General features: G+C 47.2%; 2 protein-coding genes across 2 annotated transcripts; both read left to right on the top strand.

The window, feature by feature from the left end:
* The first annotated feature begins 6,226 nt into the window (after nt 1-6,226).
* On the top strand, nt 6,227-34,850 carry LOC133898611 (uncharacterized). The gene is made up of 6 exons (XM_062339303.1): nt 6,227-6,379; nt 26,214-26,423; nt 26,541-26,942; nt 27,330-27,581; nt 34,418-34,517; nt 34,828-34,850. Exons 1-6 carry the CDS (start codon nt 6,227-6,229, stop codon nt 34,848-34,850), a joined length of 1,140 nt encoding a protein of 379 aa, XP_062195287.1.
* A 3,994-nt stretch (nt 34,851-38,844) lies between these two features.
* Nucleotides 38,845-40,265, top strand: LOC133899788 (cytosolic sulfotransferase 5-like). The gene has a single exon (XM_062340851.1). The coding sequence runs from the start codon at nt 38,983-38,985 to the stop codon at nt 40,060-40,062; it is 1,080 nt and encodes a 359-aa protein (XP_062196835.1). The 5' UTR covers nt 38,845-38,982; the 3' UTR covers nt 40,063-40,265.
* The last annotated feature ends 31,824 nt before the right edge of the window (nt 40,266-72,089 follow it).

Here is a 72,089-nt window from a genome sequence, read left to right on the forward strand (position 1 = left end):
ACATAGTGACTTCATTGATGATACTCATTACAATATCCATACTTAATCGAATTAACAGTCTTACAAAAACTGACCTTCAAGGGTCAAAAGACCAAAGAAACTGCAGCGGAACTAAACGAACTACGAAGACTCTTATCCTTTATGACTCTTCCATAAACATCATCGACATAGAAAGCGTCTTAGAATGATCCACCTTCAGTATATTCCTCGATATCTTCTCCAACCAAGTGTTTGGTGATAGTAAGAGTGAGCACTTGTTGTACTCATCAAGTTGTGAAGGAAAGAGTATGCATATGAAGGCTTGGTAAGAATAAGGCTAATATGGCTCTCTTGCATAAATCAATATTTAAGTAAAAATATATTTAAAAAGCAATAATAATTAAGTGAATAACAAACCACCTCAAGATTCCATCCATCTTGACTTAACCAACTAACCATCACCTCAACCAAAGTTCCATCTACTAAGTTTGAACCCTCAATCATAGTTCTCACCACTATGATTGACCATCCTCAACTATGATTCCCTCCATCACAGTTGACTCGACTAACCAAAACATCAAGTTATAATCATGGTAGATTTTTCAGTGCCACTCATGACCGTGAGCACGGCTAAATATTCAGTTTTAACTCTGCAGAAGTTATACTTTACCCACAAGACGTATCATCCTGTTTTGCCGAGCATCTGTTGGCTGATGGATAACTCTTACACACTACTGATGTGTGCGCTAGGATTCCACTACAAAGCCTTTATAATGCCCCCTTTCAGCATATGCCTACCCACTAAGGTTTCACTACCGTGTGATTTCACCTAAACAACGAAAGCCCCCTCTTGCGCCTTTCGGATCTCAAGACATCGTCCATTCATTGCTCTTCTGCTCGGTCTACACTATGCTGAGAGTAAGCAAATTACTTGGCTAGGTCCGTCCCATACCAGGCTTGTGGTTGTACTATAAACACAAAAGGTCACCCCACGAATCGGTCCTTAGATTTGAGCAAGACTATCACTTTCCTAACCATACATCTCATCATACCACCTACTCAAATCCCTATACTATATTGCTAAAAAAAATTCCATCATATTTTATCATTGTTGCATAGGACCATTATCAAGTTCATGGAACAATTATCATGATTACCATCCCAAAGCAAGCTAAGCATCATCTACCCATCCATAACCCAAAACCATAATATGGCGACAAGGATGATAAGGGAAAAACTAGGCTAAATCCTAACTCTTGGGATTACTAAAAATATATTAGCATGCATGTTTATAAAACAAAATATTTGTAAATCTAGGATAAAAATAATCAAGAACACAACTTACCTTTACTAAACTCAGTTGGATCTTCAAAATCCTGATCCTGCAGACCTTCTAGCTCCTCCTGAACGTTGGTGTCTACTCGCAACATACGTGGAAAAATAACAACATATAAACACCAAGATTCAACAATAACCAAAAATCACACAACAAACAACATCATCAAAAGATTACATTATTCCGGACTATTCAGCAAAAGAACAGAGCTACGATTTACAAGTTATGATTTTCTAAAGATTAAAATAGTACTGAAAAGATTATCTACAAAAGAAATTATGTTGCTAGGAATTTTCTAGGATTTTCCAAAGTCATCTATGATTTTTGGGATTTTTCTAGAATTTTCTAGCATTTATTTGAATTATAAAACTATTTGAAACTATTAAACAGAATTAAATGAAACTATAAACCATTTTCAAATATTAATTTCTTATTTAGTATTATTTTTTAGGATTTTTTATACTAAAAACTATTTATTGCGCAATATTCAACTAGTATGATGTCATCAAAGGAATTAAAATAATTGAAAAGAAAAACAACGCTGACTAGGTACTACAAGCTAAGGTGGCTTGACACGTAAGCAAAAACGCTGACGTGGCTAGATGACTTGGCTCGGTGATGTGGCGTTCGGCTAACTAGGATTATGACTTGACACGTGTCACTTTATGATTGGCTACCGAAGGGTTATGAGGGACTTCTAATCTCGGCTCTTTGTCTCAGATCGGGCGGCTCATGTGCACTGGCTCTCATCTCCAGCTGAACAGAGGTGGCGACGATGGCTTCCACAGCGGTGCAACACCGGAATCTCGCCACAACGGTGCTTCGGTGACCTATCTACTCCGGTGCACGAGCGGCAGAACAGGGTCGGGGAAGCAAGGGGAACTCACCTAGGGCACGTATCAGTGCCAGTGAAACTCCACGGATGCGGGCGACAGCACACAGCGGCAAACCTCCTTGGAGCTCATTGGAACTCGGTCCTGGGCAATGATTGGCGGTAGTGATCGCGTTGGGAAGCTTGCTTGAGCCCTTGCGATGCTTGAGAACTCCTCAGTGGTGGTGTCGGAGGATTAACTCCAGTCGCAGGGATCCCGAGAGACCCCTTTTTAGAGATTCGGCCGGGGGGATGATCCTGAATATGTTTGTCGGAGAAATAAATGGGAATGAATGCAACGGTCGGTGGCGGTGGACTGACCTAGTGCAAGAAGAAGTAAATGCACCGGAATTTAGACAGGTTCGGGCCGCACGGGGGCGTAATACCCTACTCGTGTATGGATACTATAACTGTACTGAGGAAGTTCCTCAAGGATGTTGCTGGTTACAAGAATCTTGATCTACCTAAGAGCCTGGGGCTCCTTGTTCATCGGCCTGTCTCGTGCTGCTCACTTCTCAGCCGTGTTTCCCTTGCGCTATGTTCTTGTCTATTCGTTGCCTCCCAATCGTCCTCTTTCTCCTTTTGTGCCGCCGGCTGCTTTAAGTATCCGTCGGCCGCAACGTGCCCAGAACGGGAGGGGGGGCATGAGTTTCGAGACACCATAAATGGAAAGGGCGTCATCATTTCCTCTGGGCGAAGTGACCGGGGGTGGAAAATACGGCACACGCCTGGTCATCCGTCACAATAAATGCCCTTGCAACGGGCTCCGTGGAGAGAGCCCATCGGGCAGCCGCAGAGCGACCCGGCGTGCCCATCCTGTCTTGTTCCCCTGCCACAGCAACGCGGCAGACGAAACGCCTTGGTCCTTACGACGTTATCCTGAGACAGGCCGGATGGCACGGGACGAGACCCGTGCAATTAATAACCTGATGCCTCTCTGCCAGAAAATGACAGGAACTGACGCTGAGCGTGGCGGGAGCAGTTGGAGGTGACAGGCCACACACGCTCTTTAAATGCGGCCTCGGGCCTTTGACTGGCTGACACCTCATCGGTGGGCCCCTCGAGGGCCTCCACGAGGGTACTTACTGGGTCGTTGGGGTACCGAGTGCTCGGGGGTACTGTTCACCTCGCCGAGCACTCTCTCCTGAGAATGCCCTTTCTTGTCCTCGGGGGACCGAGTGCTCGGGGGTACTGTTCACCTCTCCGAGCACTCTCTCCCGGGCACACTTGTCCGGATCCTCGGGGAAACGAGTGCTCGGGGGCTGCTGTACGCATCCCTGAGCACTCTCTCCCGGAGCTTCCTTCGGTGAGTCCTCGGGATACTTGGGTACCCAGGGGCCACCGCCGGCGGCCCCAGGCATGTTTCTCCTGGTCGTCGGGGGACTAGGGTGCTCGGGGGCCACCGTATACCTTCTCGAGCACTTTCTTCCCGGTAATTAGATTTCGTGGATCATCGGGGAACTGGGGTACTCGGGGGCCACTGACTGTGACCCCAAGCGCCTTCTCCCGGGACTTGATCTTTTCTCATCTTGCAGGAGAGACCCCGCGGGATGGCGCCATGTGGCGGATGGCTGGCCTGGCCTCGGGATTCGGGGACCCCCGGTTCCTGATACACCGACAGTAGCCCCCGGGCCCATCAGTAGGCAATGGCCCAGAGATTGCGGATGGGCCATTCGTCGCCAACGAGGCCGAGGCCGATACCGACGCCACGTGGCGAGCTTCCAGAGGGTGGTCCCGCGGTTCGAGTCTTCCGGATGACCTAACAGGAAAACCGAATGGACACGCATCCACACAACTCCCGAAGGGTGTGACAACGGGACGGGCGGCACGTGATGATGGAGCAGGCGGCACGCGCGGCAGCCGCGCAAGTCGAGGAAAATACGCCTGGCAACCGCTGACATCGCACGACCTGTGAGAGACTCGCCTGGCGGTTGCGTCGATCGAGGAAACCGTCCCGCCGAGTGTGCTGTGGCAGGAGACGTTTGAATTCCCTGGGATATAAAAGGAGGAGGGTAGTGAACCGCCCCCCTCTTTACGCCATCTCGCGATCAAGCTCTTGCTTTCTTTGCACTCCTGAGCCCTAGACTCTCCTTAGGCGATCAGAGCATCTTCCCTTCTCCACCGTCTAGATCATCCCCCGCCCTGACGAAATGCCAAGAGCAGGAGGAAGCCACCGTGACAGGGTTCCCGACGGCGTGCTTCTGGAGTCCCGCCTGTCGAACGAGGAGGCGGCGGGGAAGATTCAGAAGTTGTTGGTCCCCGAAGGCCAGCAGGGGGCTTTGGTGGTGACGCCGGAGAGCTTCTCGCCGGCGACAAACCGCCTGGGGCGCATCGTCCTCTTCACCTCCTTCGTGGCGGCCAGGCTGGTGCCGCCGTTCTCAACATTCTTCCTCCAAATCCTTGACACCTACGGGATCTAGTTGGTGCACCTCAGCCCCAACTCCGTCGTCATCCTGGCGGTCTTCGCCCACTTCTACGAGATGTTCGTGGGGGTGCCACCGTCGGTGACACTTTTTCGGCACTTCTTCGCGCTGCGGTCGGCCGGGAAGAAGAGGGGCTTCTCCACCGCGGACGTCGCTGGCTGCTGCGGCTTCCGTCTGCGGGACGGCCTAGGGGAGCGATACATTCCCCAGGTGCTGCGAAGCAAGTGGGAGGAATGGTGGCGCGATTAGTTCTACGTCGACGTCGACCTCCACGACCGTCTGACCCTGCCGGAGGTGGCGGCGGAGCCCCAGAAGGCGACCTGGGAGGCGCCGCCGCCGATGGACGCATGGCTGGAGCTGGTCCTGGAGCGCATCGGGTTCCTGCGCGATGCTGGGCTCACTTCGGTGATGGTGGTGGCGGACTTCCAGCGCCGTCGCTGGCGCCCCTGCGGGAGCGGGTCCGGCCTTGCTGGCTTTACACCGGCCCCGAGGACATCACCCGGACCCAGATCGGTGAGGATTGGGACCTGGGCATGCTCCGGGTGGTGACGGGGTGGATGAGCTGAGCCGGGCGGAGCTCCCGTGGAAAGAGATGACGATCTGCGCCAATCCTGACCGGGAGGCGATTCAGGCGAAGCTGCCGGAGTTCGACGCCCAGGGGTTGGTCGACCGGCCGAGGCGCTGGAGTCCCGAGACCACCGAGACCCCGGGGGTGGACGAGGCGACCGGCGAGGAGGCCGCAAGCGATCCGGCGAAGACTGGTGGCCCGGGCGCCGCAAGCGGCAAGCCGCAAGCGGCGAGCTGCAGGCCAGCAGTAGGGCTGCTGCGGGCAGCAGCCGCCGCACAGGAGGAGGAGGCACGCCGGCAGCGGGGCGGCGACGGCGTCGGAGGACCGGGGGAAGTGCCCCTGGCTCTTTATTCCTGTGCCGGAGTCCCCGCCGTCGCCGTTGCCAGGCGAGGGGGGAAGTCGCGACGGCCAGTCTTCCAGTGTGGGGCCGTCGGCGGGGGCGGCATTTGCGGTTCTGGAACCGCACTTTGGTCTGCTTGGGCCCGATTCGGCGCCCGGAGACCACGCGGCGGCCTCACAGAACCCCCAGCGGAAGAGAAGGAGGGAGGACTCTGGGCCAACACCATTGAGCCCAGAGTTCAGGATTCCGGCAGCAAGGTGGCAGTACCGAAGACCCACAACCACGTAAGTTTCGTCCTCCATTCTTTCTTGGGCGTGCTTTGCCTGGACTAAATTCTGAGTTTTGATCCCCTTCATCGATTGCAGGCCATCTACGGGCACCACCAAGAGCCAGGGGCGGCCGGAGGCGCCGAGGCTGGCGCCAGCCCTCGAGCCAAGCGCGCCCGAGCCGAGTGCACCGGTGGAGCCGGGGCCGGTGGACGACGCAACCGCTGCCCGAGCGTTCGGCGCTGTCCGAGCCCGCCCCGAGCGCGCCGAGCGCGGGGCGGGTGACCGCGTGGCAGTTTTCAGGGACCCTAAGCCCCACGGGGGAGGCTCACAGGGGACCCAGCACCCAGCCGCCGCCCAGCCAAGCCGCCGACAACCTCCCAGTCGTGCTTGGGAGCGCCCGGGAGGTGATCGGGCGGCTGGAGGCAACCGTAGCGAAGGAGATGGCGCAGCGAGAGGTGGAGCGTGCCGCCCTGGCCACAGAGAGAGCGCAGCTTACCATGGCTTGGCGCGTTTTCGACTCCCGCCTTGCCATGGAGGACGAGCAGCACGCCATGGAGGAGGGCCGGAAGGCCTTAGAGGAGGCCCGCGCGGAGGTCGCGCGGGAGCGGGAAGACACCGTCCGCCTGGCCGAGGCATCGCGGCAGCAGGATACCGAGGCCCTTGCCAGGGAGACGCAGGCGCAGGAGCGGGAGGAGGCAGCGGTGAACCGCGAGAGGGCAGCAGAGGCCTTCCAAGCCGACCTAGCTCACCAGAAGGGCAAGGTCGACCGGACCAGCCCCGATCTCCAATACTGGGCGGAGGAACTCCAGCATGTCGAGGGGGAGCTACAACGCCGGGAGGAGGACGTCGCAATCCCGGAGACCGACTCCGAGATAACGGCGGCAGACTTGGGTGCTCGGGAGGATCTACTGGCCCGCCGGGAAGCGGAGGCTGCCGAGGCGGCGGCCGCCGCTGTTGCTAGGGAGGAGCGGGCCGCCAAGTCCGAGGCAGAGCTGGCTGCCCGCGAGCAGGCCCTGTCCGTCCTGGTGGGGCAGGTGAAGCTGGCTGCTGGCCAGGCACCCAGCGCTGGCTCTGCCAGTGCGGCCGGGGGCCAGGGGCTCGAGGAGCGGCTGCGGACCGCGACGGAGGAGCTCAAGGCCGCCTCGGTCGAACAGGCCAGCCTGCAGCTGATGCTAGAGGACACCCTCCGGCGGATGCAGCGGTCCGTGATGGTGGCCGAGCTCGGGCAAATTCTCGTGGAGGAGAAGGGGGTGGGCCCCGGCCAGTTCGCCCTAGGCTTCCAGAAGGTCTGCGAGCGCCTCGAGGCGCTGCCCTGGGCCGTCCAGGAACTCGTCGCCCGGGAGGGGCGTGGCTTGGCCCAAGCAGTGGCCAAACACGTCCTGGCTTGCTACCGGAGCCGGGACCCAAACTTCCTGCTGGAGCAAGCTCAGGAAGGGGTGGTTGAAGCTGAGGAGGAGGCCGCCCGGGAGGCAGTTCAGAGCACCGCCGCCGCGGTGGCGGCCGGCTTTAAGCGGGAGGCGCCGCCGCCTCCAGTCCCGAGGAGCGACAGCGAAGGCTCCGACTCTGACTAGGCTTTTGGAGTAGTTTTTTCTTCTTCTTTTCTTTTTGACTTGATGTAAATATGAGAGTGATCCCTCAGAAATGCGGCCCCTCTTTTGTAAATATAATGGGGGCCTTTCTTTGGGGTCGCAACTCCAGTATTCTTCTGAGTGCTTAGTGTAGTTTCTACTGTTTTTACTTGATGCCCCGAGGAGTACTCAGTCGGACCGACCTCGACCTTTCCCTCCCCGAGAACGACATCGCCTCGACCGTCCTTCTGGGCGCGTTCAGCCCCTGAGCCCTCGCGAGTCTACAACGGCTAAGTCAAAAGACAAAGGCACGAACTTCCTTGCTCGGGAGATGAATCGATCCAGTGCAGAGCACGCCATGACCGGTGAACACTTTTCCACCTTGCGACCACTCAGCCAGTAGACTGGAGACACGTGCGGGCGGGAGTGCGACCAAGAGTCCCCACGGTTCGGTGGTGCCCGGGCTTAGGACGGACCGGACCGAGCACCGATAGCCGTCCCTGGGGCCTAGGCTCCGGACTACTTGAGAGGCTCGAGCGATAGGATTACCCGAGAACCCCAGGGACTCGGTAGTGCTCGGGGCCCTATAAATGGACCAAACACCATGACCACCATGAAATACTTCGATCGGATATTACCGTACATACGGTACACCTTTCTACGAACCATTCTGTCGTTCTAGGAAAAAGTGGACACGTGGCAGGGTTTTGTGTGCGAGGAGACCATCTCACCGAGTAGATTAGAGTACGAGGGCCCCCGAGAACGACTCGGGAATAAAATATTATTGAATGTAAATTCGTCTGAATTTAACTACTCATCGGACAGCTGTCGGCTTTTTGATCAATCGATCCAAGAGGGGCATGCGCTCCGAGCTCGGGGTGCCCGAGAACTTAGTTCCCACGGCCGGGGCGCCCGAGCATCAGGGGGCGCATGAGGGGCCCAGGATCAGGCGATCCCGACCACTTACGCCTGAGCGGTAGGACCACCCGAGGACCCTTAGGGCCGAGCAGCGACCTGGGCACTGAGGCCCTCGTGGTCGAGCTGCTTTTGCTTTTGATTGTTGATCTGTGACTTGAGAAAAAATGGAGAAGTTCTTTGCTTGGTGCGCTCTGTTAGTGCGGTACTCATTATAGACTGCTCTCGTTTTCGACCCGAGACCTCTCGAAAACCCAGACCGGCGGACAAGAGCAGGCAGAGGCATAACCCAGAGGTCCTATGGTTCGGTGGCGCCCGGGTATGACAGACCAGACCGAGCACCGACAGCCCGCCCTTGGGGCCTAGGCTCCGGACTACTCGAGCGGCTCGAGCGATAGGATTACCCGAGAACCCCAGGGACTCGGTAGTGCCCGGGAGACTATCATGACACCGAACACCACAGCCTACCACAACAGACGTAAGCCAGCGGCAACTGCCCGCGCGCATACAGATCAGGATTCTTTTATCAGCGGGGAAAAGGAGAGAGCGAACTTTTCTCGCACAATCAAGCATCTTACCAGACAGATTAAACATATGGAATCCAGAAAAATGAAATTTTGACATAAGGACTGCACATTGATATATATATTGTATTGATAATTTTTTTACAAGGTTGGGTGACTTACCCAGTTAGTGGTAGCCCCCAGTCAACTTGGGTGGGGGGAAGCCCCCGGCCTGGTTGACCTGAGCCGCGAGCATGGCCATCTATGGGAAGAACATGCGTAGGTGCTTGATGTTCCACGGATTGGGGAGTGGCTGCCCATCGTCTGTTGCCAACCAGAAAGAGCCTTCTCGCGGGACACCGATCACGGTAAAGGGGCCTTCCCACATAGGGGACAGCTTATTCCTTCCTTCGCGCGACTGAATGTGTCGGAGAACTAGATCCCCCACCTCGAGAGACTGGGCCCGGATGTGGCGCTGATGGTAGCGCTGCAGGCTTTGCTGGTAGTAGGCTGCTCGGACGGCGGCACGCCGGCGACGCTCTTCCAAATAATCGACGTCGTCGCGCCTTTGCTGCTCCTGCTCGCCTTCGGAGTAGGCATGCACCCGAGGGGACCCTAGAGTGAGCTCGGAGGGGAGGACCGCCTCAGCGCCGTACACGAGGAAGAAAGGAGTCTCCCCGGTAGCGCGACTTGGCGTGGTCCGGTTGGCCCATAGCACGGCAGGCAGCTCGTCGACCCACCCTTTCCCATGCTTTGCGAGCACGTTGTAGGTCCGGGTTTTGAGCCCCTTCAGTATCTCCACGTTGGTGCGCTCGACCTGCCCGTTGCTCCGAGGATGAGCGACGGAGGTGAAGCAGAGCTTGATGCCGAGGTCTTCGCAGTAGTCCCTGAACAGGGCACTTGTGAACTGAGTGCCGTTGTCGGTGATGATCCGATTCGGGACACCGAAGCGACTGGTGATACCGCAGATGAACTGGAGCGCCATGTTCTTGGTCACCTTGATGACTGGGACCGCCTCCGGCCATTGGGTGAACTTGTTGATGGCGACGTAGAGGTACTCATAGCCCCCGACTGCTCGGGGGAATGGACCCAGAATGTCCAGCCCCCAGACCACGAAAGGCCATGACAGGGGGATGGTGTGAAGAGCCTGAGCTGGCTGGTGAATCTGCTTTGCGTGGAACTGGCACGCTTTGCAGCGCCGGACCAGCTCGGAAGCATCCTGGAGGGCTGTAGGCCAGTAGAAACCTTGCCGGAAGGCCTTCCCGACCAACGTGCGGAACGATGCATGGCTACCCCACTCGCCCTCGTGGATCTCAGCGAGAAGCTCGCCGCCTTCTGCCTGGGTGATGCATTTCAAGAGAATGCCGCCTACGCTACGCCGGTAGAGATCCCCATCTACTATGGCATAGCGTTTGGACTGCCGAGCAATTCTTTCAACAGAAGCCTCATCCCTGGGGAGGAACTTTTCCTTCAAGTACCCTCGGATGTTGTCCATCCATGAGGCATCTTGAGAACAATCCGCAAGCACAGCGCACTCACCGGACGGTGGCACCCTGACGGGGCTTCCCACAGAGGGCGCCACCGGGGTCCCCTGAATTGAGTTCAAGGTTTACCCTTCGCCCTGTTTGGTAGGCAGGACGGAAGGCCGTGTGAGTCTTTCTTCAAAAACTCCAGTAGGGACGCGCGCATGGGAGGAGGCCAGGCGGGAGAGGTCGTTGGCCAGAGCGTTGTCGCGGCGCGGGATGTACCGCAGCTCCAGGCCGTCGAAGCGCTTCTCCAGCTTCCTGACTGCCACCACGTATGCCGCCATTTGAGGATCTGTGCACTGGTACTCTTTAGATACCTGGTTGACCACCAGCTGGGAGTCTCCCTTGACCTGGAGGCGACGAATCTCGAGGCTCACCGCGGCTCGGAGGCCAGCGATGAGACCCTCATATTCCGCCATGTTGTTGGATGCGCGAAACTGCAGCTGCATGACGTACCGGAGTTCTTCACCCATTGGGGAGGTGAGAACCACTCCGGCCCCCGCGCCTTTCAGCGAGAGGGAACCGTCAAAATGCATGATCCAGTACCCGGGCGCATCGTGCCCAGGATATGTAGAGATCTCTTCTGGTATGACTGCTCGGTGCAGGAGACGGCACCGCCAGTGTCGGCGGTCACGGAGATGGGGCCTGCTCGGCCCGGCATGTTGACCGTGAGGTATGCATAGTGCGTAGCCACCATGAACTTAGCGAGCGCCGGGCGCCCGAGGATGGCGTTGTAGGGGAGGGGGAGCTCCACGACGTCGAAGACGACGCCCTTCGTGCGGAAGTTATCCCGACTCCCGAAAGTCACGGGCAGCTCAACCTGCTCGAGGGGCAGGGAGTGCCCGGGTGTCACCCGGCAGAACGGAAGCGACGGCTTCAGGTGCCTAGAGGGCACCTGCAGCTTCTCGAAGGCCTCCTTGGAGAGGAGGTTGAGACCTGCTTCCCCGTCGATAAGCACCCTACCGACCCTTACATTGCAGATGGTGGGGGACACTATCAAGGGTAGTCGCCCCACGCCTGCAGTACTAGCGGGGTGATCGGCCATACTGAACGTGATCGGGGCGTCCGACCATCTCAGGGGCCTTGTGTCCTCTTCACTCGGGGTTGCCGAGCATACCTCGCACTGCATGATCTTGACGCCGCGCCGTGAGGAAGGCGTATAGGCGCCTCCGTCGATGAAGGCGACGGTGTGCTCGGGCTCCTGAAAGCCGAGCTCTGTGTTGTCGGGAGCGGCTCCAGCGTCGCCTCCCCCGCGGGACTCGTCGCGCTCCCTTTGGCACTACTCGATGAGGCCCTTGACCGTACGGCACTCCGTGAGGTCATGCCATCTGGTCTGGTGGATTGGGCACCATTTGCCTGGCTCGGGCCCCGCAGGGGCGGGGGCCCTTGCCGGAGCGGGAGCCCGGGCGGGGGCCGGAGCCCTTGCGGGAGCTGGAGCCCTAGGAAGGGCCCGGGCTGGGACTCTCGCGGGTGCAGGCCGTCTGTCGGTGGCTGCCCGGCGTTCTTGCCGGCGGTCGGGCTCTTGGGCTAGCCTACGGGCGGGGCCCTGGGTCGGCTCGACGGGGACGGCCTCGCGCCTCCTTCTCTTTTTCTTTTCCCGCCTGTCAGAGCGGGAAGAACTTGGTTGATCGGCGGCGGGGCGCTCGGGGCATGGAGCGTGCCAAGCCTAAGCCTCCGCCGCCTTGGCGCACTTGTCAGCCAGCGCGAAAAGTTCTGCAGTGGTTTCGACCTCGTGCGTACCTAGCTTCTCGAGCATCCGCTCGTCACGGACGCCCTGCCAGAAAGCAACGATGACGGCGTGGGGGGTTATCCGCGGGATAGTGTTGCGGACCTCGCTGAAGTGCTGAATAAAACGCCGCAGTGTCTCCCCCTCATGCTGCTTGACGACGTGGAGATCGCACTCCAGGCCAGGGCACGTGAACGTGCCCTGGAAATTAGCCACGAATTGGTGGCAAAGATCATCCCAGGAGATAATAGACCCTGAGGGTAAGTTCATGAGCCAAGAACGGGTAGAGCCCCTCAAGGCAACATGAAAATAGTTAGCCATCACCTTTTCGCTACCACCAGCTGCTTTGACGGCAGTAGTGTATATCTGGAGGAACTCAACGGGGTCGATGGACCCGTCGTACTTCTCCGGCAGCTCGGAGCGGAACTTAGAGGGCCATTTGACCTGGCGGAGCTCACTAGTGAAGCCACGGCAGCTGGTACCGTACCCTATGGCGCGGGTGGCGTTCTTGGGCGGTGAACGCCGGCAAGCCGGGGAGCCCCGGCGATCATAGACCGGCAAAGAGGAAGCCTGGTCCTCAACTTTGGCCTCCTGCCGGGTCTCCCGCTGGTGCTCGAGAGTGACGCACGCGTCTTCGAGGCCCCTCCGCTCGTTGAGGTGCAAGCGGAGGTCGTGGGCTCCGGACGCGGCCAGGGGTGCGGCGCTCCGCCTGGAGGACCCCCGGCCAGCGCGAGCGCCACCTGACGATGGGCCGGTCCCAGCGGTGCCACGCTGGGTTGTGGCGCGAGAACTCTCGGCCAGTACCTGGTGACGGGCGGTGCCGACCAGGGCAGCGACTTCCTGGAGCCAGCGGCCCTCCGGGGTTTCCATCGTCGCATGGACATGCGGATGTCTGAGGAGAGCGTGCGCTGCAAGCAACGCGCTCCCGGGGCTGGCCTCGCCGAAGGCGAGCCTACGTCGGAGAGGCGCCCGGCGCTGTCCAGACGCGGACTTGGCGGCAGGAGTTTCGACCACCGACTGGGGGTCGGATGGTGCACCGGTGACGGCGGCAGCGGCCCTGCTGGGCCCAACGCCCTGGTCCCCTTGGGAGGGGAACGCCGCGCGTGCAGATTGCGGCTGCTGCTAGGACGCAGCAGTGACTGGGGTCTCCTGTGCGAGGGGCTGCATTTCCCCGCTGGAACTGGAGCCGAAACGCAGGAGGCGATGACCACCGGCCATTTTTTCTGCGGAAGAAAACAAAGAAACAGATTCAGGGATGCTTCCCCCCTACCTGGGATGCTAGCTGTCGGAGCATTAACTGCAGTCGCAGGGATCCCAAGAGACCCCTTTTTAGAGATTCAGCCGGGGGGATGATCCTGAATATGTTCGTCGGAGAAATAAATGGGAATGAATGCAATGGTCGGTGGTGGTGGACTGACCTAGTGCAAGAAGAAGTAAATGCACCGGAATTTAGACAGGTTCGGGCCGCACGGGGGCGTAATACCCTATCGTCCTCTTTCTCCTTTTGTGCTGCCGGCTGCTTTAAGTATCTGTCAGCCGCAACGTGCCCCGAACGGGAGGGGGGCACGAGTTCCGAGACACCATAAATGGAAAGGGCGTCATCATTTCCTCTGGGTGAAGTGACGGGGGGTGGAAAATATGGCACACGCCCGGTCATCCATCACAATAAATGCCCTTACAATGGGCGCCGTGGAGAGGGCCCACCGGGCAGCCGCAGAGCGACCCGGCGTGCCTGCCCTGTCTTGTTCCCCTGCCATAGCAGCTTGGTAGACGAAACGCCTTGGTCCTTACGACGTTATCCTAAGACAGGCCGGATGGCACGAGACGGGACCCGTGCAATTAATAACCCCACGCCTCTCTGCCAGAACATGGCAGGAACTGACGCTGAGCGCGGCGGGAGCAGTTGGAGGTGACAGGCTACGCACGCTCTTTAAATGCAGCCTCGAGCCTTTGACTGGCTGACACCTCATCGGTGGGCCCCTCGGGGGCCTCCACCAGGGGACTTACTGGGTCGTCGGGGTACCGAGTGCTCGGGGGGTACTGTTCACCTCCCCGAGCACTCTCTCCCGAGAACGCCCTTTCTTGTCCTCGGGGGACCGAGTGCTCGGGGGTACTATTCACCTCTCCGAGCACTCTCTCCCGGGCACATTTGTACGGATCCTCAAGGAACTGAGTGCTCGGGGGCTGCTGTACGCAGCCCCGAGCACTCTCTCCCGGAGCTTCCTTCGGTGAGTCCTCGGGATACTTGGGTACCCAGGGGCCACCGCCGGCGGCCCCGGGCATGTTTCTCCCGGTACTTAACTCTCCTGGTCGTCGGGGGACTAGGGTGCTCGGGGGCCACTGTATACCTTCCCGAGCACTTTCTTCCCGGTACTTAGATTTTATGGATCATCGGGGAACTGGGGTACTCGGGGGCCACTGACTGTGACCCCGAGCGCCTTCTCCCGGGACTTGATCTTTTCTCATCTTGCAGGAGAGACCCCGCGGGATGACGCCATGTTGCGGATGGCTGGCCTGGCCTCGGGATTCGGGGACCCCCGGTTCCTGATACACCGACAGGTGGCTTTTGGGCTACGATAGTCAAGATCGACAGCGGCTGCTTCCTCTTCCGATGAGGCGGCAAAATCACCGCTTAGACCGAAGGCTTGGTTTGGGATGCTCTAGGGGAGGGGTTTAGGGTGCTATTTATACTCGGAGGAGACATAGTTCGAGGGTGGCTCGACTTCGATTTGAATGGTGGCGACATCTACTCGGACTCCAATTTGAGCTCAGTTCCGATTGGAGATAGGGCGTACTCGTCCGGGACTTTTGCTTATCCGTGAACTAGCAAGATTCTAGAGGCTCCTCCTTGGCTCGTGGCCGACTCGGTCTTCTCGGCGGTGCTGCGCGGTGGTGGGAGAGAGCAGGAGAAAGAGGCTAGAGGTAGGGGATGAGCTCGGCAGGCCGGGCAAAAGAAGTGGGCTACAACCTAGAGAAAGAGAGAGGAAGGGAAAGATGGTGGTGGGCTGGGCTGAAACCAAGAGAGGGAGAGAAGGGAGATGGGCTTAGCTCAAAACCCTTTTTCTATTTCTTCTCTAATTTCTCTCATCTATATACACTTGTATAATTATACATACAACATATATACTACCTATACAAATACATTAGCTCACATAATCAAGCAATCAAAAAATATATGCATATATATATATATTATTTTTCTTTGAAAAAGTTTTTGATTTCTATGGTTGTAAGAACTTGGGTTGTTACAAAACCTACCCCCCCCCTTTAAAGGAATCTCCTCCCCAAGATTCGGGCTGATCTACAAATAGGTGAGGAAACTCTGCCTTTAGCTCTTTTTCTTATTCCTAGGTTGTTGTCTCATCTTTAGTGTGGTGGATCCACTGTACTTTGCTCATACATATGAGCTTTCTCTGAGTCACACACTCCGTTGTTTCCAGAATCTTAACCGGGTATTCTGAATATGCCAAGTCCTCTTGTGGTTCCACTTCTTCCAAAGGTAACTGTTCCTTTGGTACTCGCAATCACTTTTTTAATTGCGATATGTGAAACACATTGTGCACATCTGTTAGCTTGGGTGGCAATTCCAACTGGTAGGCCACTTTTCCACGTCTGGCACTTACTCTGAACAGTCCAATGTACCTAGGTGCCAACTTTCCTCTAACCTTGAAGCGATGAAGTCCTCTTGGAGGTGAGACCTTGAGATACACATAATCTCCAACTTTGAATGTTAACTCTCGGTGTCGATTATCCACATAACTCTTCTATCTGGATTGGGCTGTCTTTAACTTTTCTCATATTGCCTTGACTTGTTCCTCGGCTTCCTTGAGTATTTTTGGTCCAAACACTCGACCTTCTCCAATTTCACTCCAATGTAGAGGCATTCTACACTTCCTTCAATATAATGCCTCGAACGAGGACATCTGTAAACTGGACTGATAACTATTATTATACAAAAACTCTAAATATGACAAGTTCTTATCCCAACTACTACGATTCTGAATAGCACGCGCTCGCAACATATCCTCAAGTATTTGATTTATTCTTTTTGTCTATCTATCTGTTTGTGGGTGATATGTCGAGCTGAAACTCAACTTCGTCTCCAACAATTCATGAAGTTTCTACCAAAACCTTAAGGTAAAATGGGTCCCTCGATCCAACACTATTCTCTTTGGAACTCCGTGTAAACACACAGTCCTGGATATATATAACTCTACCAACTTATCTCCTTTATAGGTTATTTTAACCGAAATAAAATGAGCTACCTTCGTAAGGCGATCCACAATGACCCATATTGAATCATAGCCTGATTGTGTATGAGGTAATCCAACTAAGGAATCCATCCCAATTTCTTCCCATTTCCATTATGATATCTTCAATGACTGTAGTAATCCTACTGGTTTCTGATGTTCTTCTTTCACACGCTGACATACATCACATAATGCTACATACTCAGTTATTTCTCGCTTCCTACCAGGGCACCAATATTGATCCTTCAGATCCTGATATACCTTGGTACTACCTGGGTGAATAGAGCAAGCTGACTCATGAGCTTCTCTTAAGATTATCTCCTTAAGCTCTTTCTGGTATGGTACATAGATGTGCTTGCCAAACCAGACTATGCCTCTCTCATTTTTTGAGAACTTCAGGGCGTTGCTAGCTTTCATATTCGCTTTAATCCCTTTGATATTTTCATCTTCCACATGTTCTTTCTGTGTGTCCTCATCCAAAGTAGGTTTTGCTTTCATGGTTACTGCCTCTAAATCCACGACAAAACCTAGGTTAAGTTGTCGAAATTCTTCACACTAAGTCGGTTGAGGTTCTTGCAACATAGACATAGTACTGTTTTATTAATAACTTAACATGTCCACAACCACGTTTGGTATTCCCAGGTGATAATGGACTTCTACATCATAATCCTTGTTCAATTCTAGCCATCTTCGTTGCCTCAAGTTAAGATCTATCTTGGTGAATATATAGTTCAAGCTCTTATGGTCCATGTATATTTCATATCTTTTCCCAAGAAGATAATGCCTCCATATCTTCAATGCATGTACCAATGCTGCTAACTCCTAGTCATGAGTTGGATAATTCTTCTCATGAGTCCTCAACTGTCTCAAGGCGTACGTTACCACTTGTCCTTCTTGCATCAAAACACATCCAAGTCCTTGTCGAGATGCGTCGCAGTATATATCAAAGTTCTTCTGGATATCTAGTAATACTAGCACTAGGGTTGTAGTTAACTTTTTCTTAAGCTCATTGAAAGTCGCTTCACAAGCGCTTGTCCATTCATAACTCTTTTCCTTTTAGCAACTCTGTGAGTGGCTTGGTTATCTTCGAGAATCCTTCTATGAAACAACAGTAATAGTCTGCTAGACCAAGAAAACTTGTCACATCTGTAAAGCTAGTAAGTGATTTCCAATTCAACACATCTTTCACCTTACTTGGGTCTACTGCAACTCCTCCTACGTATAGAATATGTCCAAGAAATGGCACTTCTGTCAACCAAAACTAGCACTTGATAAGCTTAGCATACAGTTGATGTTCTCTAAGTTTTCCTAGAACCATCCTTAGATGTTACTCATGTTCTTCTTCACTCTTAGTGTAAACCAGTATGTCATTAATGAACACTAGAACGAACTTATCCAGATACAAGAAGCGACGTCTCGTAAATGTGCCCAAGAGGAGGAGGATGAGAGGCTAGCCCGTGAGCTGTGCACTGCGGAGGAGCAAGAAGCGGTATCCCGTAAATGCGCCCAGGAGGAGGAGGACGAGAGGGTGGCTCATCAGTGTGCTGCGGAGGAGGCCGAAGGCTCAAAACCTAGAGGCATTCAGGTGTCAGACTTCAATGTCTTTGACATGCCTGTGAGCCTAGAGCATAGGCGATGTTGTGGTCGATCAGGTGTTCCCAGGTCCTCTGCTCCACCACCATCGCCCCCCGGTGTCCAAGGACGTACTCACTCCATCAATCGTCAATGCGGGGACACGGTCCTCATCGCGGGAAAGGTAGAGGGATACTGGACTGGCTCAACTCAACCGACTTTTTAGGGGATGACTTGCAATATTGTGTGTTTGTCGATGCCTGACTTGTAATATGTGTTCATTACTATGTATTAATCAAGGTGTTTTTATTATTGATTTATAGTAAATATATGTATCATTGTATGCATGTATTGAGAAAGAGACGGAAAGATTGAGGAGAGAGAGAGAGTACAGAGCGGACAGAGAGGACAAAGAGGAGGACAGGGGGGAGAGGGAAAACATTGTGACTCAAACCTTCAGCCGATAGTGATACCCAAGGCCCTTCACTGCTGGTCCACCAAGCCGGCACTAATAGAACTCGACTATCACTGCCCGTTGCCCACTGCCGGCTCCAAAACCGGCAGTGAAGGGGGTTTTGGAGCCGGCAGTGAAGGGGTTTTCTGTAGTAGTGTTGGTTGATGAGGAAGTCACGTAGGTGTTTGTACCAACCTATTGGGGCTTTCTTGAGTCTATAAAGCTCCTTGCGCAACCTATAGACATGATTAAGATATCTAGGATCTTCGAAACCGGGGGCTGTTCAACATAAACAAGTTCATTGATGAAGCCATTGAAGAATGCACTCTTCACATCCATTTGATAAAGCTTAATGTTATGATGTGAAGCAAATGCAAGAAGGATATGAATGTCCTCAAGCCTTACCACGGGAGTGAATATTTCACCCAAATCCAAACCTTCAACTTGTGCAAATCCTTAAGCGATGAGTCTTGCCTTTGTTGCGTACCACCATACCATGTTCATTTTGCTCATTGCGGAAGACTCACTTGGTTCCAATTACATTCTTGTCTTGAGGTCTCTCTTCAAGAATCCATACTTCATTGCGGGTGAAGTTATTGAGTTCTTCTTGCAAAGCCATCACCCAATCCCGATCCTTAAGAGCCTCATCTACATGTGTAGGTTCCAAATAAGAGACAAACAAGTAATGTTCACAAAATGAAGCATATTGATGAGAGCGAGTTCGTACACCCTTAGATGTACTTCCAATGATCAAGTCAATGGGGTGATCATTGGAAATATACGTATGCTTCACTTGTGGTTCTTGAGGTGTATCTTGAGGTGGTGCAACATCTTGTGCTTGAGATTGAGCTTCCTCTTGAGAAATATGGACATCATGTGATGAAAGTGGTTGATCATCCTTGTCATCATCTTCATCAACTTGAGGTGCCATGGAGGTGTGTGAAGTGGAAGTGAAAGGTACATCTTCATCCTCCTCCTTAGGCTTGATATCCCCAATTTCCATATTCTTCATTGCATCTCTCAAGGGTTAATCACCTACATCATCACAAGAAACACCTCCTTGGAAGCCATTAGATTCATCAAACTCCACATCACATGTTTCTTCAACAAGACCGGTGGCATTGTTGAATACTCGATATGCTTTGGAGTTAGATGCATAACCAACAAGAAAACCAATATCGCAACATTTTTCAAACATTCATAGGAGTTCTCTTTTCTTGAAGATAAAGCACTTACACCCGAACACATGAAAGTATGAGATATTGGGTTTCCTCCCAATGAGAAGCTCATATGGTGTCTTCTTTAATAGTCGGTGGAGGTACACTCTATTGGATGCATGACACGCCGTATTGATTGCTTCCACCCAAAACTTCTCCGGCATACCATACTTATCCAACATTGCTCTTGCAAGAGTGATCAAGGTCTTGTTCTTCCTCTCCATCACAACATTTTAATGAGGGGTGTAGATTGATAAGAACTCATGCTTGATGCCTCTATCATCACAAAATTCTTCAATGTATGTGTTCTTGAACTCCGTACCGTTGTCACTCCAGATCTTCACAAGTGTGGCCTTAAATTCATTTTGAGCCCTCTTTGCGAACTTCTAGAAGATCCCAATAGTCTTGCTCTTGTTATCTAGAAAGAATTGCTCTTGTTATCTAGAAAGAAAGTGTATCGTGTATAATCATCAACAATAACAAGGCAATAGAGATTAACACCAAGACTTCTGTAGGTAGTTGGTCCAAAGAGGTCCATGTGTAGTAGCTCCAAGGGTCTTGATGTAAATATCATGGACTTGTATGGATGTGAGCTTGCAACTTACTTCTCCGTTTGGCAAGCGCTACACAACTTGTCCTTCTCGAATACAACATCTTTTAAACCAACTACCATTCCATTCTTGAATGCCTTCTTGAGTTGGCTCATTCCAATGTGTGCAAGTCGACGATGTCACTGCCAACCCATAAATATCTTGGTGAAGAGGCATGTAGTCAAGCTAGCTTCATTAGAGGAGAAATTCACAAGATATATATGTCCATGTCTAAAGTCTTTAAAGATTAGATCATTATGTTTCTTGCTAGTTATGATAATGTCAGCATCACTAAATAAGCACGTGAAGCCTAAATCACATAGTTGAGCTATAGAAAGCAAATTAAAACTAAAAGACTCAACTAAAAGAATATTAGAGATAGAAATATCATTGGAGATTGCTATCTTACACAAACCTACCACATTTGCCTTAGAGTTATCACCAAAGGTGACTTTGTCATGATCCCCACATCATCTTCTAGTGAGGCAAACATCTTTACATTGCCGGTCATATCCTATGTACATCCACTATCAAGCACCTAATGCTTGCCACCGGCTTCGTAGTTCACCTACACACATCAAATCAAGCTTTTTGTTTAGGTGTCCAACCAATTTTGGTACCTTTGAAGTGAGACACAAAAGCCTTAGGCACCTAAATTTGCCTAGAAAGCTTGCCCTTAGCTTGAGTTCTAATAAATTTAGCCATGATTTTTCACTCTTAAGCTTATGCAATAGAAAATGATGATAATTGAAAGTGGACTTATATTTAGAAAGTAAAATAGGAAGGGATGTAGTAGGAATTGGACACTCCCTTATCTGGTGACCGGTGACTTGACAATGTTGGTAATATAAACCAACTTCCTTGATAAAGTAATTCTTGATCTCTGATGTCTTGATGACCTTTTCTATCAGGTTGGGGAAGCATCTAAGGCCTCTCTTGTTGTAGTACAATGCATTCTTCATGAGAATTTTCTTGTGCTTGTACTCCCCCTTAGTCAACCGGGCCACCCATGACTTGAGACTCGCAATCTCATTCTCAAGCTCTTGCTCCCTTACATGGTTAGTCTTAGAAGATGATATATTATCATAGGAGCATGGTATATCAAGAAGATCATCACAAAAAGTAGATGCATTTACCTTAACAACATCAATAGTAGGCAATTCATTCATGCTAGGATCAATGGCATCATAAGCTAACTCAAGTTCTTGATATTTGCATTTCAAGTCAATATGCTCAAGTTTTAGCTTCTTGTTACTAGCCTCTAGAGACTTGCTAGATGTAACAACTTCATCATGTTTCTTAAGCACATCATTGTATTTAGCAAGCAACTCATCATGACTAGAACTAAGCATAGCATTAGCATTTTTAAGAGACTTGATTTTAGCATTTTTTTTTCTTGATGATAGTAGCATAGTCATTCATGAGCTTAGATAGATCATTAGGAGAAAGACCATCATCATCACTACTATCATCCTCCTTACTACTCATCATGTTGTTACCTTTTGCCATGAGGCACATATATGGTGAAGGTAGAGGTGGATCATCATTGGTGATGGTGGGGCCTGCGAAGTTATTATCTTCATCACGCTTGAATCATCACTTGAGCTTTTGCTGGAAACCCATTCACCAACAATGTAGGCCTTGTGGCCTCCACGCTTCTTGTTGAAGAGCTTCTTCTTTCTCTTGTCTTGATCCTTCTTCTTGTGCTTATCCTCATCCTCAATTTTATCAATCTTGTTAGACTTGTTCTTGTTTCTCTTGTCGGGATGAGGGCAATCATATGATATGTGGCCAAGGTTACCATAATTGTAGCAGTTCTTCTTGTCTCCGCCACTGAACTTGTCAAATTTCTTTGAACGAAATTTGTTCTTCTTGGAATCATAGTTGCAGCCCTTCTTTTGATACTTGGAGATCATCCTTGTGGTTCTTCTCATGAGAAGAGCAAGCTCGGTGTCAGAGTCGTTGACATTATCAGCATCATCATCTTCATCGCTTTCACTTGATGATGGGAGCTTCATCTTCTTCTTCTTCTTGTCAACCGTATTTGCCTTGAGAGCAAAATTCTTCTTGGATGAAGACTCATGATCTCCTAAAAAGAACGTCTCATGAGCACATATTTTTCCAACGACGTTAGTGATGGTCATGTCATTGATGTCCCTTTCATGAAAAAGAGAGATGACAATGTTGTATTGCATCTTAGGAAGCACCATCAAGATCCTACGAATAATGTTTCCTTGAGACAATTGAGTGAGTTCAAGAGAATTGATTTCTTCTACAAGCATATTCATGCAAGAATACATATCATTGCATAACTCATTAGGAAGCATCTTGAATTGGTTAAGAGCATTCATAAGCACATGATATATTTCCTCATGAATTTTCCTAGAACCCTCATGAATTTCACAAAGAGCGGTCCAAATCTTATTAGCGAATTTCTTGCTCCTAACTCTAGAGAAAATCTCTTCACTAATTCTCTCAAATATAGCATTCTTTGCCTTAGCATTCCACCTAACTTGTTGGTCGGTAAAAGGCCGATCAAACCTAATGGAGGCGGCTAACCAAACTTCGGGGGAAATAGCCTCAAGATGTATCACCATGTGAACTTTCCAATATGTAAAGTTCTTTCCCTCAAAGTTTAGCACACTACTTCCACTCCTCGGGGCCATTTCTCTATGATTTAAGCCTTTCAAGAGCACGAGGCTCTAATACTGTCGGAGGATTAACTCCTGTCGCAGGGATCCCGAGAGACCCCTTTTTAGAGATTCGGCCGGGGGTATGATCCTGAATAAGTTCGTCGGAGAAATAAATAGAGTGAAAATAAATACAACGGCCGGTGGTGGGGATGATGACCTAGTGCAAAAGAAGTAAATGCACCGGAGTTTAGACAGGTTCGGGCCGCACGGGGGCGTAATACCCTACTCCTGTATGAATGCTATAACTATCCTGAGGAAGTCCCTCAAGGATGTTGCTGATTACAAGAATATTGGCCTAACTAAGAGCCTGAGGCTCCTTGTTCTTCGATAGGGACTGTGCCTTGTGCCTTGTGTTGGTTCTTGGTTCTGTGTTCGTTGCTGGTCGATGGTAGGGTTCTTGATGCTTGGGTGCTTGCGATCTCTTGTTGGATGATCTTCTCTTCTGTGCCGCCGGCTCTTTTAAGTACATGCCAGTCGAGTCATGCCCCGAACGGGGAGGAGGGGGGTACAAGTTCCAAGACACCATGATTGGGAAAGGCGTCATCATTTCTTCTGGGTGAAGTGACCGGGGGTGGAAAAAACGCCGCACGCCCGGTCACCTGTCACCATAAACGCCCTGGCAACGGGCGCCATGGAGAGGGCCCACCGGGCAGCCGCAGAGCAGCCCGGCGTGCCCGCCCTGTCTTGTTCCTCTGCACAGCAGGGCGGTAGACGGAACGCCTTGATCCTTGCGATGTTATCCTGAGACAAGCTGGATGATACGGGACAGGGCCCGTGCAATTAATAGCCCCACGCCTCTCTGCCAAAACATGGCAGGAATTGACGCTGCGGCGGGAGCAGTTGGATGTGTCAGGCCACGCATGCTCATTAAATGCGGTCTCGGACCTCTGACTGGTAGACACCTCATCGGCGGGTCCCTCGGGGGCTTTTCTGGGTCGTCGGGGCATCGAGTGCTCGGGGGTACTGTTCACCTCCCCGAGCACCCTCTCCCGAGCACTCTTGCACGATCCTTCGGGGAACCGAGTGCTTGGGGGCTGCCACATGCAGCCCCGAGCACTCTCTCCCGAGCACTCTTGCATGAATCCTCGGGGAGCCGAGCGCTCGGGAGCTGCCGCACAAAGTCCCGAGCACTCTCTCCCGGAACTTAGCTCTTCTGATCGTCGGGGGACAAGGGTGCTCGGGGGTGACCGGGCACCTCCCCGAGCACTTTCTTCCCGGTACTTTAGGCTCTGTGGATCATCGGAGAACTGGGGTGCTCAGGAACCACTGATTGTGACTCCGAGCACCTTCTCCCGAGACTTAAGCTTTTCTCATCCCTCAGGAGGGACCTCGTGGAATGGTGCCATGTGGCGGATGGCTGGCCGGGCCCCGGGACTCAGGGACCCCCGGTTCCTGATACACCAACAGTAGCCCCCAGGCCCTTTGGCAGGCGATGGTACGGAGACTGCGGATGGGCCCTTCATCGCGAACGAGGCCGAAGCTGGCGCGGACACCACTTGGCAAGCTTTTAGAAGGTGGCCCCTTCGATCCGGGCCTTTGGTATGGCCCAACGGGGGGATGAATGGACGCGCGTCCACACAACTCCCGAAGGGCATGACAACGGGACGGGCGGCACGCGCGGCTGCTGCGCAGATCGAGGAAAATACGCCTAGCAACCGCTGACACCGCACGACCTGTGGGAGATTCGCCTGGTAGTTGCGTCGATCGAGGAAACCGTCCCACCGAGTGTGCCGTGGCAGGAGACGTTTGAATTCTCTAAGGTATAAAAGGGGGAGGGGAGCGATCCGCCCCCCTCTTTACGCCATCTTGCGATCCTGCTCTTGCTTCATTCGCGCTCCTGAGACCTTAGAATCCCTTAGGCGATTAGAGCACCTCTTTCTCTCCACCACCCAGACAACCTCCCCCTCCGACGAGATGCCGAGAGCTGGGGGAACCGCCGCGATAGGACTCCGGACTACGTACTGCCGGAGTCTCACTTGAGGAATGAGGAGGCGGCGGAGAGGGTCAGGAAGCTGCTGGTCCCTGAGGGCCAGCAGGGGGCCCTGAAGGTGACATCGGCAAGCTTCCCGCCGGCGACGACCCACCCCGGGCACATCGTCTTGTTTACTCCTTCGTGGTGGCGGTGCTGGTGCCGCCGTTTTTGACATTCTTTCTTCAAGTCCTCGACACCTACGGCGTCCAGTTGGTGCACCTGAGCCCCAACTCAGTCCTCGTCTTGGTGGTGTTTGTGCACTTCTGCGAGATGTTCGTGGGAGTGGCACCGTCGGTGACGCTTCTTTGACATTTCTTTGCCCTGCGATCGGCCGGGAAGAAGAGAGGGTACTCCACAGCGGACGTCGCGGGCTGCTGCAATCTTCGGCTGCGGGACGGCATGGGGGAGCAGTACATCCCCCAGGTGCTGCGAAGCAAATGGGAGGAGTGGCGGCGGGACTGGTTCTACGTCGACGTCGACCCCCACGACTGTCTCGCCCTGCCAGAGGTGGCGGCGAAGCCCCAGAAATCGACATGGGAGGTACCGTCACTGGAGGACGCAAGGTTGGAGCTGGTCTTCGAGCGCATCAGGTTCCTGCGTGACACCGGGCTGACCTCGGTGATGGTGGTGGTGGACTTCCTGCGCCGCCGCCTGGCGCCCCTGCGGGAGCGGGCCCGGCCCTGCTGGCTCTACACCGGGCCTGAAGACATCACCCGGACCCAGATCGGCGCAAGCTGGGACCTGGGCCCGGCGGAGCTGAGGGGCATGCTCCGGGTGGTGACCGGCGTGGAGGACATGAGCCGGGCGGAGCTCCCATGGCGAGAAATAGCGCTCTGCGCCAACCCTGAGCGCGCGGCGATCCAGGCGAAGCTGCCGAAATTTGACGCCCAGGGGCTCATCGACCGGCCGAGGAGCCGAAGCCCCGAGGCCCCCGAGCTCCCTGGGTTGGATGAGGCGGCCAGCGAGGGGGCCACAAGCAGTCTGGTGCGGACCGGTGGCCCGAGCGCTGCGAGCGGCGAGCCGCAGCCCAGTGGTGGGGCCGCTGCGGGCAGCAGCCACCGCTCCGGAGGAGGAGGCACCGCCGGTAGTGGAGCGGTAGCAGCGCCGGGGGACCGGGGGAAGCGCCCCCGGCTCTACATTCCCGTGCCGGAGTCCCCGCCGTCGCCATCGGCAGTGGCGGCGTTCTCAGTTCTGGAACCATGCCTTGTTCGGATGGGGCCCGATCCGGTGCCCAAAGACCGCGCGGCGGCCCCGTCGAGCCCCCGGCGGAAGAGGAGGAGGGAGGACTCCGGGCCGGTGCTATCGAGCCGGAGTTTAGGATCCCGGCGGCCAAATGGCAGTACCGAGGGACTACGACCGCATAAGTTTCGTCCTTCATTCTTTCTTGGGCGCGCTTCGCCCGAACTAAGCTTCGGTTTTGATCTTCGTCCTTCTCTTGCAGGCTGCCTACGGGCGCCACCGAGGTTCAAGAAGCGCCGGCGCCGGCGCCAGCACCCGAGCCAAGCCAACCGGCGGAGCCAGGGCAAGCAGACACGGCGATGGAGGCGGGGACAGCGGAAGCGGCAGCCGTGTCGGGCCAGCGGACGCGGCGGCCGAGGTAGGGATGGCAGAAGCGGCGGCTGTGTCGGGGCCAGCAGACGCGGCGGCCGAGGCGGGGACGCAGCCATCGCCCGAGCGCCCGGCGCCGGTCGAACCTACCCCGGGCGTGCCGAGCCCGGGGCGGATGATGGCGTTGCAACCTTCGGGGACCCCGAACCCCCCGGAGGAGGCTCGTGGGGAACCCAGCGCCCAACCGGCGCCCGGCCAGCCTGCCGACCCCCTCCCGGTTGCGATCGAGAGTGTCCGGGTGACGGTCGAGCGGCTGGGCGCGGCGGTGGACGGGGAGGTGGCACAGCTTGTGGCGGAGCGCGCCACGCTGGCCACGGAGAGGGCACAGCCTACGACTGCTTGGCGCGCCTTCGAATCTCGCCTCGTCACGGTGCGCACCGCCAACGAGGAGGAACAAAGTGCCATGAAGGAGGCCCGCGCGGAGGCCGCGCGGGAGAGGAAGTTTTTGGAGGACACCCGTGCGGAAGTTGCGCGGGAGCGGGAGGTTTTGGAGAACACCCGTGCAGAAGTTGCGCGGGAGCTGGAAGACGCCGCCTGCCTGGAGGAGGCGTCGCGGCAGCAGGCTGCCGAGGCCCTTGCCAGGGAGAGGCAAGCACAGGAGTGGGAGGAGGCGGTCGTGAGCCGTGAGAGGGCGGCAGAGGCCCTCCAGGCTGACCTAACCCGCCGAGAGGGTGAGGCCGACCAGACTCGCGCCAACCTCCAACGTTGGGCAGGGGAGCTCCAGAACATCGAAGGGGATCTCCGACGCTGGGAGGAGGACGTCGCCATCTGGGAGGTCAACACCGAAATCACGGCGGCTGACTTGGGTGCCCGAGAGGATTTGCTGACCTGCTAGGAGTCGGAGGCTGCCGAGGCAGCGGCGGCCGCTGCAGCCAGGGAGGAGCAGATCGCCAAGCATGAGGCAGAGCTGACAGCCCGCGAGCGGGCCCTGTCCGAGCTGGCGGGGCAGGTGAAGCTGGCCGCCGGCCATGCACCCGACGCCAGCTCTTCTGGCACGGTCGGGGGCCAGGGGCTCGAGGAACAGCTGCGGGTCGCGAAGGAGCAGCTCGAGGCTGCCTTTGTCGCGCGGGCCAGCCTACAACATATGTTGGAGGACACACTCCGGCAGATGCGGCGGTCCATGGTGAGGGCCGGCCTTGGGCGACTCGTCGTGGAGACAAAGGGCGACGGTCCCGGCCGATTCGTCCTGGGATTCCAGCAGGTCTGCGAGCGCCTCGAGGCGCTGCCATGGGCCGTCCAGGAACTTACCGCCTGGGAAGGGCGCGGCTTGGCCCAAGCGGTGGCCGATCACGTGTTGGCCTGCTACCGGAGGAGAGACTCGAACTTCCCGCTGGAGCCAGCTCGGGAAGGAGTGGTCGAAGCCAAGGAAGAGGCTGCCCGGGAAGCGGTTCGGAGCACCACTGCCGAGGTGGCAGCCGGCTTCAAGCGGGAAGTGCCGCCGCCGCCAGCCCCCGGGAGTGGCCGTGACGGTTCCGACTCCGACTCCGACTAGGATTTTTGTAGTTGTTTCTTCTTCTTTTAGTTTTGTCTTGATGTAAATACGGGAGTGATCCCTCAGAACAGCTATCATTCTTTTGAATATAATGGACGCCTTTCTTTGGGTTCGCAACTCCAGTATTCTCCTGAGTGTTTGATGTTGTTTCTGATGTTTTCCCTTGGCGCCCCGAGGAGTACTTAGTCGGACTGATCCCGACTTTTCCTTCCCCAAAAATGAAGTCGTCCCGATCGTCCTTCTCGGTGCGTTTAGCCCCCGAGCCCTCGCGAGTCCGCATCGGCTAAGTCAAAAGACAAGGACACGAACTTCCTTGCTCGGGAGATAGATCGATCCAGCACGGAGCACGCCATGACCGGTGAATACTTTTCCACCTTGCGACCACTCAGTCAGCAGACCGGAGACACGCGCGGGCGGGAATGCGACCAAGAGTCCCCATGGTTCGGTGGTGCCTGGGCTTAGGACGGACCGGACCGAGCACCGATAGCCCGCCCCTGAGACCTAGGCTCCGGACTACTCGAGCGGCTCGAGCGATAGGATTACCCACGGCGCCCAGGGACTCGGTAGTGCTCGGAGCCCTTAAAAGCGGACCGAACACCACGACCACCATGAAAGACTTCGATTGAACATTACCGCACGTACGGTACACCTTTCTACGGATCGCTCTGTCGTTCTAGGGAAAAAGTGGACACACGGTAGGGTTTTGTGCGCGAGGAGACCATCTCACCGGGCAGATTAGAATACGAGGGCCCCCGAGGACGACTCAGGAACAAAATATTATTGAACGTAAATTCGTCTAAATTTAACCACTCACCGGACAGCTGTCGGCCTTTCGGCCAACCGATCCTGGAGGGGCGTGCGCTCCGAGCTCGGGGTGCCCGGGGACTTGGTTCCCTCAGCCGGGGCGCCCGAGCTTCAAGGGGCGCGTGAGGAGCCCGGGGTTGGGTGATCTCGACCACTCATGCTTAAGCGGTAGGACCACCCGAGAACCCTTGGGGCCGAGCAACGACCTAGGCATCGAGGCCCTCGCGGTCGAGCTGCCTTTGCTTTGATTGTCGATCTGTGACTTAAAAGAGAATGGAGAAATTCCTTGTTTGGTGCGCTCTGTTAGTGCGGTACTTGTTATAGACTGCTCTCGTTTTCGACCCGAGACCTCTCGAATACCCAAACCGGTAGACAAGAGCAAGCAGAGGCATAACTCAGAGGTCCTATGGTTCGGTGGCACCCGGGTATGACAGACCAGACCGAGCACCGACAGCCCACCCCTGGGGCCTAAGCTCCGGACTACTCGAGCAGCTCGAGCGATAGGATTACCCAGGGCACCCAGGGACTCGGTAGTGCCCGGGAGCCGGCCACGACACCGAACACCACAGCCTACCACATCAAACGTAAGTTAGTGGCAACTGCCCGCGCGCATACCGATCGGGATTCTTTTATCAGTAGGGAAAATGAGAGAGCGAACTTTTCTCGCACAAACAAGCATCTCACCAGACAGATTAAACATATGGAATCCAGAAAAACGAAATTGACACACGATTGCACATTAATATTCATACTGAATTGACAATTTTTTACAAGGTTGTGTGACTTACCCAGTTAGTGGTAGCCCCCGGTCAACTTGGGCGGGGCGGAAGCCCCCGGCCTGGTTGACCTGAGCCGCGAGCATGGCCATCTACGGGTAGAACTTGCGCAGGTGCTCGATGTTCCACGGGTTGGGAAGCGGCTGCCCATCTTCTGCTGCCAACCTGAAAGAATCTTCTCACGGGACCCCGATCACGGTGAAGGGACCTTCCCACATAGGGGACAGCTTATTCTTTCCTTCGCGCGACTAGACGCGTCGGAGAACTAGATCTCCCACCTCAAAAGACCGTGCCTGAACGTGACGCTGGTGGTAGCGCCGTAGGCTTTGCTGGTAGCGGGCTGCTCGGACGACGGCGGGCCACCGGCGCTCTTCCAGGTAGTCGACGTCGTCGCGCCTCTGCTGCTCCTGCTCACCCTCAGAGTATGCATGCACCCAAGGGGAGCCTAGAGTGAGCTCGGAGGGGAGGACCGCCTCAGCGCCATACACGAGGAAGAAAGGAGTCTCCCCGGTAGCGCGGCTTGGCGTGGTCCGGTTGGCTCATAACACGGCGGGTAACTCGTCCACCCATCCCTTCCCGTGCTTTGCGAGCACGTTATAGGTCCGGGTTTTGAGCCCTTTCAGTATCTCCGCGTTGGCGCGCTCGACCTGCCTGTTGCTCCGAGGGTGAGTGACAGAGGCGAAGCAGAGCTTGATGCCGAGGTCTTCGTAGTAGTCCCGGAACAGGGCACTTGTGAACTGGGTGCCGTTGTCGGTGATGATCCGGTTTGGGACACCAAAGCGATTGGTGATGCCGCGGATGAACTGGAGCGCTGTGTTCTTGGTCACCTTGGTGACTGGGACCGCCTCCGGCCACTTGGTGAATTTGTCGATGACGACGTAGAGGTACTCATAGCCCCCGATTGCTCGGGGGAATGGACCCAAAATGTCCAGCCCCCAGACCGCAAAAGGCCATGACAGGGGGATGGTGTGAAGAGCCTGAGCTGGCTGGTGAATCTACTTTGCATGGAACTGGCACGCTCTGCAGCGCCGAATCAGCTCGGAAGCATCCTGGAGGGCTGTAGGCCAGTAGAAACCTTGTCGGAAGGCCTTCCCGACCAGTGTGCAGAACGATGCATGGCCACCGCACTCGCCCTCGTGGATCTCAGCGAGAAGCTCGCCGCCTTCTGCCCGGGAGATGCATTTCAGGAGAATACCCCCTGCGCTACGCCTTAGTTTTCACCTATCACTAATATGTCATTAGTGACGGGTATCCTTATCACCCATCATTAATGTCAAATAATTAGTGATGGGTATCCTTACAACCCGTCACAAATGTTAAGTCATTATTGACGGGTGTCCTGATAACCTATCACTAAATGTATCCTTGGCAGCTCCCTGCTAGGGCCACTCATTAGTGATAGGTTGTTATGAGATCAGTCACTAATAGCTCACTCATTAGTGATGAGTGTCCTTATAACCCATCACTATTAAGTGATGTTTACTATTATTTTATTCACCAAGTGGCATGACCAGATAGTGTCTCTCCGCCACGGCTGCTCGGCAAAGGGGCAATTTTCTTGGCGATTCTGTTGAGGCCAAATCAAATACCAGTGATTTGAAGTTAGTGTCTATCCCTGGCCTTTGAAGGTTTTCCTCCTCCCTCTCTTCCTCTTGCTCATATATGCATACTGGATTCTAGGGTTTGAGTTGGAATTAATAATTTTGCTCCTTCTCCCAGATCTTGATATATGTGGATTGTCCCTCTTAATTAGTATACATGTGTAACCTACGTCTCCCATTTGGGAGTGTTTGATTATAAATATGACTTGGCAACTCGTGATATTTATAAGAAGATGGTCCCAGATTGTCCACATACTTTGGACAGTTCGAGGATATGTGGCCCGAGTAGTAGGTTTCTGTGCTCTTGTGTGGTTCTAGAGAGAATTTCAATGGTGTCTCCCTGTTGTTCTCTGGATACACACCCTCTCGGCTCGTTGTCAAGACGTGTATTTGGAGAACAACGAGGAGGTGATGCCGAAATTTTCTCTAGAACCATACAAGAGCATGGAAACCTACTTGTGCCACATATCCTCGAATATGATTAGGACCTATCTTTGCCTATTAGAAATTAGCTAGGATCTTTCGCCATAGACTTTGCTTCAGGATGCAGCAGTATGCATGTAAATAGAGAGATGATCACATTAGTGATGGGTGATAACGTCACACGTCACTAAAGAGCTAATTAGTGATGGGTGAATTTACCACCCGTCACTAATTACCAAGTTCCAGTGACTGGGTGGTAAATCCACCGTCACTGTGACCCGATTATTAGTGACGGGTGGTAAATTTACCTGTTACTAATGATATGTTTATAAATAATGGGTGTGGGAACCCTAGCCTCCAATTTTACCTAAGTCTCACCGCACCTGCCACCCATTCCTCCTCGCCTCCTTCTCTCGGTCGTCCCCGAGGCTGTCGCCGTCTTCCTACCGTCCCCATCCCCCTCCCCGACGCCATCTTCCCCTGCGCCTTCATTCTCAACGACCCCAACGATGAGGAGCCCACACCATCGTCGCCTCCTCCCCGATGAGCACCCCGACACTGAGGAGCCCATGCCACCGTGCTCTGCGCCACCATCGTCCTCATCCGTCAAGGTAGGCCTTCCGCCGTCCCCTCCTCACTGACGCCTACAACCATCATCCTCATCTATCATTGTGAGTTATTTCTGTGCATTCTGCCATATTTTATGTGCCGGGGGTGAATGCAAATGGTATGTCAGATTATATTACTCGATGATGACAGCGGCTAAGTGAGGTTGTGTGTGACAGCATAGTCTACTTAGGTGGGACAATATGAACTTAGCAATTTAACACAGATGAATTAGGCGCGCTGCTATCTTACCCATTTACCACTTACTATTGAATACTTAAACTCTACGTGTTCCTAATGTTGACCCTTGAGTTGCGATTTCTATGTAGTATTTACAGTAATATAGGAGATAAAGGGTATGTGAATAAATGGTTAGCAGTTTAGCACAACCATGTAGATTTTTTACTTTTCAATATGCATAAATATGGAGGTTGTAGTGCATGTTGTTCTTAGGAATGATCTGAGAATTAAGAGTGCATAGTCACACATACCAATGATATGAGATAGCCAATTTGGCATTTGGATAGCGACATCAGTCGTAACCCGCTTTATGAGAGTAAAACTTGATAACATAAACATGTTCTTGATGTTCATATGTTTGGCATATGTAATTTCCATGTTTACCTACTTTTATTCTTGCTTATGTTCAGTCCTGCAGCACACATTAATCCTTATTCTTGTTTATCTGTTACTGTATATTCTTGTCACTAATGTATGCATATTGCACAACAAGTTTATGATGGTTAAAATTAAATCTGTAAGATAATCCCAAAAATGAATTTAGGTTGTGTAACCTATTATGTTGTCTCCTGTTTGGAGTGTTTGATTATAAATATGACTTGGCAACTCGTCATATTTATAAAAAGATGCTGCCGAAATGTTCACGTACTTTGGACAGTTTGAGGATATGTGGCTCAAGTAGTAGGTTTCTGGGCTCTTGTATGATTCTAGAGAGAATTTTGGTGGCGTCTCACTATTGTTCTCCAGATACACACCCTCTCGGCTCGTTGTCGAGACGTGTATTTGGATAACAGTAGGGAGGTGTTACCGATATTTTCTTTAGAACCATACAAGAACATGGAAACCTACTCGGGCCACATATCCTCGAATGAGATTATCACCTATCTTTGCCTATTTAAAATTAGTAGTATCCTTCGCTTTAGATAATAAATACATCATATTTTCATAAATTCGTATAAAAGTGAATATTGTTACTAAGACTTATACAATTATATCTACATATTCGTATCTACTAGATGTCTGCCAACTAGTCATCGGGATCCTTTGATGAACCACAAGCCCCTAGCATCTGCGCAACTAGGTCCTAGTGGAGCAACAGTACGAAAGGCAAGGGTACAAACAAAGTGGTCGACTGAAAAGATTACCGTCATGGAAATCGATGATGACGGTGTGCTTACAGAGAAGAAGGCCCTGCAAATGTTGCGGAAGCTCATAGGCCTTAATGCTTGGGAGAGGGTGTCATTGACCCTTCGAAAGTTCGATGACCTCACTGTGGATAAAAAGAACGTCTTGTTCAATGATGGTGTCAATACGTTTCTGGAGTTCCCGGAGAACATGAAGGCGAAGGCTTGCAGGACTGCTATGAAAATGATCGCCAAACTTTAGAGAAGCCACAAAAGCAAGCTTGTGAACGAGTATATGAAAAAAGAGTTGGAGCCCTTCCGCAAGTACCCATATATTAAAAGAAAGGATTGGGAAGCTTTTGTGGCGTTGAAGAGCTCTAAGAAGTTCCAAACGGAGAGTTTAGCAAAGAAGTAGCTTCGAGCAAAGAACAAGTAGAATCACAACCTAGGCACAAGCGGGTACGTGGGGAAAAGGGATAAATGGCAGGCGGCGAATGCAAAGTTAGCCAACGAATGCCGCAAGAATCCTCGATTGCAATTCCTGAGACGATCGCAATCGTATATGCGCGCGAGGGGTACGATGTCAGATAGTGGAGAAATCACCTTCAAATCTAGAGAAACTGAGATAGTTGCTCAAAAGGTGAAAGAAGCCCCGCACACTGACACATAAGGCTGTCTTCATGGTAAGTGTCAGCAGACATATTTTCTAATACTTTACTACTATATTTTTCCTTTTGAAATGATAGTTTTTCCCTCTCCAATGTCACCAACAACCACTGGGCAACTCTTGTGGATTCTACGTTCCGTGTCACATGCTGCTATTCATGGCAACAAAGGATATGAAATCCCCAGATGTAAGATAATTGCATAGTATTTTCATAGCTGCTTTTATTCATTACAAATATTCGATGACAAAATGATTTTGGTCATGCTAATTGCATACTTTTTCCATAACTACTTTCATTCAGCAGGAATTCAGTTTACCAGATGGTAACATCGAGGAGTCTGCACTCTCCAACATTCAAGCACGGATCGCCTCATTCTTAATGACTGAAGTCGTATCTTCGAAAGGTGAGTTCTATTGTAGGGATGTAGGGCTCTGACTTATGTAATTTGTGGTTGCACTTTCGACTTAAGTAATTTGTAACTATCTTGATGTAATTTGTGGTTGCTCTTTCGACTTATGTAATTCGAGGTTACACTTTCGACTTATGTAATTCAAGCTCTTGATGTGGACTTGCGCCGTTGTACATTTTGAGGACTTTTGATTATGTAATTTGTGGTTGCATATCTCGTGACTTGGTCCCTACAATGTGGGTATATATCTTGAAATGAATGGTGATTATAGCATGAATGTATCTGGATGTGTCTTATTTGCAAGAGAAGATGGTTGCCAAATCCTGACATTGCTTCAGTATGCAGCTATGAAAAAGGTAAATCCCTTCAGGGGATGAGAATATTAGTGACGAGTGGTAAATTCACCCGTCACTGATGACCGAGTCCCAGTGATAGGAAGCTTTCCAGCCCGTCTCTGGAACTCAATCATTAGAGACAGAGTTGAAAAGATACCCGTCACTAATGACTCATAACATCTTGTTGTTGATGAATCAGTCACCAGTGATAGGTTGTAGTTACCTGTCACTGGTTCTAGATAATTAGTGACGGGTGCTAAATACACCCGTCACTAATGACAGAGTCCTAGAGATAGGTTGGAAATCTACCCATCACTAATGACTTAGTAACCAATGACGGGTGGTAACAATCCATCACTGATGATTTGGTCAGTAGTGACGGTTTGTAGTTAACACCTGTCACTAATGACCAAGTCCCAGAGACAGGTTGAAAAGCTACCCGCTACTGGGGATCGATAATTAGTGATGGGTGGTGTATACACCCGTCACTAATGACGGTCATAGTGACGGGCAACAGGCCTGCTCAGGTCCTATGAGACATATTTTAATAATGGTTCTCAATTATGACCCGTCACTGGTGATTGTGATTAGTGATAGGTCCCAATCCGTCACTAATATTTTGTCATTAGTGACACAATAAGAGTGACGTGTGCTGTAACTGTCACTAATGACGATTATCACCAGTCACTAATGTGCTATTCTGGCATAGTATCACTAGACTATCTGGTGAGTAGAACTTCTTCACACCATCTGAAACCACCCTCTCTGGAAATATTGCTCTCGTGATGAGAGTCCGGTGTACACATCATGATCACCGGACCATTCGGTAAACATAAACTCATATTTCATCACATGGGATCGCCTCTGGAATAAATAGTCCGATAATTTCATCATTGCATCAACGGATAATTCAGTGAGTTAAACTCAATTTTTCCTGGACAATTCCACTTCTGTTGAAATTAGTCCGGTGCTCTAAACAAACTAACACTAGACCAACTGGTGTAAAACTTTTGATATTTTTGGATACGTGTCACCCAGAAAAGCATCCAGTGATTCTACAACTTTAATCACCGGACCATCCTGTATATGAAATGTATTTTCTGACTTGATAACCAAACATGATCTGATGAGAACAATCTTCACAAGATCGGATCATCCGATGAACTAAAAAGACTCTGAGCTCGTCCAATTCAAACTTTTTTGAGCTCCAGCTTCTTGACATTTCAACCATGACTTCTCTGAGCTAACTAGTGCTAGAATTTTATAAGTGTGTATCAAATTAAGTTTAGACTCACTAGATAAATATACTACTCTTAGCTTCTCTTTATAGTACGGTTAAAAGATTAAGAAAATAGACCTATACTATTCTAAATATCTTTTATCTCCTTTGTGATACTTATAACTATAAGATCCTTAATCTTGACACACATGTCTTTTGATCGTCCATATAATCATTTTAGATACCAAACATACCTAATTATCATTACGAACTATATTTTTAATTTCCTTTAAAATAAATTATTAATCACAATAATACGACTATCATCATCATTAAAATACTTATCACTTGACTAGAGATCTAGATACTTCAGCAACACTTTCCTTATACCGCGCACGATATATATACTTTCCGTGAAATGGCCCAAATCGAGGACCTACTACTACTTAGAACGGGTTACTAGAGCCACTCTGACTTAAAAATAGAACCCCCTTTTTATTAAGCAGGTATAATGGGTCTGTTTGTTGCTCTCCTACCTCTAGCCTGGTTCTTATCAGTGAGGAGGCTCATTTCAGTTAGGCCAAAATGCACGCTACTGGCATTTTGATTGCTTGATTTTAGCCTAGCTCAGAAGAGATACTGTTTCGTGCCTAAAAAAAAAGAAAAAGAGATACCGTTTTGTTACTCGTATGAGTGTTACCATGATCCTCTAATAGCTCATAGTTTATCCTATTAATCCTTACTACTTCTAAAAGTAATAGTACCACTTAATACACACTAATTATATATTAATAATATCATTAGCTAGACGACTACCTATATCCGATGAACCTGCCTTCATACGAACACTCAAATGTACCCTTAGTCTATCTCTAACAGAGGAGGTTTCTATTATTACAGTACCTCGAAAAACACTGTAGCACTCAAATTTGCTCTCCAACATATGCCGTATGCAGTGCTACAGTGTTGAGAAGAGAGGATTTGGTACTCCAAATTTGCTAAAATACTGTAGCAACCGCAATACTATTTATAGAGGTTGACTGTGGATCTGAAGGGAGGAGAAGAGTAGTAGAAGGTAAAAAATAAGGTAGCTGTTAAAGATAGAAAAAATAAAAAGTACTGTAATAGTATAAAAGGATATTATGATAGTAATATAGATGATAAATTTTTAAAGTACCTGTTAAAAATAACTTTAACTTGACTGAGAGACGCAAGTATTCCGCATGCTAGACTGGACCATATGACCCAAACACACTCATGTTGGTGGCTCATGTATATCTTGTTAACACAACGTGGGGACATCCTAATACAACTGGCCTCGACCCGCCTTTATGATCGGTTGGTGTGCACATTGAAGCACGATTGGGATTGAAATCGCCACGCGACCAACAGTGGGCCCATTGAGGTGACGTGGAGTCTTTTTCTCCGTTGCTACTTTTGTCCGCTCTGAAGCACAACTACATAATTAAGCCAAAATGATTACCGTATTGCAAAATAATTCTCGTACATACACAGCTTGATTGAAGTCAAATGAAGATGATGTCCTCCATTTGATACCGGTTGATGGCTTTATTTTCAAATTGGACTTTTGATCTTACCTTCGAATCTGTGGACGACATCAAAATTGGACACCTTTGATTACATAGTTTTTGCTGTATCTTTTTAGCAAATTTTACAAAACACTAAATCTAGAAACATAAATAACACAAAATATTATTTTTTTCTTTCACAAGATACCAAGTGCATGATAGGTACGATATAACACAAAACACTAGGTTTTAACACCAACAATAAAACACGAGCAAATGAGGTGGTAGCCACGTAAGTCGGACCCGCCTATCAGTGAATCACTCTGTCTACTTCCCGGGTCATGACTGTTGTATCCTCCTTTCACATGTCTGTCTTTTTTTAGTGCGACTTTATCTACTCATGTGTCACTGGATATGGAGTATATGTTTCACTATCAAGTGGGTCCGACATACATGAATGTCACCTCATCTAGATGCATGTCGTTATAGAGGTTAAAATCTGGTGTTTTGTGTTAGAAATGTCATGTACCTTGTGTTATGTGAAAGAGCAAATAAAAACTGGTGTTAGCTTCTAAACCGGACGTTTTTGTGAAATTTGCTTTTATTTTTGAGAAAACAGGAAGGGTAACCGTACGCCTGCTGATATATGAAAAAAAAAGGAGTTTTACAAAGAAGAGTACAAAAGAGGGGGAGGTAGGAGAAAAGGAAAAAAGAAAGAACATAAAGCCCTTAATAAAAAAAGGAAGAACATAAAAGGGAGTTTTTGGTATATTTTACCGATTTGATTTGCTATAAAATTCACACCTGGCCAAAACTTATTTCGTCCATTTGATCTTGGTCGATAGCTTTATTTTCGAAATGGACGTTTCGCGTTAGTTTCGGATCATTGGTTGATATTTTTTATCGAAATATATATTCCATTAGACTTGGTGCACAGCTAAATTGGTGGCCACCTGACTCATAACAAAAGCTGGAACAGAATCTGCCCATAAGCGGGTATCCTGATCAGCAGCAGCACCATACTGAGGACACTCATGTGCTACTCTGTTACACTCTCTACGACAAAAAGAAAAATCGAGACAACGAGATGCATAAACTCTATGCTTATCTGATAAGTAAGCCCATCGCCGCTAAAATCTAGCTGATTACTCTTCAAAGCATTAACCAGATGGACGAATCAGACTCAAACATAACCTTTCCCATACCCAAACTGATGACGCCATTGAAACACAACCTACTTGAGTGGCAATCTTTTTTTCTTTTAACAATGTGACTGGTGACTTTTTGGTGGATTGGCGATGTGACTACCATATAAGAGAGCAAGCTTCCTCTTTTCGTTCCAAAACATATTTCTAGCTATCTTTCCATAGCGTAGCATGGCGACGGCCTGCAAAGGAGGAGGGAAAGGTGAAGCCATGACGTTGGGCGAGGGTGATGAGTCCCCCATGACCAACGACGTCTTCCCGGACAACTTCGCCGAGATCGTCGCCTCTCTTCCCCAAGGGCCACCTTGCCCGGTGTTTCCTTCCCTCCGTCTGTACCGCGGGTTCTGGTACCCTGAGGGCGCCCTGATGATCCTCCCGAAAGTCCACGCCTCCTTCAACAAGCTCGGCACAGACATCCTCTTCGCGAGCTTCCCCAAGACCGGCACCACCTGGCTCAAGGCCCTCGGTTTCGCCACCGCGCGCAGGTCCGTGCACTCGCCGTTCGACGGCGGCCACCCGCTCCTCTCCAACATCTCCCACGACTGCGTCAAGTTCATCGACAATCTGAAGTTCTTAGACGACGACGATACGGCGCCGGCCGCGCCGCGTCTCCTCGGGACGCACTTGCCCTACTCCCTCCTCCCGAAACGCGCCACGGCGGACGGCTCCGGGTGCCGGATCGTGTACATCACCCGGGACCCCAAGGACACGCTGGTCTCCTTGTGGCATTTCGAAGCCCGTGTACAGACGACAGCAGAGGAGGGCACAGCTCAGCATCCGACAGCAGCAGCTGCTGCCGAGTTCGAGGAAGCGTTCGAGCAGTACTGCCAAGGCCGTTGCGGGTTGGGCCCGCAGTGGGAACACGCCCGTGAGTACTGGGAGGCGAGCAAGAGAAGGCCGGGGAACGTGCTGTGCCTTAGGTACGAGGAGATGCTGCAGGACCCGGCAGGCAACCTGAAGAAGATGGCGGAGTTCATGGGGTGCCCGTTCTCGGCAGCGGAGGAGGAGGCCGGCGTGGTGCGCGCCATCATTGAGCTGTGCAGCCTGGACAAGCAGAGGAGACTGGCGGTGAACAAGACCGGAGCTTATAGGACCAAGAACTTGATGACGATCGACAACAAGCATTTCTTCAGGAAGGGGGTGCCGGGGGACTGGAGAAACCACATGACGCCGGAGATGGCAGCGAGGCTGGACGGCATCGTAGAGGAGGCACTCAAGGGATCAGGATTTACCTTTGGCAACACCAAGTAATTAACGGAAACATCAACACGAGCCCATATGTATGCATCTCGTGACCTCGACGTGTTCATCCATATATTTCCCTCTTCTTTTCTTTTGAGTGCACTTATATATTCATGATTGTGAATCATGCCGGCCATTAGTATATATGTTGTTAGCAAGATATATAAACAATGAATAAAATTATTATCGCTTGCTTGTTTTAAAAGTGAACATACATCGCGTACAAGCTGAGAGGGAAATTAAACCGCTTCAGGTGAATGGAATTACGTACTACTCCTATGTGATCTACGTACAGTTGTGATGTACTAGCATGGACCACGTACCCTCTTGGATATGGATACCTCAACTCCAGCACATGCAGTTGCAATGTACTAGCATGGACCACGTACCCCCTCGAGTTTACAGCCATCTGAAAATAACGTTTCGATCAGGCGACGTCCGCATCCATTCAATCTTCATCGGACGACTGGTGTTGTTTCTTCAATCTCTTGATTGCTGCAGTACATAGCTCGTTTCACTATGCTCTAGCCCCTGCCTCCTGCCCTCCTTGCACTCATCTCTGTTGGGTCTGATCACTAGATCACGAGTGCGACCACTCCGAATTCATAATAACGCAAGTGATTAGGCTTCAGCGACTAGTCGTACGTGCTCGACCACGACCAGTCCGGTAATGTGCCGTGTATGTACTGCTCTCGATCACGCCGATCGACCAGCAACGCCCAGCAACTCCTGAGTCGCGTACTACTCGGCAAGAACAAGATCAAAACGTGAGGCTCTCTAGAGGAATTTTCTATTCTATTCAACTTTTCTCAACTTGCACGACTCTGTGTCTTGCTTAAAAAAAATTAGAGATTACAACTCATATTTATAGCGACCTGCTAACTCCGAATCCTAACATGAATCGTGCCATCCCATGATCCGACTCCGACTTGAACTCTAACTACTTCCATGCATACCGCACGATCGAACCTTGCAAGTTATGAACAGGACTCTAGACTTCAATCGAGTCCCCGAGGCCCACGACAAGGATTAAGTCCAACATACTCCCCCCTAATCTTGTCGTGGGTCAAGATCACGAACTCTCAATAAGTGTCGCATGACCACTAGCTTCACCATCGGCAATGCCTTCGTTAGAGTGTCGGCTCGCTGCTCTTCCGTGCAGATGAAGTCCACCTCAACCTGGCCTGCTTCAACGCACTCACAAATGAAATGAAACTTGGTGTCAATATGTTTACTACGACCATGAAACACTGGATTCTTCATCAAAACAATCGCTGATTTGTTGTCAACAAACAATTTGACTCCTTTCGGCTCTTCTCCTGTCAGCTCCCCCAACAAACTTCTAAGCCACAGTGCTTGGCATGCCGTCGCCGTTGCCGCCATAAACTCAGCCTCGCAGGAAGACAAAGCCACTGTTTTTTGCTTCTGTGAGTTCCATGACACCAGGCTATCATTAATATAGAAAGCCATACCTCCAGTACTCTTTCTGTCATCCATGTCACTGACCAGGTCACTATCTGTGTACCCGGTGATTTCTTCTTCTATTCCTCCTCTGGTATACACAAGACCATAATGAATGGTGCCCTTCAAATACCGAAGAATCTGCTTTACTGCCTTGTAATGCATCACCGTGGGCATCTCCATGAATCTGCTTGGCACCTCAACAGCAAAAGAAAGATCAGGTCTTGTATGGAGTAAATACCTCAGGCAACCAATGATGCAAAGATACTCAGTTGCATCAACTAGTTGTCCATCTGAATCCTTATGCAGCTGCGTCTTTTGTTCTATGGGGAATTTGTGGGATTGCAATCCAGCATACCGAATTGACCAAGGACCTTCTTCGCATATGCTATTTGCTTGATTGTAATTCGCCCATCTTCTTGCGCTACCTCAATCCCGAGATAGTAATTGAGCAATCTAAGATTGGTCATCTTGAACTCACTCATCATCTGCTGCTTGAATCCCATGATCTCCTCTGGACTTTCTCCTGTCACAATGAGATCACAAACATATACTCCAACAATAACTCCATGCCGGCCTGTTCCTCTTGTGTATACGGTGTGATCTTGAGCACACTTCACAAATCCAAGTTGCTTTAAGCTTCTATCAAGTTGGATATTCCTGGCCCGTGGCGCTTGTCGGAGTCCATACAGCGCCTTGTTGAGTTTGAGCACAAGATGCTCTTTGTTCTTTACAACAAAACCCTCTGGTTGGACCACATATACTTCTTCTTCGAGTTCACCATTTAAGAATGCTAATTTGACATCCAGATGATGAACTTGCCAACCTCGGTTGGCTGCAACAGCAAGGATGATGCGCATGGTGTCCAGCCTAGCCACTAATGCAAACACTTCTTCGAAATTGATTCCTTGCTGCTGCACATATCCCTTCACGACCAGCCTTGCCTTGTGCTTGATCACATCTCCATCTGAGTTCTTTTTCAGTTTGTAGACCCATTTGAGCACAATTAGCTTGTGACCAGCTGGCAACGCCGTGAGAGTCCATGTGTCATTCTTCTTTATGGACTTGATCTCCTTGGCCATGGTGTCCTCCCAGACATGCTGTCCAGCAGCCTCGCGATAGGAGGATGGCACCTCCATCTCCACAAGCATGACCTCTGCTTCCAAGTATTTATTGAGATCCACCCTTGGAGCATCTCTCATGATGTCGTCAATGTGCCTGTATCGAATAGGCCCTTCATCTGTGTTGCTGCTCCCACTCGATAGCGGTGTGGCTCGATCATCCACCAGCAATTCAGCTGCCGGCAGCACCACTAGATTGGTGGGGGTTGTTGGAGAGACAGTTGCCGTGTGTGCCGCAGCGCGTGCCCTGGTTGATGGCCCTTTCGGCGTCACCTCGTTGACCAGTGGAGTCGATAAAGGAGCTAGATCACCATGTGCCGTGCGTACAGGCAGACTTGCCGGACCACCCGTGAATGGCATAGAGCCACCCACCGCCAGCTCAGTGCTAATCGCCTCCTCTACATCGAAATTAGATGGCTCCCCGCCGCCTGTACTTGTACACCAACTCCACTCCATGCTTTCATTGAATTTAACATCACGACTTACATGAATTCTCCCGCGCCTTGGATCAAAGAGATGATACATCTTGCAGCCGTCCTTGACGCCAAGATACACCATTGGTTGGCTTCGGTCATTGAGCTTTTTCAAAAGTGGCGCTGTCACCTTCGCGTGTGCAGTGCAGCCGAACACATGAAGGTGCGCCAAATGCAACTTCCTTCCGTTCCAAGCCTCGAATGGGATGCATTCGTCTAGTGCCTTCGTCGGCAAGCGGTTCAGCAGATACACCGCGTGCGGCACCGCCTCCCCCCAAAACCTTCCAGGCACGTTCATGCTCTTGAGGAGGGACCTTGCCATCGCCATCACGGTCCTATTCCTCCACTCCGCCACACCATTTTAATGTGGCGTGTATGGCACGGTGAGGTGCCATTTGATCCCAGCCTCCTCGCATAACTAGGTGAACTCAACAGAGAGAAATTCCCCGCCGCAATCATTCCTCAACGTCTTGATGCGTTGCCCGCTCGTGTTCTCAGCCTGCAACTTGAACTTTCTGAACACGGAGCAGGCTTGGTCCTTCGACTTGATCACAAACACCCACATCAACCGTGAGTAATCATCAACAATTAACATAAAGTAACTGTTACCGACGAGAGTCGAATGTGAGATTGGCCCGCATAGGTCAGCATGTAGCAGCTCCAGTGGCTTCTCCACCCTAAAATTTGCCACTGCCAGGAACGGCTACCTCGTCTGCTTTGCCAGCAAACACCCATGACATAACTCATCATTCGGGTGTGTGATCGGCGGCACGCCCGCCGCCATCTCCTGGTTAACAAGTAGCTTCATAGCTGCGAAGTTGACATGTCCAAATCTCGCACGCCAAAGCCACGCCAGGTCTTGAAGACTCGCTAAGAGACACACCGGTGTTGCTTGATGCAGCTCGATCTTGTAGAGGCGATTTGGAGTTCGCCTCACTTTCATCAGCAACCATGCAGGACTATTATCATACACATGTAGATGTTCAACATCCATGATCACCTTGTTTCCAACTTCGGTAATTTGTCCAAGGCTGATGATATTGTTACACAGTCTTAGAAGGTAGTAGACCTCCTGCAATAGCCATCGGTCACCGTTCTTGCAGCCGAACACGACAGAACCTATGCCCATGAGCTGCACCGTGGAGCCATCCCCGAACTTCACCTTGCCAGTGACACCTTCGTCCAGCTCTCTGAACTTCCCTTTGTCACATGGTCATGTGATTATTGGCCCCATTGTCCAGGTACCAAACCTTAGAGCTGGAGCCTCCCTCCGTTGTGTCCTACAGTTCTAGCTTCAACTTCTCCTCATTTAGCAGCACGGCTCCCCGCTGGTGCTGCTATTTTTGTGCTGGCTCTTTTGACACCACGAGTAGCAGGGCTGACTCGGTGTCATCAGCACGAGTGAGATGTGTCTCGCCTTTCTCTTCCTCCTTCTTCTTTGGTGTCTTGCACTTGTTCGCGTAGTGCCCCATCTTGTAGCACTTGATGTGACTCTTGTTGCGGCGACCGCTGCCCGAGCCACTCTCCTCATCATTGCGTGATATCCCACCGCGACCACCTCTGCCACAGCCTCTGCCGCGTCCATGACCACCCAGGTCGCGGTTGCTGCTATATGCAGCAAGGTGGGATTTGCCCTTGTTGCTTGATGAGGAGTTGCCACTGTCCTTCTTCTACCGCGCTTGCCACTCGGCCTGAGTGAACAGGAGCTGGCTGTCATCGATGCTATTGCCACCAGATGCACGCGGGTGAGCCCATTCTTCAAATGCCTTAAGCTGCCCCAAGGCTTCCTCGAACGACATCTTATCGAGGTCGTAGAACTGCTCGATCCCGGCAATCACACTCAGGAATCGATCGGCATAGTGTCGAACAGCTTTTTGATCAATGCAGTGTCATCGAGCGTCTTCCTTAGATTTGCATACCTGACAAACATGCTGTTGAGCCTTCTAGCATACTGGTCCAGGCTCTCTCCCTCCTGCATGCACATAGCATTGAAATCGCTCTTCAACGTCTGCAGTCGTGCATTCTTAACGCGATCCGCACCAACAAACCTTGTCTTGAGACAATCCCAGACCTCCTTTTCTATTTTCTTCCTTGCCACCTGCATCAGGAGATCCTCCGAGAGAGCTTGGAAGAGATGCGACCTCACCTTCTTGTCCTTCTTCTCGTCGATGGCCGCACCGACCGTTGGCTCGACTGCCTCCCAAACGCCTTGATCTTCCATCATCGCCTGCATGCGAATCACCCATCTCGTGTAGTTTGTCACCGTCAACTACGAGTACAGGAACGGCCCACCACCGTTCTCTGCACCACCTCGCCCTGAGGAATGATCGAAATCTTCAACAGTTAGTGTTGCGCCCTACCAGCTCTGATACCAGATGTTGGGACCGACCACTGGATCACGAGTGTGACCACTTCGAATTCACGACAATGCAAGTGACCAGGCTTCCGCGACCAGTCGTACGTGCTCGACCACGACCAGACCAGCAATGTGCCGTGTATGTACTGCTCTCGATCACGCCGATCGACCAGCAATGCCCAGCAACTCCTGAGTCGTGTACTACTCGGCGAGAACAAGAACAAAAAGTGAGGCTCTCTGGAGGAATTTTCTATTCTATTCAACTTTTTCAACTTGCACGACTCTGTGTCTTGCTTACAAAAAAATTAGAGATTACAACTCATATTTATAGTGACCTGCTAACTCCGAATCTTAACATGAATCGTGCCAGCCCACGATCCGACTCCGACTCAAACTCTAACTACTCCCATGCATACCGCACGATTGAACCTTGGAATTTACGACAAGGACTCTAGACTTCAATCGAGTCCCCGAGGCCCACGACAAGGATTAAGTCCAACAATCTCTGATGGCGTCACTGCATCTAAATCTGCTCTCGTAGCCCCAGCAGTGCTAACCTCTCCATGTTAGAGCTCCCCCGTCCTAACACTCGCCATAGATTGTTTGTCGCCTGGCCCGTGGCCATTGACATCCCACTGCCTTGCTACTCCGCCCGCGCGCCCACCTTCTCCACGCGGGCCGGCTTGCCTCCCCCATATCTCTTCTAAGACTCGCATCCATGGAACTCTCCAACCCCTAAAACCCCAAAACTCTAAACCTCATCGGTGGTGTGGAAGAACGTCGCCTGATAAAAACTGAGAAATCAAGCACACGAGGAATAGGAGCCACGATAAAAAGGGTCTCCTCCTCCTTAGTTGACTGAAAATTGATTGAGCTGTTGGATACAAATCAAGTGGACCAGAGATTGTTTTCTTCCTCTGTTCTTCATCTTCCTTCACCCTGATCCGTTTCTTCTTCCTCCTTGCCATGTCTCTAGTTCATCTTCTCCAAAGAGGTGAAGAGGTCTCCCGTGCACCTCCCTCCTCTTCCTAGTCTCTGGCACTGACTCCTGCCACCTGATCCACCACCGTCGGATCTACTGCCGCCATGCTAACTCTGCTTTGTCGGGACACCGTCGATTTCATGCCCTCATCACCTTCGCCTGCCCAATAACTGTCCTCCACTACCCCAATTGGTGTCACCCTCGTAGCCTCACCCGCATCCTAGCATTCATCACCTCCACCGTCCAACCGCCGCCCAAGGCCTCCTTTCCTCTAAGCCTGAGGTGCATGCACCAGACGACCATGGGCCCTAAACCTCCCCCCCTAACCCAAACTGGGTGGCACGACAACCGGTGGTAGCTTCGAAGAACAGAACAGCGACACTCAGTAGGGAGGAACGCACCAGCCAAGGGAGAGAGAGGATTAGTTGCTAGCTATTTGCATAAAATACACGAGAGGGGGTTGGATGAGCACAGATGATATTGTTGACTGAGGTTTTGAGATATTTCAGTTAACTGAACTAAGAATTCCTTAAAAAAAGCATGGACCACGTACATATATGCATCCTTCTTTAAGGGAATATGAACAAATCCTGATCATTTTTTCTGTCACGCTTCCTATATTTCAATCACCTAAAAATGACATTGCTTACAGAATCAATGTCAATGCTAGGGTTTTGGGACTAGAGGGTGTTAGGATTGAGATGTTTCCATATAGATGCCGAACTCAGAAATTGGTCGCCGGAATGCAGACCAGCGTAATGGAGGAGGCAGGCAGCAAGTGGGGATGCGAGGCGGTGGGTGTGCCGCCAGACATAGTTGGCGGAGGACAATTGATTGGTTGTGCCAGCGGCGGGGGAGTGTGAAAATAGATTGCTTAGCATGGCGGCTGGCAACGGAGTGACTCCGACAACGGGGACACCGACAAAAGTATAGGAGGATATTGAGGTGGGGGGAGCAACATGCATTGGCACGGTGGAGGAAGAAATAGAACGCACGTTGTGGTTGAAAGAAGATGAAAGGCTGAGTACCGTTAGATGGAAATCTGATGACTGTAAGGCATTGACAGAAACAAACAATTTTTTCAGTCATCTGATTGATATCATCACTTTTTTTCCTTAAATCGCTATGTGTCTTTTAATTTCTGATTTAATAATAAAGGTAAAAGTTTGTTTTAGTCTCTTAAAGTATCATCCATGTCTACTTAACCCCATAAAGTATTTGTTGGGCTACTTAACTCCTGAGATCAAACCATGCCTAAACCGGTTTTGCTTAGTTGTTTTGATGATGTGGATAATGGTTTTGCCAAATGGGTTATAATATTCCACATCACCCACACTACGTAAGAAATCACCATAGGAGACACCATATTAGTGACGATCGCTCAGAAACCATCACTGATGTTATATTAGTGATAGGACTAATGATGACTAAAAGGATCTAATAGCCCTAGAGGGGGTGAATAGGGCTCTAATAAAACCTTAAAATAACTATCGATTTCTAGAACAAGGAGCAACCTTAGCCTAGAAGAAGTAAATGCAACTACTCGACGAAGCAAGCTAGAACATGGAGAACAAACATGCAAGCATATAACTTAAGAGTAAATTGTGGAATTAAAACTTGTATGAAAGTAGATGCTACAAGTAAATTGTGGAATAGAAAGAGAGTAGGGAAAGAGGACACCAATTTTTCCCGAGGTATCGAAGAGTTGGCACTCTCCCCTAATCCTCGTTGGAGCATCCACACAAGGATATCGCTCCCTCCTTAAGTCACCAAGACTCAAGTGATCACTAGTGATCGCCACTTGTCTATCTCCAGATTGACGGGCATCAAACTAAGTACAAGCTCTTCCTGGGGCTCCCCTAAGAACTCTAAGAGCTCACCGAGAACACCTCACATCACCACGACTAGCTAGGTGTTGCCAACCACCAAGAGTAACAAGCTAACTGGTTCACTCGATCCCTATGAAGCCTAAACAACAGCTAGATGCATACTCGCTACTCTTGAAGCACTAATGAAGTCCTTAACCTTTAATTAGGGACTTGGAAATCAACTCAAGTACTCTCCCTTCCTTCTTGATGACACACACAGTGTATGAACTCCTCTGGGTTGCAAGAGAGACGAATGAAATCGAGTGAGGGGGTATATATAGGCTAGAGGTCAAAATCTAGGCATTGTCCACCCACCCACACTTTCTGTGAACACCGGATATTTTAGTGCACACACCATTGTACACACCGGACAATCTGGTGAGTAACCTTTTTCAAAAGCTGGCTTGCCAGCTGTCAGTAGCCATTACCTGAAAAGCTCCGTTGTTCTTCATACCACGTCACCGAACAATCCGGTGAGTTCATTTCCCATGCATCAAGACACCAAGTCTTAACATGCTCCAGTGTGTTACACATCTCAATAGCAGACTATCTGGTTTCCATGAATTTCAATTCCTCTGAAAATTTCAACTTTTTGTTAAATGCTCTAGTGTTCATCTTTTCTGAACACCAAATAATCTGGTGTACTTAACTTCAATTTTCCTCAGAAAATATCCCTTCTGTTAAATACTCTAGTGTACATATTTACCATGACCGAACAATCTGGTGAGGTCATTCAGCTTCTACTCAGAACAGGAATAAGGTCCAGTGAGTACAAGTCCTTCATCACCTGACAATTCAGGAGAACAAAAACTTTGAGGCTCATCCAATTCAATCGACTTTGAGCACTAACTTCTTGACTTCTCAACCATTAGCTTCTTTGAGATACCTAGTGCTACATTTTCACAAGTGTGGATCCAACTAAGTCTAGACTCAATTCGGTCAAGTTACAACACTTAGCCCCCTTATATAGTATGATTAAAAGACTACAAATGAACCTATATCTACTCTAAGTGTCCTTGCATCATCTAGTGACACTTAGAACTAGAAGATCCTTAATTTTGATGCAAATGTCCTTTGATCGTCCAATAGAACCTCATGAGGGACCAAGAAAACTCATACAATCATTGTGAACTAAGTTTTTGATTCCCTTCAAAACATATGCTTTAGTCATAATGATATGGTTTTCATTAATCACCGAAATACTTACCACTTACTCAGGGGCAAGAATGCTACAGATGACCCATTATTAATGTGATCTTGGGCTGGGACCCGGCCAAGATCCATCACTAATAACATGTCATTAGTGACAGAAGAGAAAATCACCATCACTAAAAACCGCAGTGACGGCTCACATGAAAGCCTGTCACTAATGACTAAGGGTAGAGACGGCACACATCATAAACTCAACAGTGACAGGTGATAACTACATCCGTCACTGATGATTGAGCCATAAGTGATGGGCGATAGCTACACCCATCACTGATGAGAGTAGCAAAAGCTGTGGTCAAGAATCCAAGTTGTTGGTCTCAGCCTTAGTTGGTAGAATAAAAATTACGATTAATGGGCATCTTTCCACCAGCCACTGTTCCTTCCAACCAGTATTAGAAAGCTACTAAAAAAATATGAATAGAGTCATTAGTGACGGGTGTAGCTAACACCCATCACTGATGAGAGTAACACAAGCTATGGTTGAGAATCCAAGTTGCCGGTATGATCCTCAGCTGGTCGAATCAAAATTATGACCAGTGGGCATCTTTCGACCAACCCCTGTTCCTTCTGATCAGTATCAGAAAGCTACTAAAAAAATCTGAATAAAGTCATTAGTGATGGGTGTAGCTAACACCCATCACTGATGAGAGTAGCACAAGTTGTGTTTGAGAATCCAAGTTGTTGGTTTGAGCCTCAGTTGGTCGAATCAAAATTACGATCAGTAGGCATCTTTCGATTAGTGTCAGAAAGCTACTAAAAAATCTGAATAGAGTCATTAGTGACGTGTGTAGCTATCACCCGTCACTGATGATTGAGTCATTAGTGACGGGTGATAGCTATAACATGTCACTGATGATTAAATGCAGCTTATTCGGAAATTCATAACCTTTTCATACTGGATCGGGTGAAGACAAACTTTATATGAAAATTATAGCTCTAGGCGAGACCTACAACTTTATAGTTGATCACTTTTCTATTTTAAGCAATATAGATGCACAACAATGTCTAAAGACTACCAAAGGAAACCACACACTTAACCACAAACTAAATTGCTGGATCTAGTGTAGAAGTATGAATGATTGAAAAAGCCATACATGGCCATAAAGTTGAAAAATGCAAATCCAAAGTTATTTATCATGAGTTTGGTAACTCGGATTGATAAAATGTCTATGCAGCACTAAGTTTCAGATGTAGCACTATGTCTCTAAAATTTTCAGGCAAATTGGAGAAGGTCAATTTTTGATCAAAAACTTCAAAGGTCCCGTCGAGGATCATTCGAGCATTTTTTTGTGGGTCAAGAAATGTACAAGTGTAATCACCTGTGTTTGTTTTGGATGTGCTTCCTTGTTATCTTTGAAAGTAGAGGTCGAAATCGGACTCTATATGCAAAAGTTATATCTTTTTTACTGAACACTGCATGGATTAGACATAAACTTTTTCATACAGAGTTGGATGGAGATAAACTTTATATGAACTTTTTAGAACTCGATGAGATCTACAACTTTATAGTTGGCAACTTCCTCCTTGCCACTATACCCACTGCCCTGCTCCTCTAATCTAGTGCCATCTATGGCCACCAACGACAAGGACCTGGCATCGTCCTCCTCGGTGCTAGCCCCCGACGACGAATACATCGATTGGGACCTCTTGAAGGTGGAGGCGAAGGAGGAGTATGAGAAGGAGAAAGCGATTGCCAACGACAAGGCGATTGCTCGCGCCGTCCATGAGGCGGAACTCATCAGTGAAGCTGAGGGAACGGAGGAGGCAATCGTCAGTGACAAGGCCATCGCACACCTCTTATTCTATAGTCTGATGGGTATTTTTTTGTGTAATCCAAACCTTCTTTTGTAGTGATGAACTTACTTATCCTAAATTAATGAAAAGGTTAGTTAATTGGAAAAGTGTGTTAAATTGAGAATGCAAGTGAGACAGCTAATTGAGTACATTTTTCTCATCAATGGATTATCCTGCTGCCAAATCCTAACTTTGCTTCAGGATACCGACAGTATACATGTAAATAAAGGGATGATCACATTAGTGACAGGTGATAACGTCACGCACCACTAAAGAGGTCATTAGTGACGGGTGAATTTACCACCCGTCACTAATTACCAAGTCCCAGTGGCGGGGTGGTAAATCCACCCATCACTATGACCCGATCATTAGTGACCCAAGTCCCATGCGGTGGTTACAGTTGTTGTTTAGTCGACGCTGAAGTTGTGCCCTCCAATCTTGTCCCATAAAAACACCAGCATCATCATCTTCATGTCCAGCATTGGGATCATCATTGTTAGAAGCATCTTCTTCCTGTGGATCCCACAGCTCAATGTCGTTCACCCATGTGACTCCATTAGCAATGCTTGCTCTCATGTTGTTCATCCTTGTGACAATGTCGTTCAATGTTTGATTCTGTCTTACCATCATATCGTTCAACGCTTGATTCTGTTGCTGAATGAGGGTGTTAAGTTCTCCCTTGGAGACACAGTCCTTGAAATCCGTTGGATCATCTGCCATGGTTAGTAGAAAGCAAAGGACAAAACAAAATTATCCCTATCACTATTAGGCAGTGGAATCACACACACTCAAGCGTCTTACCACGCTCTTACAAGTGTTCTTATCAATGCAGCAGGTGGAACAATCAGCGGCTACTTCTTGATAACTTGTCAAGCAAGGGTATGATTGCAAGAGAGGACATATTCTGATCAAGAGAAAGTGTAGCTTGGCACGGAACAATATGGTAGCAAGGAGTAGCAAAAATCGTAATCAGATTAGCAAAGCTGAATAAATATCTAAAGTAGTTATCGTTGCTGGTCCCTAGCGTGTCCCTAGACCTAGCACAACAAGCTGAAGGAAAGGACCAAGCACAAAGAACACAGTGTGCTACCACAATCTGATTGCTTTTAATATTTCTGATTTTTACCACAATATTTTTTCTCTATTTTTTTTTTGCACACTTTCTTTTCTAGATGTTGTAGCACACACTTATAAAGGGTCTAAAAAGGATAGGCACAAAATTTGGATGCAAGCAAAGCCAAAACAGATCACAAAGCGGTAGACAGCAGGATGTGAAAAACGGGTGCTGAAACTTCCGAACCCCGAAAGAGGGTCTAAACAGTCAAATTTAGGGGCCAAACAAAGCAACAATTCAATACTAGTTGCTTTTTTCACGTCGGGCTCGGAATTAGCTTTCCAACGGTGTATAGAACGTCCAAATCCGAGTTCGTAGGCAAAAGTTATGCCCGATTTAGTGAACACTGCTCAAACTAGGATTTTTGCGCACTTATTTTCTTCTGTCGGTTTAGGGCAAAGCTTCCATATCAATCGAATACAGGGCACGGCTAAGTAAATTTGCTTAGCGATGTGAACACACCTAGGCAAATCTTCCCTGTGCTATCGATGATAACAGCGGTGGAAAATTAGGGCAAAGCTTCCCTACTTAATCAGTAAGCCCACGAAATTAGGGCAAGCAAGCAATCGGATCGCCGGATTAAAAAGGAGGGCTGCGGTGGCAGGGCAAGTGATACAAGATGGCTTGCGACCTATCTAGGGCTAGCGTGGCGAGAATTAACACAAGGCGGTTCGCGAGGGCAAATCCAGTGATGTAGTGGCTTGACTTGTTGGTGGGGGTGGGGGTGGTGGGAGAGCGGCGCGACAAATAGCACGGGCGTTGAACTAAGACCAAGAACACTACTCTAGACCAGCAACAAGACTCGACCATGATGGACACAAACTCAACAACGTGACACCAAAAACGAAACTGCAAGGCCTAAAGGGTTGTAGGACAGCGGACAAGGGAAATATTTTTGGCTTTTTGTAGACTCTAGGTGATGAAAACAGAACTAATCTAAGGGAAAAATGAAATTACCTAGTGGGTAACCTGAAAATTTAATACCAGTTGATGAGAGGATTAGGCCCAATCTTCCGTTAGGTAATGGTAAGTCGATTGGTGGAGACTCGACGTTGACGATCCAAGGCTTCCAATCAAGACAGAACACAACCCTTATAATCGCTACACCACTGCTCCATTTGTTATCAACCGCGTGCGGCACGATTGACCTCGCCAAGAAGGCTAATTCCTGCGAGCAAATCAAGAACACAAGCAAGAACACGGAAAAACACAATCTGAAATTGCAAATATGATTAAGCTCACGAGTTGGGGTTTCACAAACCAAACGACAGTGAAACTGTTCAATGACAGATTAATCTAAGAAAAAACTAAAAAGTCTATGATGATGACTGCTAGATATATGAAGAGGGTCATGCTAGGGTTTTGGGCGACCAGGGGGGCGTCCACAACTTGGTCTTAGACCCGAACACGTTTACAAGGCCTGATATGGCCCAAAATTGTGACACAACATATTGTTTTGATGACACAAAATAATCCACTGTGAATCTGGAGCTAGGACCAGTACCAAAACAAAGCTATCGTCCTTAGCTTTCCAACACATCAAAGAACACCTTATTTGGACTCCATATGAAGTAGTTATGGCCGTTTTAGTGCGGCGCTGTCTGCTGAATCCGAACCGAGTTCCGACTCCGACTTGAAGTTGGCTTGAGCCCCGTCCGACTTGGCTGTTCCATAGGTGCTTCTCTCATATTCCTAAGCATAAAAAATTCACAAAAATTGAGTAGCATCCCATCCTTATATTTAGTAGTATGGACAGCGAGTAACGAATTCACCTCATGAGTTAAACGACGTGCATGAGCCTGTGTAATCAGTCCTTGTAATGGATCAATCACCGGAGAATCACTTGTAGCGTGTGTATATAAATGAGTGATGTCCTCATCAGTCAACTAGTGATCTAACACAGCTCTAGTACCAATTGTTAGACCAAAAACGATGACTAGAGGGGGGTGAATATGTGCCTCACAATTTTTGTTTTTCAAAATTCAATGGCCTTCTACTAGTTTGATCACCCAATTTAAAAGATAACTCCGAGACAAGGCTCTCATGGGAGTTGATGAACTCTATGTTCTATTGATACTCATCCCACAAGTCATTGTCACAGACGATTACAAATAATTGAAGACAACTCAAAGAACAAGAACTAAGAAAAGAAACTTTCCAAGTTGCAAATAAGAGAAGACAACTCAAAGAACAAGAGGCATGGGAATTTAAAACCCACCTCTATGCATTTTTGCATGTGAATTTTATGTCTCCAACAACAAGTAGAATGACCTCACAAGGTGTTAAAAATTCAGCCCAAAAAACAAAACGAAAATCGCATTCAAAAAGAAAAAATTCGCAACAAAACAAGGAGTCAATAGAAGGAGACTAGAAAAAGATGAACACAAGTATCGTAGGAAACAATCTCTTCATTTCATCCAGAGGACAGCCCTCTTTTCAATAGATTACAAGAGTTTCCTCACAAAAAGCTCTCATCTATTACAAAAGGCTAAGCTTTCATTTTCTCTCATCCAAAACCTATCTCTCAAGGCTCGAATGACTAGCTATCCCCTCTCCGACAGCCCTACCCCACAATTTATAGGTTTAGGGAGGATGCTTAGCCTTTAAGTTTCCTTGTTTCTAAAATACCCCTTGGTTGCAATGGCATCCTACCACCACCGTGGCATTTTGATCAATTTTTCGCTCCGTCCATCGAACGGTTGTAACGCTTCACGACTTAGTTTTGTCTCGACGCTATCTTCGCGATGATACCACGTGCACGCCACATTTCCATAGTTTTGAGGCCAAACAGTGAAACCGTCTTGCATGCTTCTCAAAGCATGACTCATATGTGCTTGCTTTGACCTCAAGAAAGCATCCCGATGTTAACGCATGTACTCTGTCTTGCGATTTTAATCGTCGGTAAGTCTCTCCCGCTCCCGATCCCTTGAGTCGCCTTGTCACTTGCACTGGCATCCTCTTCATTTGACTTTGTCAACATGTCATCTTCAACCATCATTCCATGCTTTGCTTGACCACCATGTGCATAGCAAGGATCACCCTTAACTCTATCTAGCCTCCTCGATTGTCCGGCACCAAGCACTCTGCTTGGTCCCGATCATCCCACCATCGGCCACTAAGTTATATCCATTACCTACACAACACGAGATGAACACACATGCATCTCTAACTCCATCACATGTTAGTCAGAATCAAAATCCTCAGTCGATCAGAACATCTCAAACAAATCTTGAACGTCGAATGATTAGGCGCACACTCCTTCTAAGCGCTGGACCATCCGACGTGTGTAAACCATCAGACCGGGCAACTTGCAATTCTTTCTGCAAGAAATGCTCTGACGTGCTTTTCAACCCATCGCCTGGCCTTGTGGCGAGTTCACTGTCACCAGACCACCATTTGCATTTTCTTTGAAAGAAAGGGTTCGGCGAAACATTCGATGTTTAATCCTTTAGCGCCGAACCATCCGATGAGTTCAAGTATACCAGAGCCGATTCTGGAACCTTTCTGTAAGAAATGCTCCGGTGTTCTATTCACCCTAACGCTGGACCACCCGACGTGTACTTTAAGTTTTGCCCATGTCTTAAAATGTTCTGGCGTGTACTTGGTCCGAACGCCAGATCATCCAGCGTGAACTTCTAGAGTGGCGGACCATCTGGCGGATATTTTTTCTTGACTCAGAGACAAATACGTTAACTCGATTTTTTTTGGCAACTTTGATCAGTTATGATCATCATTGAAATATATATACATGCCAATACAATTCAAAGATCATCAAATCAAATCAACACACTTACCTATTACTTATCGTAAATAAATTAAGACATATTTATACTTAGTTTGGCAACCTCTAATCCCCAATAGAGTTACAGCCGGTGGAAGGGGAGGGGATTAGAGCTCCTGCAGCCCCCTCCCAGTAGATCTGCCCCTGCCTGTTGTTACCTGTAACATGTGGCACTGCTTCGCCTCCTGCGGCTGGCGCTGGGTCCTCGCTGCCAGCACGCAGCAAACGGCGGTTTCGCAAGGGAAGGGGAGGAACGGCCACACGCCGTACGTGCAGTTCGTGTTTGGATTTGGGCTCTACCACGCTGGGAAATCGGAGAGTGTGCTGCCCACCTAAGGTCCATGCGACACTTGCAAACTTGCAATTTTACGGCTGGGCTGGATGCAGTGGGTCATTAGACTACCCCCAACCATATTCCCGATTCCCTTCCCTGTTCTCATTCCCTTTATTTCCTCTCATCTCCAACAGCTTCCATTTGAAGGGAATCGCGAAGGGAAAGGAGAGAGAATCCCGTCCTGAAAGGAATGACCCTGGAAATCCCGTCGTGAAAGGAACCGTGAAGGAAAATCGTTGGGAGCGCTGAAGGGAACGGGAATCCCTTCACGATGGGAATCTGGCCGTGAAGGGAATCCCTTGGGCTTGGTCTTAGTGTTGTTAGGTAGCGAGATTTTTTTATATTTCAAAAATAAAAAAAAATTGCAAAATCAAGTGTCTGTCAAAATATTGCAACGGACAACAGTAACTTATTTGTATATTTTTTTAAATAAACGTCTAGTTTTGCAAAAAAAAAAATCGTAATAAAAAAATAAGAAAATAGTTAGGTAGCTAATATTTGTTGGGCTGTCGTAGAGCTAGCCCACAAGCATTCAATCAGTGTCCTTTTTAAAAAATCGATTAGTGTAACGTCATGTGATTTCCTTTCGTCATTGCATATCTTTTACGGTTGTCCTTTATGAATATCGACGAGTATTTTTTCAGTGAAAAACTCTATGGTCAACCTCTCGGTAAATCGAACTTCCACTACAGCTCGAACAACTCGAGGATATATAGTAGCTAACAGAGACATATACCACCGGCGGGAAAAAAATAAAGACCTGACCCAATTAATTGCTGCGCCTAGTAACCTAGTTAAAATATTAATATTCTTTTGACGGCAACATCAAGATCACGTGGCCAACGAGAGGTACATTAGTTACCGCGTGGATTATTGCATGATGTCTTTCAGTTTTTGTAACGGTACGGTATTATAAGAGAAATGTTGCAACCATATTTTGTCTATCATTTTATCTAAAATGATATATTTTGTTTGTTACCGTGACATCTTTAGATTTTCACTTACAACTGGGGAGTAATAGCTGAGTGTTTGTGTATGTGTATGGTTTTTCTAGATATTACTACACGGCCCCAATTTCAAGTGTAAGTCTATTTAAACTTAAATGCAAGAAGTAAGAACTACCACCAGTAAAAAAAAAAACTGATCACTGCATATAAAAACAGGTATCACTACTGGTTTTAGAATATCTATCGAGTATTACTATCAGTTCGTAACACAAAATGATAGGAACGAAAAAATTGCACTAGAGCCATCCCAGGTAGTTTTTTTTATGTAGAATACGCATGTGTGGGGTGCCTAAGAGTCGAACCTATGATCTCACCTCTCGCATTAAGCTTTCTTACCACCCTACCTCATAGTTGTAGCTAATGGCTATGGATTAATTTATTCTTTTGATATTTCTTACCTAAATATTTTGATGATTATTTAGATATTTAGATGGTTTCGAATGAAAAACTTATCAACTAAAAAAGTTGTAGATCTTATTAAGAGCTACAATATGTGTGTGCCTGTGTGTATATGTATGTGTGTATATATATATACTTCCGAGAGTACATACTCTCTACTATGATATATCAAATAAATAAACTAGATATATTCCTTTATCAATATGAGTATACTTATATACTTATTCTAAGATATTTCAATGTGAACTACATAAAAAAAATAGAAAAAAAGTCTATCAATTTTATTATATTTTGATAATACCTTTGTATTTGTACATAAAATGTAATATACTAAAAAAAATTATGTGCAAACCACCTAAAAAAACTATGCATATCACTTGGATGATCTTATATACTCACATGCTCCATGTACATACCATTTATCATATAAGATACTCCCTATATTATAAGATACGTATGTAGAAATACATACTTCCAGAAGTACCAAATATGCTTTATATATATATATATATATATCATCCAACTCAGTATGAATATATTATAAATTTTTAAATATCCCACCACAAACATGCAATCCAACACATGTTTTCCATGGCTTCATCATGAACCGACTTAAGCATTGCATATATCATTTCACCATGTGATTATCAACATTAGAGTCCTTTATCTGCTAACATATATTTTTTTTGTATCATTTCATATTTCATCTAAGTTGGTCCACCATAAAAGCGAAAGAAGAGTTTCAATGAGTGCATTTTATGTGTAAACATGTTAATATTTGTTAGCACTACTACAGAACACTACATATGTAGCGCCCCATCAGTACCGGTTTAATAGTAATCGGCATTGAAGACGTATTAATATCGGTTCTTAAACTCCTACTCACGAACAACAGCCAAGGAGATAAGAACTAGCACTGATAGTTCCTATCAGTATCGGTTCATAGCTGGAACTGGCACTGATAGTGACTGTATCAGTGCTGGTTCTACGTATTGATAATTAGTATCAGTGCCGGTTCTAGTTACGAACCATCACTAATGATTGCTATTGTCACAACTCATCTTAAAAAATTCATAACTTTTTCACACGAAGTTAGATGTGGAAACACTTTATATAAAAATTATAGCTCTCGATGAGATTTACAACTTTGTAGTTGAAATTTTTTTAATTTGAGGTCATTTAAATGCCCAAATAATTATAATAAAGTTGCAGCAGTGGTCGATGACAGCTCATGTTAAAAAATTCATAACTTTTTCACACGAAGTCGGATGGGGAAAACTTTATATGAAAGTTGTAGCTCTCGACGAGATCTGCAACTTTGCAGTTGATCACCTTTTCATTTGAGATCATGTAGATATCCAAATAGCTATTCAAATGTTCGATCAGAAGATATCAAAAGGATTTATTTTATTACTATACTCACGAACGGATGATAGCTGAGATGGTTAGAGGGTTCATACGTGCACACAGGCTGTGAGGTCTTGGGTTTCAGTCTTGGTTGCCACATACGAGCGAATATCACATGACTTTGCGAATATTATGCGCATTCAGGTGGGCAGCCTCTGGTCGGGTATATCTGGTGGCGAAAGAAAAATATTTTGAAACTTTTTTCAGCCTGAAAAATGTTGAATCGAGACCGACTATAAGTGCCGTTGGAGCCACCAATTGGCACTGATAGTAATTTTCAGTGTCGGTTCCATACCTGACACTGATAGTCAGTGCCAAGTAATTAGTGTCAGTTCAAAACCCACCACTGATGACGATTTTGAATCAATACTGATGAGGTGTTTTGATATAGTGTAGTATTTATGCATTTTATATATTATTATTATTTCATACTATTATTATTTTTACCCTTATTCATATTTTATATATTATTATTTCATAGTATTATTATATTTACCCTTATTCGTGTTGTTTATGAGTAAACCACAACGAAAAAGGTCGATCTTGATAAGTTACGGATGTCAAATTATTTGTGAGTCAAATTTGAGCATCTTAATGATTTCAAATAAAAAAGTTGGCAACTATAATATTATATATTTCATTGAGAGCTATATTTTTTTTATAAAATTTGTTTTCATCCGACTCTATATGAAAAAGTAATAGTACTACTGGCGGTTCTTGATATGAATTGACAGTAATAATATATTTTACTGTGGTTATTTTTAGATAGACTTTTAGTGCTTGTTTTGATAAGAACCGACTGTAAAACACTATTACTACTGTTTCTAGCCGAATCAACAGTAATAGTGGTATCAGAAAGGGTGTTTCCATAGTGGAATCGCACAAGAAAGATGGCGGATAGGAGACACATCAAAGGTGGCTTATTTAAGAAAGGGTATCTTAATAAAGATGGAAAAGCGCATTAAAATTGTAGATACATGGACTTATTTAATGGAAAGTACTACGTTAATAGGACCAAATAAACAAACATTTGGTATCGAAGTGACGGAGTCAGCAGTCTATAAATCTATATATAGTTGCTTGTGCGTTCAAAGAGATTGGACACTACTAGTATTCAAGATATTGAAGTGGGAGACATCAGCCTTTTGCTGTCGCGCATGAACCATGCATACCGATGCAGGCAGCTAGCCGGCCGGTACACTGACCTCAGCATTGACTGAATTTTCTCCACCCTGCATATGTTGTTAGACTTGAATTAGACCAAACAACTGCCCCACTGCGAATAAATAATCTACCTATAAATTAGGCCAACCTTATTCTAGCCTAACACTACATGAAAAAGGGAAACGGTGACATATGATAAAATTTATGGGTGGTGGAATCTGTACATGTCACTCCGAATGTGTTATTGTGAGTGATCATAGTTGATGGGTACAAACCCATCACTGATATGATCATAGGTGATAGGTCATAATTTGATCCGTCACAAATGAATATCATAGGTGATGGATCTCCTTTAACCCGTGACCTATAACTGAACATAAGTGATAAGTCGTGATAGTGATGTATCACTTATGACTGATGAATGTGTTTCGTATTTTTTAGACACAAAAAAGTCAAAAAAAAATTCACCTGAGAGTCACCTAATACATGGCCCATCGCATATGCACAATCCAAATTATTTTCAACATATTTCGGTCTTTGCATTTTGTGAAACTCGAACCCGCGCCCAGGGCCTTGCGCGACTCCCTTACCACCTCAGCTATCACGTGATTGTGATAGAAACCGGATATGTTATCCTTTTAACCTTCGTTACCGAAGGTCATAGGTGACGGGTCACAGCTGATGATGTTTTTTTTCAAAATATTGATCCGGAGTGCTTTTAGTAAAAATAACATAACTTTTACATACGTACTCCGATTTTGATGTTTTTTTAATTCTACGGACAACTAAAAAAAGTTATATCCGTTTATCCCCTATTTTGTTAGGTTTTTTGAATTTTTTGAGACAAAAAACGGCTTGGAACGCGTATTTGTGTCTATAGCCACCATCCCTTACATCAAACTTGAGCAAAATTGTACAATAATTTCTATTATAGTGCTGCTGAGGTGATAAAAATAAGAGAAAAAAAATTTAGCATCATATATATATATATATATATATATATTCCTAAGATTGTATATTATATATATACACCCCTGATGAATAGAGAAAAATAACATAGAATATAGATATATATATGAGTATATGTTTGTACTACTATACATATATATATACACATATGATATAAACCTAAGTATATGAATATCTAAGGATATATATATACACAATACATAAAATGATAGTTTTATATATTAATCAAGTTATTTATGATGGATCATAACTTGATCTGTCACTAATAACTAGCTAGAATAATCTGTTATTGATAAATTAGTTATAACTCCTATCAACAAGTCTTTTAGCTGCAGCCTGCAGGGTAAATATATAGGCACTTTTATCCTGTTTTGCAACCAATCATCAATGGTTGTCAGCCGCGAAAAAAAAAAATCAATGATTGTCTTTGCCTTTTCATCTGATATAGGTTTGCACTCTGCATGTTGATATACGACTCGAATTCCCGTTTACGATATTCCACCCTATAAACCTCTTGCAAGCCACACGAAATGAGCTGACAACTCATTATAAATCCCTTGTGTTAGTAACTTCCGTGATATAGGAATAGTGAAGTATATGTCTTAATACGCATGTGGTTTTTTTCTCGTGTAAAATCAGTCTCTTTGTGTTATTGATATACTTTATTTTATACATGTCAATTGTTAATACCGTATAAAAAAAAGTACACACTATGTCAAAATATCATATTAGTGATGGGTGATAACTGTCATTAGTGACGGTTACGATATCCGTCACTCTTGCGTCACTAATGATAAAATTATTAGTAACGGGTTAGAACTCGTCACTAATGCGACATATAAGTAATGCTGACCGTGAACTTATATTTGCAAATTCATATATCTTTTTTAAACACTTTACAAATCCAGATCTGACGTACCCCTTTTTGGTGCTTGTAGACTACTTTGTTCGTGATGAGTTAAAGATTGATTTTATTCTCCCTATTTTAAGTTATGCATGCCACTAACTCTGCATTTATACTTAAGTCGGTTAAATTATGAAAGGTTAGGCTAAGAACCACATGAGCTCTCTGCATGTGACACCCACTCCATTTCACATTACAACGCCGGCTTACATGTCAGTCATATTCTGCAGGGAAGACAAAAATGACTCAACTCTTAGAAACTACAACTTTAGGTCGTACTTTCCTTAATTAGGTATAGTATGAAACATGTCCGGAATGTTAATTTTAGCTAGGACATGCTCTTCTCTCTTCTTTTTTTTTAACCTACGCAGCCTATAGGAACAAGATGCTGGGTGCTTTATGGACACAGTTTGAACGACGAAAAGGTTGCACAGATTAACTACTTTTCAATATATTTTAACTTTGCTTTGGCATGTGTGATACCAGCATGCAGCATATAATGTTTAACAAGGCCATAAGCAAAAGCCAGACTATCGAACGTCAAGCTAGAATACGACAAAGATGCTTAGTTTCATTCTGACAGCCCTAGCCAGAACATGACCAACTCCATTGGCCCATTCAGAAACATTTCCGTGAGGTTTCCAAAAAGTGAAGGAAAGTGAGATTTACCTTAGGAATTTGTTCAACCATTCTACTGTTCGAAAGGACATCACATCTAGGAGAAAAAGTTCCTATAGCATCCGGTGTTTCTATAAAATTCCTTGAAGAATCACTGCATCGGTTATTACAGATAAATTTTAAACTATATCATAAACGGTTATAAGTTCTATCTCTAAAAAAAATATATGTGATGTCGATTTTGTTACAGACAATTATAACTTCATCTGTAACAGAGATACAAACTGACAAATTTTCTATAAAATTCGTATGTGAATTTTCTATAAAATCCATCTGTGAGTAGTAAAAGTCACAAAAGGTTTTTATTAAAACACATCTATATAAAATGTCATAAATGGATTTTTTTGGAAAACTATATGTGTGACCCTCCTTTCCACCTGAGAAGCCATTTTTCTTTCTAATTACGCTCATGATATGGCATACACATTTCATGATTTAGAAATTAAACAACATGATATATATTATTTACATATCACACATTGACATATTGTTCAAAACATTGATCACATATTGTTCAGAACTTCAACACAGGTATTTATAGATTACAAAGGTTAAGAACATCTCATATCGGTGCATCACATGTTGTTCAGAATACATAAACCTAACTAGTTATACATAATCCCTAACTATACACATTTTGCTTCCGGAAGAACGAGACGCTTGAAATTATTGATGTCGTCCTCATGAAAAAAGAGATGATTGACATCATTTGTACCATCCCGAGTTTTAGCATTTAGAATATAACAAAATTCACTCATTTCCAAAAAATTCAAATTATTTAAAAATATAAAATCAAGTAAATATATATTTGTATATATATACTTGTATGTATATATACAAACACTAAGTGAAAACAGTTCATAGTGGCAGGTGGTACCCGTCATTAGTGACGGGTCCCGCACCCGTCACCCCGAATGCGTAACTAATGAGTCGTCATTAGTGACAGATTAACTTAACTCGTGACCAATGAAATGACCCGTCACCTATGACTAAACATAAGTGACGGGTCTTAACAGTGACTCACAAGTCACCATGTTTCAAACTATTTTTAGTCTTTGTGTTCCATTGGAATTGAACCTGTGACCTCCCCTCGCGTGTGAACCCCCTTACCACCTCAGCTATCACGTCATTGTGATAGAAACCGGATACTTTATTCTTTTAACCTTCGTTGCCGAAGGTCATAGGTGACGGGTCATAATTGTGAATCATCACTTATGACAAGTTACTGATGATTGTTTTTGCCGAATTGTTGAGTACTAAATTGTTTGATACCAAATTTAGTGAATTGTTGATTATTGAATTTTTGATTTACATATATATTTTTTCTTCAACCAAAGTTGTACAAATATTTAATGAATTTTAGAACTTCTCATGCTAACGGACGATCGCAATTTGATAGGTGAACCGGAGTGCCTCCGGTAAAACGAGCATAACTTTTGCATAAGAACTTTGATTTTGATGTTTTTTTTACTCTACGGACATCTACAGAAAAAATTACATCTATTTCTCCCCCACATCATCGGATTCGGCGAATTTTGTGAGGCCAAATTCGGCTTGGAAGATTGAGTTCTCGCCTCCTGAAATTTTTACACTGTTTTTGAAACGCACGTTTGTGTCCATAGCTATCATCCCTTACATCAAACTTAGGTAGAAATATATAATAGTTCCTATTCTAATGCTACTAAGGTGAGAAAAGTAAGAGAAAAATAAAAGAAAAATAAAAAATATTCATGTCATAAGTTATTGGTGATAGGTCGTAACACTGACCTGTCACCAATAAAATCATTGGTGTTGCATGAGAAAAAAAATACCATCATTAGTGACGGATCACTAATGACTAGCTTAGCACGATCTGTCACTGATGAGTTTGTCATTATTGACAAGTCACAAATTGATCAATCATTAATGACTAGCTAGGATGATGCATCACTGATGAGTCGTCATAGGTGACGTTTCACAGTTATGACCTGTCACTTATGACTGACCAAGGATGATTCGTCACTGATAAGTCGTCATAGGTGATAGGTTATAACTACGACCTATCACTATTATCATAAGTGATGGGTTATGTTATGACCCATCACTAATTTCGTATCTCATTTGTCTATTTTTTATGTAGTAAAATATATTATTTTGGCTAAGTATTCCAAAGAGAACCAAATTAATTTCTAAATTAATCCTTGCAATAAATTGAATCATATGCATTTTGGTTTATTTCTTTGTATGGTTCTTTGAATGGAGATACAAATTTCAATGTCTCTTAAATTCAATTCTATTTCTTAGATTCAATTTATCTCATTTTGATCTAATTTAAATCCTCTCCCAAGTCTCAGAGCTTCAAATCCAAATCCTAATTCAAATACTCTTATTTGAATTAATGCCGAATCCAAATCCAAACCCAAATTCAAATAAATCTATTTGAACTTGCACCAATTAATGTCCAAAATCCTTTTCTCTTCTCGTGCCGCCCCTCTCTTTTTTTTTTCTTCTACATAACCCAGCCACACATCATCCCGACCTAGCACGCCCTCTCTCCTCAAGTTTTTTTTAATATTTTTTGATTAAAAATTTAAATAAATAGATTGCCCGTAGGAAAAATTGCAAAACTAGGTGCCTGCAGCCTCCTGAGAGGGCGGTTAAGCCACCTTGCCACCCTCTGAGGGGGCAGTTAGGGCCTTTTTTTTTTCCAAAAATGTCAAATTGTGTGTAATTCAAAAAATAAAAAAGGGCTTTAAGAAAATTTGGAATTAAAATTTGGAGTAGGTTATGTAATAGTCGGAGAATAAAAAATTAGTAATTAGCACTCGCAGCATAATACGTGGGTACAACACTGCGAACGACGACAAACATAGTATTAAACATAGGGTGAAAACATTACATAAGACTGTAACCATGACGACACGATGAGAAAACGAAGGTGGTATGTACGGTTCGCACTAAGATCTACTTATTAGTGCGCCGATCCTAATCATAACATGCCTTAGAGAGTGAAAGTATGTCGGGTTACATTAGATACTCTCTACTGAGTGCATCTAGGATATTTTCCCTTTTGGAGGGTATCAGGACCAGCCGCCTTAGCACGGCGGGCTCTCTCTCCCGCTTCCTTACCCTCTCAGCCTCCCGAGCCTGAGTCACGGTACGGTCGTGCGCTGCCTTCCTTATGCGCTCTTCTTCCTCCCGCTTGAGGCGAAGTTCTTCTTGCTGTTGCTCATATTCCCGACGTGCGTACGCTTCCCTTCTCCACCTCATGTTCATGTCGACCCACTGCTTCTGTGCATCATTTTGCTCATTGTCGAGCCATTGAAGAAAATCATAGAGCGGTGGAGGGGACTGAACAAATAGAACAAGATGAGAGGTTAGTAAAACAGGGTGCGAAATCGGAAGAGATGAGGCTGATATCTGTTGTCATACCGGTCGATACTCATATGTTGCATGTTGAGGCTTTTCATACTCGTAGTTGGCACACATGAAGAAGCGCAGCCTATAGGTGTATGAGATGTCCTGCGACTCACAGAGCTTGCAAAGGTCACTACAGAAGCATATTGGTGGTTCGAGACCTTCAGGTATGGTAGTCCCCCAATGTTTCTTTGGTGGGTTTGATGGAGCTGAGGAAGACATTGCACTTGAGAGATCTGAGAAATGAGTGGTGCATCAACGTAAGGAGGTTCGACTATTTATAGTTGGGGGAGGCAGGAGCATTGGATTCTCTCTTGAAGAAAGGAATGAGTGCAGGGGCGCAGCTGGTGGCAGGAGCATCGGATTCCATCTTGAAGAATGGGAAAGTTGTGTCATTGATGATGGTCAGAGATTCCACATTTATTGGTACCTGTGTTGTCATTTATTGTTTGGAAAAAGCTAGGTAGTGTTGTCACTTCTTGTCTAAAGCCTGCGCAAGGAGGCATGTGTTGTCATGTCATGGTTAAAGTTCAGTAGTGTGGTCACTTCATGATTAAAGTTACACTCCCAATAGAGTAAGCGAGGTATCACTCATTGCATAAGTTGCTTTGTAAGATATAATGACGACGATAGAATGTAGGTTGTGGTCGTGTTGGATTAAGAAATGCAACTAGGATGCCATCGTTTTGGAATACAAAATGCAGTTACGACATGCTAAGTGGACCATAAAGAGTAAACGTGTCTGAATACGTAGGAGTACATCACGAAGCGAATATGCATATGTAAGTTACATAAAATCTAAAATTCAACTGTTGCCTCCCCCGTTGCCGTCGCTCGTGCCCCCCATCGTGGTCCCGATGCCGCTGGTTAACCCTCACGTGACCCCTGGCGTAGGTGAGTGGGTCGGGTGGACCGACCTGTCTGGTAGACCTAGCAGGGAGCACCGGTGTCGAGGCCTCGTCCTACATGGGCTGTGTCCGAAGGGGAGCACTGGGTACCTTGGACCGCTGGAGGATGTCGTAGTCAAGTGTGCCCCCGAAGAAGTCACGAACAAGATCGTATGCGGAGTCCGGGCCAGCCTCATCCTCCTGACTAGGGTAGGAGGACTGTGAAGGCTCTCCTGGCGTCCATGTGTACTGGCTGGAGGGGTCTACGAACAAATAATTATGTTAGATACGAACAATGTGGTAGTGGAAGTAGTAGTAAAAATTGTACAATTGTACCTGCGTGGTATGCTACGAAAGAGGGTGGGGAGGGGGCAGCTCGGGCAGCGCAACAGGCCAGCTCAGCACGGCCCAGTCAGGGAGGAGGGGGAAGGCCAACAAGGGAGGGAAAGAAAGAGAGGGGGAGGGAGGAAGTGGGCCGGGGAAGAAAGGAATTCGGCCTGGGAGTTTTTTTTTTCAAAATTGGAAATCCTTTTCTTTTTAGATTTTGCTTCAAATTCAAAATGGGTTTTAAACGAGCGACTTCTAGCGAATTTTTCTAAACTATTTTTTTCCACACATAAAAACCTATTGCAACTACAGCTGCATGAATGCATCAAACATATATAACGTATGTCAAATTTAAATTTAGAAGTTAATTTCTTTCTATTGAAAAGAATTCTACAACTCGTATTTAAAATCTAGCAAATTTTAAACTATTTCAAAAATTGAAAATTTTAGGGTGTGAAAAAAACTACTCTTTTCTTTGTTAATTCATTTAATGGGGGTAGCAATGGTGCTGAAATCCTATAGAAAGCACCGATAGAAACCCTCAAGACCATAAAATCTTCTCACTTGAGTAACAGTCTCAGGGGTTGCCAGCTCTTTATGGCTTCAATTTTTGCTTCGTCCACTTCTATTCCCTGTCAAGTAACAACATAGCCAAGAAAAGAGACTCGATCCGTGCAAAAGATGCACTTTTCAAGGTTACCAAACAAACGTACATTGCTCAAAGAATTAAAAATAGCACGTAGATGATCAAAGTGTGACTCATGTGACTTGCTATAAATCAAGATATCATCAAAATATATCGCCACAAATCTTCCAATAAAAGCACGTATGTTCATCAATCTCATGAAACTACTAGGTGCATTAGTTAACCCTAAAGTCATTACTAACCACTCATACAAGCCAAACTTAGTTTTAAACGTAGTTTTCCATTCATCTCCAAGTTTCATTCTAATCTGGTGGTAACCACTTCACAAGTCAATTTTAGTGAAAATTATAGAACCACTCAACTCATAAAGCATGTCTTCTAGCCTAGGAATAGGATGATGATATCTACCATGATGTATTGCATCTGTATCAAACCCCCATGGTCGACTTAGCAAGAGGGCTTGCTTGGATGGGTACCACATCAGAATCTGCACAATCATGATTAGAACCAATAGAAAAATGCACCATAGCCGTTTGCATTACCTTCACCTTACCGCTATTATTGAACCAATGAATATGGTAAGGGTAAGGATAGGTTCTTGTCGGCAAGGCAAGCTTCTCGATCAAATATGAACTTACCCAATTGTTGCAGCTCCCTCCATCAATAATGACACGAACACGGTAATCCTTAACTACGAGGAACATCTAAAATAGATTGTAGTGTTTTAGTTATTCCCCTTGCCCCATTTGAGTGCTTAACACTTACTGGACAATGAGGGTCCTATAATTCTCCGGCAGCAGCACTGAATTCTTCCTCGTGGTCAATATTCATCTCATGTTCGTCATCTTCACATGCAAGGTTAGCTGTAAGAGCATATTCATCCTCAACATCACTAGCACTTACATATCCACGGTCCTCTGTTGCAATGTACGCTCGATGACTTGGGTAACCCTTCATGACATGGCCTATTCTTTTACATCGGTGGAAAATAATCCTAGTCATGCGACCAATTGAAGCAACCGAAGAAGAGCTCTTCGCTGGAGCTTACACACTAACATATTTTCTTACCTCAGGAGCGTGTAATGGTGTCGAGGGTACTTCTGAACACGCCCTACTTGAGAAGGGGGCAGCAGACTGTGAAGTTGAACATGGGGCTATTTTGTCTTGACCCGGTGTTGATTTTGAAGTAGTCGAGCTTCCAAAATTGTTTCTTGGCTTCTGTTGTTGTCCCTGCAATTCTTTTCTACCAAATATGCAAGTTGCAACAACCTAGGAGTGCTATCATATTCTTTTTAATCGACTATGTCCTTAATTTCATACCTTAACCCTCCATAAAAGCATGCAATTGCAGCTTCTTCATCCTCAATAATATCGCAACACAACATACTAATTTGTAGCTTCTAATAATACTCTTCTACAGAATTATCACCTTGGTTTAAGCACTGCAATTTCTTGCACAAATCACGTTTCAAATAAGGTGAAACATATCTATTACGCATAGCAATATTTAAAGCATTCCATGTAGTAGGACCTAATCCATCAACACATACCCTATTCCACCAGATAATTGCAAAAAATTTAAATTCACTAGTGGCTTGCCTAACTCTATGCACTTTAGAAACTAAATGAGAATTAAACTTCTGTTCTACCGTCATCTCCCAATGTAAATACCTTTCAGCATCATAAGCACCCTCAAAAGATGGTATAGTAAACTTAACCTTAGCAAATGGATCGTCATTAATACGTGGGTTATGTTGCTGAAAATTATTACCTCTTATACCTTGACGGTTGAAGTTCAATCGGTTCCTTTGTCATTCATCAAAGGCGTCACGTTCTTGCCTCAAAATTTCATCATCCGTGATGGACTCTTGTTCATGAGCTGCACCATGAGGATCCACTCGACCATTGTTCGCTGGTGGATTAACCAATCGATCAAAGCATGTATTGAGCATTGCAATGCTTTCATTGAGTCGCTGCAATGCAGTATTGGTTCCGACAAGCTTCTTGTCAATGTCATCATTAATAGTTTGTCGATGATCATCTAACAACATTGTGATTCTTCCCTCAAAACGCACTCTTTCGAATCCGATATTTCACCTGCCATGGTTAGTAGCAGATAGAAGATAACAAAACATATTATCCCTATTGACTACTAGGTGGTGGAAAGTGAAGTGGAGTAACACAATCTCAAGCATCTTACCACACTCTTGCAAGTGTTCTTACCAATCATAGCAATTGTCACAATAGGTAGTTGGTTCGTGAAACCTTATCAGGTGCGAGTGAGATAGTTGCAAGGGAAGAAACTGTTCTGATCGAGAGAAGGTGTAGCTTGGATAGGCAGTATTTAGTAGCAAGGAATAGTAATAGTTGAAATTAGATTAGCAAAGTTGAATAAGAGTCCACAATACTCGTCACAGTTGCTGGCCCGAACACGTTCCTAGAACTAGCTCAAGCAAGCCGGAAACTATAACAGATACAAGCACAATGGAACAAATTCACAATGCAGACTGATTTTTTTAATTCTCTCTCTCTCTTTTTTGAAACTCTTTTCTTCTTGCTTTTTTTTATGAATATGACACAAACTTAAAACTCTTCTACTGCCTTTTTCTAAGACCAGTGAAGTACGTGGATCACAAACTTTTTCTGATGAACTATAACAGATACAAGCATAATAAAACAATATTCTCTCTGTCTCTCCAAACTTTGGCTACCTCTGTTTCAGCTATGATGGTCGGATCCAAGAAGGTGGGCGACTCCGACTACGTGGTCGGACCCTGAGTGAGTGGTCGGAACCCGAGTGGGTGGTCGGAGTGACTGGTCGAACCCGGAGTGGGTGGTCGGAGTGACTATTCGGCTATAACAGATAAGGACTCGGTGCTACAAAAATAGGACATGATGACTTGAATAGCAATAAAGACACCGACGATGGACTCGAACTCAACAACGCAAAAACTAAAACCAAAATTACGAAGGGCACAAAGTGGTTTGGACAGTGGAATAACTATGAATTACATCTTTTTGTGGGGTAATTTTCTAGACTCTAGGTAATAGAAAAACTAAACAAAGGGGATAACTGAGATTACCTAACGGGCAATTGAAACTCTGATACCACTTGATGCGGGGATGCTCGATCTTTCGTAGGTAATATGATAAGTCAATTGAGTGGAGCTTCAACATTGATGATCCAAAGACTCTGATCAGAATAGATCAATAACCCTCGCAACTACTACACCACTACTTTGTGGTTATCAACTGTGCCAAGACGCGGTTGACCTCATCAAGAAAGCTTTTTCATATCAGTGAATCAAGAACACAAGTAAGAACAGGTAGATACAACCTGAATATTGCTCATTACCGATGAAGTACTCGAGTTGGATTCAACAAATAGATAAAAGAAGAAACTATCTAAAACAAAATAATCTAAGCTAAATCTGAGTCTAAACTATGACAACTATAGTATATTTATAGGAGGACGTAAGGAGGTCGATCTAGGATTGTGCAGTAGTGGAAAGAGACGTACACAACTTGGACTCCCATCCTGACATAATTACAAGACCTAACTAGGTCTAAAAAGGTGGTGCAATAACTTATTTCTTTGACTCTAACTAAACTATAAGGAATATTTGGTCGAGCTCATATCCATTGGAAATGGCTCATCGTAAGCTTTGTAGAATATCCATGATCGCCTAAAACGGACTTCGTATGAGAAAGTTATGTCCATTTTACTGACGTGTTGTCCTGAGACTCGACCACGATCAC

This window comes from Phragmites australis, chromosome 18 (assembly GCF_958298935.1).
Source record: "Phragmites australis chromosome 18, lpPhrAust1.1, whole genome shotgun sequence".
NCBI classification, from domain to species: domain Eukaryota; kingdom Viridiplantae; phylum Streptophyta; class Magnoliopsida; order Poales; family Poaceae; genus Phragmites; species Phragmites australis.

Excerpts from the sequence above, each read along its gene's own strand:
- LOC133898611 (XM_062339303.1), top strand. The coding sequence starts at position 6,227 with ATGGCGCAGCGAGAGGTGGAGCGTGCCGCCCTGGCCACAGAGAGAGCG. Across the intron at positions 26,424-26,540 it reads CAGCAGACGCGGCGGCCGAG|GCTCGTGGGGAACCCAGCGC; the intron begins GCGGGGACGCAG and ends CCCCCGGAGGAG. Across the intron at positions 27,582-34,417 it reads TCGTCCTGGGATTCCAGCAG|GAATTCAGTTTACCAGATGG; the intron begins GTCTGCGAGCGC and ends TTCATTCAGCAG.
- LOC133899788 (XM_062340851.1), top strand. The coding sequence starts at position 38,983 with ATGGCGACGGCCTGCAAAGGAGGAGGGAAAGGTGAAGCCATGACGTTG.